This window comes from Enhydra lutris, unplaced genomic scaffold (genome assembly GCF_002288905.1).
Source record: "Enhydra lutris kenyoni isolate GAN:26980312 unplaced genomic scaffold, ASM228890v2 scaffoldscaffold37, whole genome shotgun sequence".
Lineage (NCBI taxonomy): Eukaryota > Metazoa > Chordata > Mammalia > Carnivora > Mustelidae > Enhydra > Enhydra lutris.
The window spans coordinates 13,949,375-14,021,463 of NW_019154121.1; the positions used below are offsets into that span (position 1 = coordinate 13,949,375).

The window sequence follows — 72,089 nt, forward strand, 5'->3', positions numbered from 1 at the left end:
ATATTGATGATAGTAATTCAAATTGATTTAGGAAAAGACATTCTGATTGAGTCCTGCCTAATAACATGGACTAATACAAGACTAGCAGTTGGTATCCGTAAAGAAAATACCAAATTATGAAGACTTTTTCTAAAAAAAGACTGTCTTTTCTTTATTATATGAAATCAGTTGTGTTAATGACAGGACATAATACAAGTTGATTCTTAAAGTGGCTGATAAAAAAAAAATTTGGTTTTGTAACTGAACTCATATAACTGCGTCTCCATCGTAGCCTTGATAGACAGGTCTTGTCATCTCTTGCCATGACCGCTTGTCGTTCCTCACCCAGCTATATCCTATTTATCCTTACAGATTCATTTTAGGCCTCATCTCCCCCAAGAGCTTTCAGTCTCCATGCCACGGCTCAACTGACTCCAAGAGCGCCACCTTCCTCTTCCGTAACAACCAACTCAAAGCACACTTAGTACTTAGCTCGTTACATGTCCCGCCTCTGCATTGCACAGTCAGTGCTCTGAAAGCAGGCGGGGACGGAAGAGTCTTAATCTCCAGGTCACCAAAAATTAGCTGGGTGCTTGGCACACACTAAGTCAGTACCCGCTACAAATTATAAGTTTAGTTCCTACAGTGTAAATCGCCTATAATGTTAAATCTTTTCACCTAAACTTATCAAAAGTTGCCTACAGTCTTTTTTTATTTAACAAAGCAGTATGTATTTTTTTATTATCTTAATACAAAACTATTATCGTAATTTGTTAGATATTTGAGACCGAGAAGTACTCCCAGGGTATAGCAAGTATGGACTCTAGGTGAGTCAAGCAGTACTGGGGAAAGGCTATGGTTGTAAATACTGGTTGGTGATGACTGGTCCTCCACACAGTGATCTTCTGAGAAAATGGAAGTGGCACTGTAGGAAGCTTGTGAGGAGAGTTTCCAGACAACCTCTGTCCCCAGGAAGCATATTGGTTTCCATAGAAAAAGACAACATTAGGAACAAAATTTGCTTAATATCACTTTGACTAAATACCTTCCCCTTAACTATTCAGGGCTCCAAATATTCTTATTTTGTATCTGTGAGAGAAACAATGTTTTGGATGTCTCACCCACATATACTTTTCCCCATTTCCTAAGAAAGATGTGGCAGACAGAAAGCAAGTAGTCTAAGGGACTGCATTCCTAGCTTTTGTATTTCAGAAACCTAGACTTCTCTGCCTTGTTCATTGGTTTACCCGAGGTGGAAAGACAGGGCAGGTGGAGCAAAGGGAAAGGAGGAAGATAAAGGAGTGAGGTTTTGGGTTTAGAACACCCCCCTACCTTGACTGAAAATCAGTCCTTTAGCAGAAACACATTCCTCTTTCACAGCGCGGACAGTTTAAGCATGAATGCCGGTGAAGCAACGAGAGAAGGCAGCGGCGCCTGGTGGTCCAGCCAGACTCCCCCCACAGCACACACTCAGCCCAACAGTAAATCTATACCAGAATGGTTGGCCAGAAGGGCACCAAGCTGGGGGAACCTGGGGGCACCTGGGGGACTCAGTCGGTTAAGTATCTGCTTTGGCTCAGGTCAGGATCCAGCCCCACGTGGTCATCAGGCTCCCTGCTGAGCAGGGAGCCTGCTTCTCCCTCTGTCCTCTAGCCCTACCCCACCCCCTCACCTCCACTCATGCTCTCTCGCTCTCTCTCTCAAATAAATAAATAAAATCTTAAAAAAAAAAAAAAAAAAAAAAAAGAAGGGCACCAATGAGATCCCCCGAGGTGCCAACAAAATCCTGGGTGTGTCTTCAACTAGAAAACTCAGAAAGCATTGCTCTGACCACTTGTGGCAATAACCTGATTTACCTCTGGAATGATCTACCTCTGGAATGTTATCATATACAGTTCTCTGGGAAGGGATGGCAAAATTCACCATGAGGCACAGGCAGGTACGTAGAAAATGTTTATTAGGACACTATTCATTACAGATGAAGAAAAAAACAAGTTTCTTACACAACGTCAATGAGTAGCTGGGCTGGGTCAGCAGCGCCTCGGGAGCCAGAAGGAGGCTGGGTCCCCCATTTCCAGCCCCCAGTGGCAGCAGGGTTCTGTAGGGGCAGGAGGAAGACAGGGGGAGACCCTGCCTGTGTGACTTCATTAAGGGGTGAAAAAGCAATCTTCTCCTGAAAGCTCCAAAACAGCATGATAACTTTTCCCTCTAAAGTAAAAATAGGTAGTTTCACCATCATACCTAAATACTGAAAAAAGAAAAATTGTCCCCAGGAAAGCACGGATCCAAACTTCAGGTATTATATGAACAACCGGGAGCCATGCAGGTGCTTGTTTAGGGGCCACAGGTTGCTCTCACCCACGTTGGAGGTGCGCCTCTGGCACTGTTTGCAGCGCCGGTACTTTTCACACTGGTCCAAGAGGAAGAGCTTGTCTGACGCCCTGAGGAGAGAGGAGGACGAGCAGCCATCATTAGGCGCCCCCTGAGTCTGTGCCAGGGTGGGGAAGGTGGTGATGGGGGGCACTGGGGTAGAAGAGAGGCAGAAGAGAAGTCACACCCACTCCCCACCCTCCAGGGGCTTACCACTCACCTGTGACGGCCCCCCTGCACTCCCTCCCACCCCCCACGCTGTTCCCTGCAGCTCAAGCCTGCTGGGCATCTCCTGCTTCCAAACCTCCCTTTATTTGATCACAAAACTCCTCTGTTAGCTTAAGTCAGGCCGGTGTTTGCTTTCCTTATTTTACAAATGAAAAAAAGTAAGACAAAAAGATCAGCTGCCTCTTCAAAGTTAGTGTGAATTCACAAAGCCATGACTAAACTCCCTAACTCTAAATGGTTCGTGGATAGCTAGGGAGAGGTGGCACGAGTCTGAAGTGTGGCAAGAAGATGTTCTTGGTTGGTTCCATCATGGGCATCTCTGTTTCCCAGTTGCCAGTCTTACGAACAACCCCCTGACTCTGCTCTTAAATGACTGCTCTGTCAGCCTTGAATGTGTTCAGAGGGAGTCTGTCTCCCTATTTCCAACTAGTTATTTCCAAGGAGAATTCCTGCTCTCCTCCCCCATGCCTCCTTACCCTCCGCAAAATGACACTAAAATCACCCTACATGGAGGCTAAGATCGGGGCGAGATGTGAAGTGTGTAACATACATCATGGCATTCTCCAAGCTCATCTCCATAACAGGCATTTCTAATACACCAGAGCAGCAGCTCCCACTGAAACCAGGATTCTCTTCTCCACCAGGTGTGCTAGGCAGCCACAACTAATGAACTGAAGTTGGCCCTGGAAACCTGTCTGCCATCCCAGCATCTCAGGAAAGTCCACGAGGAGCAGAGGGGGTTTCTCCACAAACAGAGCCCTTGAGGTTCCAATCGGGAATCACCTCTCGAAAGCCTTCTCCTCCAGGTCCCGCTGCCTCTTCATTGCAGCACTGCTTTCCCAATCCTCCTGCAAGCTCTGGTTGATTCTGTTCACCCGCTCCAGCTCAGCATTTCTGTCTGCCAGGCTCCTGGAGAGAACAGCATGGTCTGCTTCTATTCACAATGTAGGGAAGGGCAGGCACCAACCTTGGGAGCCCCATTCCCTTTATGGTAGATTAAACAGAAACATTCTGGTTTTGTTCACTACTCTTTGAAATATACTAAAAGGCATGAACACAGAACGAGGAAAAATACTAAAAACATTATAGCTCTCAAATAGTTTATGGGTCTAGGACCTTTCATCTTCAATCCTGGTTTAAATTAGCAGAATTGAAACCTTTTTCAAGTTAACAAATGCAGCCTTTTAAAGCCATTAATTTCCTTTGAGGCTAATTTAACTAAACTGAAGAATCATCTCAAATGGATTTCCTATACTTTAGGTTTCTTTCCTTTTATTCCAGTCTCTCAGCTGTCAGTAATCAGCCCACGAGTTGCCACAGGCATGTTACAAGGCAGAAGAGAGAGGAATTCAAATGAATGAATGGCTAGAGAAGGGAAAAGAAACAGAAGTGACCAGGCAAAGGAAAACAAAATCAAAAATACTTAATATTGTGAAGAAGGTAAAAAAAGAGAGAGTGAGAGAGAGAGTCTGGTGAAGGTCACAGTATCAGAGAAGTAATTGCAGAGTCTCTCTCTCCAAGTACCATGCCCCAGAATTCCCAGTGCTAAGTATCTCTATTACTGGTCTCCAGACGCTCAGCCTCTGCTGTTATGAATCATCTTAAACCTGGCTCAAATTATTTATATGTGTCTATTTCTTGCCCAACTGAAACTCCTACCTTCAGTTCTCATTAAAGTCTAGAAAGGACTTCACTAAATATGACCGTTGAGTTAGCCTGCTCTCAGGGCTCTGTGTTATAGGCAGCAACCGCCACTAGGTGTCAGGACTCTCTGATAAAAATCGGTAAAGTACTCTGCCGCTGGTTTGCGTCCCTGGAGAGCGCAGCCACATTTTCCTCTGATGAGCACGATTCAACAGTTCCGCTACTGTATGGTCATTACAAAGATTAAATGAGATAATATACACAAAGTGTCAATGCCTATCACACAATGGGAGTTCAATGACCAAATGGTACCTGCCATATAAACTTTTTTCCCTTTTCATTGTATTTTTTTTTAAAGATGTTTTTTATTTATTTGACGGGGGGGGGGGTCACAAGTAGGCAGAGAGACAGGGGGAAGCAGGCTCCCTGCCAAGCAGAGAGCCCGACGCGGGGCTCGATCCCAAGACCCTGGGATCGTGACCTGAGCCGAAGGCAGAGGCTTTAACCCACTGAGCCACCCAGGCGCCCCCATTGTATTTTTTTTTTTTTTTTTAAAGTAAAAACCACACAGGGGTGCTTAGGTGGCTCAGTCCATTAAAAGCCTGACTTGGGCTCAGGTCATGATCTCAGGGTCCTGGAATGGCGCCCTGAGTCAGGCTCCCTGCTCAGCAGGGAGTCTTCTCGTCCCTCTGCACCTCCCCTCTCGCCGCCTCATACTTTCTCTTTCTCAAGAAAATAAATAAAATCTAAAAAAAAATAGTAAAACCACATAACATAAAATTGACCATCTTAAACATTTCTAAGTGTATAGATACATGGTATATTTACACGGTTGTGCAACCAATATCTAGAACTCTTTCCATATTGCAAAACTGAAACTCTGTACTTATTAAACCACTCCCCATTCCTCCCTCCCCCTAGCCCCTGGCAGCCACCATTCTACTTTGTTTCCATGAATCTGACCACTCTGAATACTGTACAGAAATGGAATCATACATTTGTCTTATTATGACTGGCTTATTTTACTTAGCGTGATGTCATCACTGTTCATCCATGTTCAGCATGTGTCGTAATTTCCTTCCTTCTGAAAGCTGAGTAACAGTCCATTGCATACATATAACACGTCTTGTTTATTCATCCCTCTGTGACTAGGTATTTGTATTGCTTCCATGTCTTGGCTACTGAACGCTGTTACGAACATGGGAGTGCAAATATCTCAAGATCCTGCTTTCAACTCCACCAAAAAAAAACCCAAAAAACTAAACAAACTACCTGAACTGATCAATTAATTCAGTAAGGTCACAGGATACAAAATCAATGTACAGAAATCTGTTCCATTTCTATACACTAATAATAAAGCAGCAGAAAGAGAAATTAAGAAAACAAACCCATTGGGGCACCTGGGTGGCTCAGTCAGTTAAGTGTCCCACTCTTGATCTCAGCTCAGGTCTTAATCTCAGTGTCATGAGTTCAAGCCCCATGTTGGGCTCCACACTGGGCATGGAGCCTACTTAAAAAAAGGAAAGAGAAAACAATCCCATTTTCAATTGCACCAAAAAGAATAAAATACCTAAGAATAATCAATGAAGGAGGTGGAAGATCTGTACTCCAAAAACTATAAAACATTGATTAAAGAAATTGAACACAGGGGCTCCTGGGTTGCTCAGTTGGTTAAATGTCTGCCTTCAGCTCAGGTCATGATTTCAGGGTCCTGGGATGGACCCTGCTTAGTGGGGAGCCTTTGTCCCTGCCCCCTTCCTGCTCATGCTCGCTCTCTCTCTCTCTCTCTCTCTCTCAAATAAATAAATAAATAAATAATGTCTTAAAAAGAAAGAAAAGAATGAAAGAAATTGAACATAAACAAATGGAAAGATATTCCATGCTTATGGATTGGAAGAACAAATATTGTTTAAATGTCCATGCTACCCAAATCCATCTACAGATTTACCGCAATCCCTATCAAAATACCAACAACATTTTTCACAGAACCAGAACAAATAAGTCTAAAATTTGTATGGAAACCACAAAAGACTCTGAATAGCTAAAGCAATCTTGAAAAAGAAATACAAAGCTGGAGACGTCACTATTTTAGACTTTAAGTTATATTACAAAGCTGTAGTGATCAAAACAGTATGGAACTAACACAAGAATAGACACACAGATCAGTGAAACAGAATAGAGAGCCCAGCAATAAATCCATAACTATATGGTCAATTAATCTTTAACATAGCAGGGAAGAATATCCAATGGGGAAAGAAATCTCTTCAAATTGTGTTGGGAAAACTGGACAACAACATGCAGAAGAATGAAACTGGACCACCTTCATACACCACACACAAAAATAAACTGCAAATGGATTAAAGACCTAAATGTGAGACCTGAAACCATAAAATCCTAGACGAGAGCATAGGCAGTAATTCTCTGACATTGGCTATGACATATTTCTAGATATATCTCCTGAGGCAAGGGAAACAAAAGCAAAACTAAACTATTGGGACTATATCAAAATAAAATATATATAAAGAACTTAAATAACTCAACACTAAATATATATATATATATATATATATATATATATATATCCAAGTAAAAAAATGGGCAGAAGATATGAACAGACATTTCTCCAAAGAAGACCTACAGATGGCTAACAGACATGAAAAGATGCTCAGTATCACTCATCATCAGGGAAATGCAATTCAAAAACCACAATGAGGTTTCACCTCACACCTGTCAGAATGGCTAAAATCAGAAACACAGGAAACAACAAATGCTGGCGAGGATGTGGATAAAAAGGAACCCTTGGGCATCATTGGTGGGAATGCAAACTGTTACAGCCACTGTGGAAAACAATATGAAGGTTCCTCAAAAAATTAAAAATAGAACTACCTTACAATCCAAGTAATCACATTACTGGGTATTTACCCAAAAGGGGGAAAAAAACAACACTACTTTGAAGGGATATATGCATCCCTGTATTTACTGCAATGTTATTACTATAGCCAATTATGAAAACACCCCAAGTGTCTATTGATGAATGGATAAAGAAGATGTGGTGTATATAGGTGTATATATACACACACCCACAATGGATATTATTCAGCCATAAAAAAGAATGAAATCATGCCATTTGCAACAACATGGATGGGTCTAGAGAGTATTATGCTAAGCAAAATAAGCCAGTCAGAGAAAGACAAATACCAGATGATTTCACTCATATGTGGAATTTAAGAAACAAAACAAATGGGTGTGTGGGTGGCTCAGTGGGTTGGGCCTCTGCCTTTGGCTCAGGTCATGGTCTCAGGGTCCTGGGATCGAGTCGGGCTCTCTGCTCGGCAGGGAGCCTGCTTCCCCATCTATCTGCCTCTCTCCCTACTTGTGATTTCTCTCTCTGTCAAATAAATAAATAAATCTTAAAAAAAAAAAAAAAGAAAACAAATGAACAAAGGAGCAAAAAAAGAGAGACAAGCCAAAACAAAACAAACAAAAAAACAAAGAACAGACTCTTAGCTATAAAGAACAAACAGATGGTTACCAGAGGGCGGGGAGGTGGGAGATGGGTGAAGTAGGTAAAGGGGATTATCTTGATAAGCACTGAGTAATGCACAGAGGCATTGAATTACTACATGGTACACCTGAAACTAATATAACACTGCATGTTAACAACACTGGAATGAAAATTTTAAAAATAAAATAAAAACTTTAATTTAAAAAAATCCTGCCTCAAATCTTTTGGATATATACATAGAAGTGGAATTAGTGAATCATATGGTAATTCTATTTTTAATTTTTTGACAAACTGCCATGTTGTTTTCCACAGTGGCTGCACCATTTTACATTCCCACCAACAGAGCACAGGGTTTCTATTTCTCTACATCCTCGCCAACACCTATTATTTTCTGGGTTTTTGATAGTAGCCATCCTAACAGGTAGGAAGTAGTATCTTTCTCTCTGTGTTTTCTTTCTTTTGTTTGTTTAGTTTTGGTTTTGGTTTTCTTTCTCTTTCCCTTTTACAACATAATAGCATCTTAATGGTTTTGTCTACCAGTAAATAGACAGTTTTCTTCCTTTCTAATCTTTTGAATAGTCTAAAAGAAGTACTTGTTAAATGTTTCACAGTGCATGTGGTATAAGAAAAATCTATAATTAGGGACACTTGGTGGCTCAGTCGGTTAAGCATCTGCCTTTAGCTCAGGTCACGATCCCAGGGGTCCTGATATTGAGTCCCGCATTGGGCTCCTTGCTCAGTGCGGAGCCTGCTTCTCTCTCTGCCTGTTGCTCCCCCTGCTTGTACTCTCTCTCTCTCTCTCTCTAATAAATAAAATCTTAAAAAAGAAAAAGAAAAAGAAAAATCTATAATTATTCTTGATTTGGACATTTCACAAAGAATCAAAGCACAGTATTAATACAAGATAAATGAGAGCACATTTCATCTTTGCCCTTGTGAAACCTTATGACACTGTTCGCAAATGTATGTTTCCTTTTCATAAAGCCCTCGGGGGCAGAAAAGATAGCCATCTCATCCATCTACGTTGCAGGGATATATACATCTTAAACAGTAGAAGATGTTTTCCTACCTCTGCATGAATGAGTTGCAAAGGGAAGAGTGAACAGTTTGCTAACTGCTTACTTCATTCAGCTGCCATAGACTTGGCACTCCAGGATAGACATGTGATCGGAATCAAGTTATTAAATTGTGTGATACAAACCACAGCTACATTTGCAATCTTGCCATCCTACTTGGGTGCCTTTATTCACTGGAGTGGAGAATCCCTGTCTCTCCAGTTCAGATAAGCAAATAGTCAAGGAAACATGAACTACTTCTTGCCTTATAGAGGCAAAAATCTAATTAAATGCTAAATGGTGTCTATTCCAAACAGGACAAAGGAGGGCACCTGGCAGCCGAAGAAGGCTCACCTGTGCACGTTTCAGAGTGGGAGATCATTTGTTAACGAGCAGCTACCTCACCGTGGTTGTGATGTTCTTTCCCTTAGTGATTAGGGATGTTGAGCATTTTTGCATATGCTTTTCAGCTACTATTGTATTCTTTGTAAAAGCAGAATTTTAAAAGTCAGCTTAATTTAGATGCCAAGCAAGTGAGAAAATGAGCCACAGGGGAGACCACAAGGATTCTCACAAGACTGCTGGTGGAGGGAACTCGCCTTACCTTTTTAGAAAGCAAACTGCTGGTATCTGGTAATATTTAAAATGTGCCATACGCTTGATCCAGCAGCTCCGCTTTTAGGATTTTATCCAACAGAAACAAAAGAACAAAAGAAACCAATAGAACAAAAGAAAGAAACAAAAGAACCAATATAAAGATATATATTTAAAATGTTTAATGCAAAAGTTGTAATAGCAAACCAGCTGGAAGCCGAGTGAATTTTCATCAACAGTGTAAAAGTTAAATTACAATAATTAAATTAATCAAATTTTATTATGATTAAATTATACTAATCCATGTTATAGATGTTATGCTGCCAATAAAAAAGGAATTAATTTTGCTTCTATGTACTGACCTAACTATAAATTAATGATGCATTATTAGGTTAAAGAAAAGTTGGGCTGCAGAGTAATGTATACGATCTCATAGTTCTTTTCATTTACAAAAGTAGAAGGAAATTTTCATTTACAAAAGTAGAAAGAAAATATATATGTGGGTATTGTGTGAAGATATTTGTAAAGAGTAGGAAAAAATATAGAAGGCTGGGGGAGACTATTAACCTTGTTTTATTCTACCAGTTGACTTATTTTAATGAACATGAATTGTTCTATTTTTTATAAACAAAAGCAGAAAAGTTTAAAGAAAAAGAATACTTTAGAGGCACCTGGGTAGCTCAGTGGGTTAAGCCTGTGCCTTTGGCTCAGGTCATGATCTCAGGGTCCTAGGATCAAGCCCCAGATAGGGCTCTCTGCTTGGTGGGGAGCCTGCTTCCCTCTCTCTCTGCCTGCCTCTCTGCCTACTTGTGATCTCTGTCTGTCAAATAAATAAATAAAATCTTTAAGAAAAAACAAAAAGAATACTTTAACAGGCCTGTTTAGATCACTCTGACTAAATTATCCCCTCTGAAAGTGACCCTTTATTTGCCACAGGAGGCTTTAAGATGACATCTTGAGATGAACGAGAGACAGGGAAGTTGGAAAAGAGTTGAGAGAGAGGGGCCCCTGGTTGGCTTAGCTGGTTCAGTGTCTGCCTTCAGCTCAGGTCATGATCCCAGAGTCCTGGATCGAGCCCCGCATTGGGCTCTGCCTGCTTCTCCTCCTCTCTCTGCCATCCCCCCACCCCCAGCCCCTCACTTACGCTCTCTGGCTCTATCTCTCTGTCAAATAAATAAATAAAATCTAAAAAGAGAGAAAAAGAGAGAGATAAGTGAGAGAATCTGGGATACCATGTAAGGATATAGAAATGGAAGACAAGGATCTAACCCATACAGAAAAGGGGGGGGGGTGGTCTGTGACCAGAGCTTCAACAAGAGAGATAACCAACACCACAGTTCATATTTGTTCAGACCTCTGCAGTTTCCAAAAATGTCCTCGAATACATAATCTCACGTTCTTCTCACAGTAGGGATAGGTAGGGCAGGTTCAACAGGTATATTATCCCTTATTTTCATGTGAGGAAAAGAGGGCTCAAAGACCTCATGTGTGTTTTGGCCCAGGTCATACAGCTTGGAAATGGCAGAGTTTAACACCACTCATTATTAGAGAAACGCAAATCAAAACTACAATGAGCTGTCACTTTATACCAATTAGAATAACTAAAATCAAATGACAAGAAACAAGTGTTGGCAAGGATGTGGATAAAAAGGAACCCTCATGGAGTATTGGGAGGAATATAAATTTGTGCAGGCACTGTGAAAACAGTATGGAGGTTCCACAAAAAATTAAAAATAGAACTACCATATGATCTAGTAATTCTACCTTTGGGTATTTACCCAAAGAAAATGAAAACACTAATGCAAAAAGATATCTGTACCCCTACATTTACTGCAGCATTGTTTACAGTAGCCAAGATATGGAAGCAACCTAAGTATCCATCAATAGACAAATGGGTAGGAAAAATGTGGTATCTATCTGTCTATCTATCTATCTGTCTATCTATCCATCCATACACACACACACACACACACACACACACACACACATATGCACACCATGGAATATTACACTGCTATTAAAAAGGACAAATTCATGCCATTTGAGACAACATGGATGGACCTAAAGGGTTTCTGAGAAAGATAAATACCATATGACTGTAAAAAATATGAATAAACAAACAAAAAGCAGACTCAACAGAGAACAAACTGGAAGCTTGCCAAAAGGGAGGGGCATGGAGGGTCAGGCAAAATCGGTGAAGGGGAGTGGGACATATAGGCTTCTAGTTATGGAATGAATAAGGCAATAAAAGACACAGCATAAGGAATAGGGTCAATGACATCGTTAAGAGCAATGTACCAGGACAGATGGTCGCTACGCTTGTGATGAGCATAGTAGAAAGTATGGACTTATCAAATCAAAAGGAAAGAAAAAAAAGAAACTGGGTGTCTGATGGTTGAATTTTCATATATTTTCACTGATAGGGCATCAAGTCCTGCCTTGCCCACCCTGCCACCTTCACCACACCTCGCCCGCCATAAGTACAGCTCACTACATCAACAGTTCTTTGAAGGAAGGGGCTTTATTGGAGGCTGAGAAAGAGCCCAAGTTTCAGGTCGGAGTCTAGTTGAGCACAGCAGCACGTTTGTCACTCACATTGTATTTCCAATGGATCGTGCTGATCTGGACAACTCTTTTAAGAAGCTGTACTGCAAAGGAAGGGAAAAACATGGAGCGGTAACTGGAGGGAGGAGGAGGATCGGGTCTGGTTGGTTGGGTTTTCTAATCAATAACTTTTCTTCATAGGGTGAATTGTAAGGACAAACCAAGATGAAGGATTTAATAAGCTTAGAACAATATTTTGCACACAGTCACTCCTCAGTGTGTTCACTATTATTTTTGCTTCTTGCTGTTGCAGGGGGAAGAGAGAGAGAGAAAGAACAGCAAGATGGAAAGGGGAGCAGGAGAGGAGGAGGTGGGGGGAGGGAGGAAGATCTGGGCTCTCTCACTCTCTCTGTGTCCTCCGAAGCATCTGCAAATCCCGCTTCTGTTCCACCAGCTGCTGCAGGATGGTTCTCCTCCTGTGGCTGGCAGCGGCCTCCAGCTGGTGCTTCATGTAATTCTGTTCTCGCTTTTGCTTTTCCACCGTCAGCTCACCCTCATCCTTACCAAAGATGGGCTCACTAGAGTCTGGCTCAAACATGGGAAGTTGCAGGGGTTTGTTCTTTATCTGAAACAGGGACACACATCGTGCAGACCAGAATTCTACCAGGCAATAAACCGTACACACAACACCGTAGCACAGTAAAATACCAACCCCCCCCCCCCAGAGGAAGGAACGAGGGCCTCCAAAACCACAAAATGGGTAACATATAAGGCTACTCATCACATGAGAGCTCTTATAGATTTTTAGAATGCTACTGAAGCACAGCATAATTTTTAAGATAACAGTTGTCCCCTTACCTGCGCATCCAAAGCTCTCTTGTAACACTGTGTTTCTTCCATCTTATCTTTTATATACTGGGCTCTTTGTGCAGCGAGTCTGGCAATTAGGAATGAGAGAAGCGGGGTGCACAGTGTGTTACTACTGTCTCTGGTAACAGAGACTAACAGCACTAAAACCTGTTTCCTAAGTATCAACAGGAGTGAGAGACTGGTATATAAAAAGTGGTATTTCCTCCCAGAGCTTTCATTTTAATGAAACAGATCCAAAGTTATTAAACATTTTAATAACAGATCCAAAGGCTAGTGGACAGTGTGTTGAATATAGGACAGACAGGACAGATGTAAGCAGGGGAATGACCATTTTGTCCAAACTCACTACCTCTGGACAGGTAGCCCTCCACCCACCATGCTTTAAAACAAAAACCTAGATAGGAAAGCAGGAAGTGTCTATTCACTCTATAAAATGATTCACCATATGATTCCTTTTTAAGAAAAGTGATCTTTCCTGTTATAAATTTGATTCTGTTACAGGCAACCCACAGGGAACCCATATGATCCATAAAGTGAGTATAATGGAACATATACATTTTATAGAAAAGTAAATCTTTCGTCATAAAAACCAGTTTACTCTTTAAGAGTCTCTTCCCTACTACAGTAACCTCTTTAATTGCTCTCCTGACCTCAGCTGTAGAAACAGGACCCCCTTAGGCAACTCTGACCCTATCCCAGGCCTCAGGTGACCTAAGCAAGACCAATCAGATTCTCATTTCTGAAAATTTGTAATTGGGACTAATATTCCCCCAAGTTCGGGCTGAAAAAGAGATGATGTCAACCAAGGAGCTGTGGGTACAAGCAGAGGGAAAGCATTTCTTACACATGCCTGGTTCTACCCCACTTACGTCCCCCACACACTCCTACCCTTACTACTTCATCCCTACCCCTACGTACACCAAAAGTAGAGACACCCCTACTTACAACAAAACGCCAGCTTGCCTTGAGATCAGCGGCGAGTAGCTGGGAGTGCTGCTAGTTCAAGACAAGTCCCTCCCTCCACCTGCCAGTATTAGCGATCACAACACAGTACAAAAGGATCCTCTATCACGAATTACAGATTGCTAATCCTTCCTCTAATGGTCATTATACTAATGATAGCCTTTTCGTTTTTCTAAAGAAATGTCAAGCTGGCTGCTAGCTGGGTTGGTTTTCCCAGTCGGTTGAGCTATGCTAATGAAACTACCGACGCTGATTCAATCCCACATGGAAATAAGCTTCACAGGAAAATTCTGAACCCATTTTTCAGGGCCTGTCAGCTAGACTCACTCCTCTGTGAGTTGTACTTGTTCTAGGCGGTCCATCAACTCTCTGTTTTGTCTTTGCTTTATTTCTTTTTCCCGTCTGTTATCCATTTGTTTCAGGAGACTTTGGGAGTATTCTTCTTGTTTTAGAGCATTAATCTCAGGACTGAGTGGCCGTTTATCAAAGAGGAAAGATTTCTGGAAAGAAGGAGAAGCAATGCATTTACTCTAAAATACCCAAAATCAACAAAGAATAAAGGTAGTAATTCAGAAGACTAAAGTCAATTATTAATTTACAGTATTTGCCCAGTCCTCGACACACTGACCAGCTAGTGTTGAGGCAACCCACAGAACAATGGGAGTGTGCTCAAGGACGAATCTGAGCAGAACTGACAAAACCCCATACCTGAGAGAGAAATGAAACAGGGTATCATGGAGGAGGTCCCGAGCTCGCACAACACACAGGTGGAAAGAAGGAGTTCTGAGTGAGAGCAAAAGCATGAGCAAGGACTGAGCAGATGTGGGAGGAGGGAGAACTGAATACCCGCTCTGGGCCTGGCCATTCTAGACGCTGACGGAGATCCACAGAGAGCCTGGCGCATGGAGCCTGCCTTCCGGTACAGGAGATAGGGAACAAGTGAACAATATATCATCGTTTAAGGTAGGGATTAAGTGCTAGGAAGCCCTTATCATAGCAAGTGGGTGGGAACAGGGCTAAAGCAGTTGGGTATTAGAGAAGTCCTTTCAGTAAAGTTGGCTGAACACCTCCACTGCAAATATCAGGCGACCTGTGTCCCATACAGAAAGAATAGCAAGTGCAAAGGCACAAGATGAAAATGAGTTAGGCATGTTTAATGAGCAGAAGGAAGGTCTACATGGCTGAAGCACAGTGAGCAAGAGAAAAGAAGTAGGAGAGCTCAAAGAGGAAGGCAGGGCCATATGGACCTGATAGGTCAAGGTAAAGAGTTTAAATTTTGTTTTAAATCACCGGGAGACCATTAGAGGTTTTAAACAGGAGAATGTTATGTTTGGGTTAAGTTTTAAAAGATCACTTGACTGCAGTGTGGAGAATAGATTGTAAAGTGGAAGAAGGGAAGTGTTTCAGAAACTGAGCCTTATAATGTGGCTTGTACTAGGATACACTGGTAACCCTGGAGATGAAGGGTGTGAAGAGATGAGATACATTTGGGCAGTAAAGGCAACTGTGCTTGAGGATGGCTAGATGGAGGAGACAGGGGAGCAGCAATCTGGGATCACTCCTTGGTTTGGGCTTTGTGCAACTGTCTGCCAGGTGATGCCACTTACTGAAATGGGGAGGCAAAGAGAAGGACAGGTGAGGAGAGGGATCAAAAGTTCTGATTTGGGGAGGAGCGTGGAGGGATGGGGTAACTGGGTGGTGGACATTAAGGAGGGCATGTGATGTAATGAGCACTGGGCTTTATATAAGTCTGATGAATTACAAGCCTGTACCTCTGAAACCAATAATACATTATATGTTAATTAATTGAATCTAAATTTTAAAATATTTTAAAAATAAATAAGTAAATAAATTCTGTTTTGGTCTTTTTAAGATGTCTGCAGATACATCAAAGAGGATACACAAAGTAGGCAGCAATAACCGTAATTTGGAACTTATATGTAAGAAGAGAAAAGTATCAGGCTTGAATCTCAAAAGTATCATGTCTTCTTCCTCCCTCCCTGCTGTCCCTCCCTGGAAGGTTCTTCCACCATCCCCTCCTTTACCCAACTCCTTTATACAAGGAAGTCCCCGCACATCTCTGGTCTGGGTCAAGTGACTCTTTGCTCACATGCTGCCCTGTTCAAAGATTTATCACAGCATTTATGATACCACACTCTTAGCACTTCAAACCTGTCTCCTCCAGTAACCTGAGACCTCTTCCAGGAGGGACCTTGTCTTATTCCTCTTTGTATTCCTAGCCATGAGCACGGTGGCCAGCACATAGGAGTCCAATAAATGTTGGGTGATGAATAAAGAAAAGGTATTTTATCAGAGTTATGTCCCGTGTGTCAGACCACCTAGACAGTGGTGTGAAGGGAGAAAGATTCAGCAAAATAAAGGTATGTGCACAGTTATTGATAATATTAAATCAGTGGTGAGGCAGGTAGCTCACCTCCACAGAAGAGCTGGGTTGTTCAAACTTAACTTGCACCTACAAATCTCAGGAGGATCTTATTCAAATGTAGAGTCCCACTCTGGAGGGATGGGGTCCCTCAACTCTGCATTTCCAGCAAGCTCCCAGGTCATACTGGCTCTCCAGATCCACGGCTCCTGGGGCATTACTGTAGTACACTGCCCCCCACCACCCGTCCCAGGGCCTAGCTGAGAATTACTATCATTAAAAAGTACCATAGTATCGAACAGAGACTGTACTGCAGATGTGAAGAGTCTGGACACAGACGCTGGACAACTCCTGACCCAGAGCAAGGCTACAAACTTGCACAACCCACCTTTCACCTCGGCCACCTACACAATGGTACAGCCTACAGCACAGAGAATGGATCCAAACACTCCCGGATGGAGCAGGCATTGGCAACAGAAATTTTGCAAACACTCACATAAAATTCAGGTTTCTCATTCTTGTGGACTCTTATAGCTTCAGCAACTCCAAGGTTGTAGGCAGCATTTTTCTGATTTTGTTCTCTATTAGCCAGACTTCTCATCTTTGAGAAAAAAATCACATATTGACATAGAGCCTTTAAAATTTTAATTCTATTACATTATAATTATCTAACCAAGGTAGAAACTTGCCTTTTGGAGGCAATGGCACTTTCTGATGTCTTCTTAGATCTATAAAAGTAGGTTGGGGAAGATTTTTTTATTTCCTGTTTTGGAGCTTTAGGCATCACCTCTATGGGAATCATAAGAGGGAATGGAAGATTTCATAAGTAGTTACCTGATATCACAAATGCAAGAAGAAGCAGTAGGGTCAATTGGAGACCTCAGAAATCTGGATAGTGCAAATGTGAACATGCCATTCTCTCTTTCCTTGCTTAGGTAGGCCATGATTTTGAAGGGAAAAGCCTTGATTATGTCTTATTAGAAATCACAATTTAAACCATATCAATCCAGGAATTCTACTTTTAAAATTCAATCCTTGGGGGTGGGGGAGAGGGAGAAATCAGCAACAGATGCAAACATTCAGTTGCTTGGGTGTTCATCCCAGTGTTGCTCATTATTAGTGAAAACTTGGATACAACCTACGTTTTAATCCCGCAGTAAGTAAATGATCAAATATGTTACAGAACAGACATATTTAAGTTGGTTTTGGGGGATTTTGTTTGTTTGTTTGTTTGTTTGTTTGTTTTTAAGTAGGCTCTATGCCCAGCTCGGAGCCCAATATGGGGCTTGAACTCACAACCCTGAGATCAAGCTCTGAGCAGAAATCAAGAGTCAGACACCCAACCAACTGAGCCACCCAAGCACCTAATGGAGCATTTTAAATGGCACTTTATAATCATGTTCTACTGTCCCATGTTAAGCACTCTTTAATCAAGGTGTTGAACTACCTGCTGTTTTAAGAGAGCCTCTTGATCCTTCAGGATTTGATACTGCTGAATGAGTCGCTCATCTTCTATCTCTCTCCTCTTCCTTTCCTCACTGTAGCACAATGGGGAATTGCGCTGTGCTCGTTGCAAACACACATAACACATCTCCTACAATACCAGGTTTGAAGACATATTAATTCTTGCCTTTTACTTTTTTGCCTTCACAATCCCTTCATAAGCTCTCCAAAGATTGAGTATGTCAAGCAACATACTTCATAAAAAGATGTATTAATGACAATTAGTAAAATGAGATTTGTAGAGTGGGCTCCCAAAATACCCAAGAGGATATACTGAACTCTCATTTGATCGGAAGCATTTATAGCAACGCAAAATTAGAAAGAGATATCCCAACCCTACTTCTGTTAACCCTAGCAGATTTTGACTAGTAGAAAGATTTACTAAAGTCCAATTTGGGACTGAGTACATGAGCCAAATCCATACATTGAAAAAAAGAGTAATTCCCATAACTCTCATTTAGAAACAGAAGTCAGAGGAAGATTCTGATTGGATTTTTTTTGTTGGTTTGAAAACACTGTACCTGTCCTGCCTTATTATGATCCTGGCAGGTGGGGACTGGAGAAAGTTTAGGCTTCATTTCACTTTTCAAACAACCTGGAGATGACAAACTATAAAAACAGTGCGACACTAATTAATGTTTAAAACAGTCTGACATGAGCAATGATAATTCTAGAGGCAAGTATAAATATAAAAGAAATAAAAATACTTTTTTTTTTTTTGCAGAGAACCTCTATGCATAGAGGTTAAGAACCCATGCTTCATAGCAAATAAACTTGGGTTTGAATCCCGCTTTTTTGCTTATAAGCTGATGCCATTAGGCAGGCTGAGTCATCTTGCAAAGCCTCAGTTACCAATTCTGTGAAACTGGGATAAAATTTATTCATTCTATAAAATGAATTGTGCTTATTATATGCACTGTTTTAGGCATGGGAGGTGTAGTGAACAACAAAACATAGGAAAAAAGAAAGAAAGAGAAATCCTGGGCCTAATGGAATTGACATTCTGATAGGAACTGATGGCCAGTTGATAAATAAGATGAATGAAGGAATTCAATAGTATGTATGATGGTGATAAATGCCTTGCAGTGCTGGAGGGACAGAATGTATTAAACCATAAGCAGAATCCCCAGGGATGCTCCACCAAGATGACATTTGAATAAGGTGAGGGAGTAAAAATAATCAGATACCCAATGGAAAAAAGTATTCCAGGCAGAGTGAATGAGTGCAAAGTCCTTGGTGTGAGAGTGTGCCTGTGCTCAATGTGGCCAGAGGGAGATGAGACCGTAGACAAAAAGTAGGAGGGGGGGCGCCTGGGTGGCTCAGTGGGTTAAAGCCTCTGCCTTCGGCTCAGGTCATGATCCCAGGGTCCTGGGATCGAGCCCCACATTGGGCTCTCTGCTCTGCAGGGACCCTGCTCCCTCCTCTCTCTCTCTCTCTCTCTCTGCCTGCCTCTCTGCCTACTTGTGATCTCTGTCAAATAAATAAAATCTTAAAAAAAAAAAAAAAGTAGGAGGGAGATCAGAGATCAGGCAGGATCTTGAACCTGGGTAAGAGTAGGAATCCATTGGAGGGAACAATGTCCAGGATTAACAAAACTATGGAGAAGATAGCCCTCCCTCATTTTCCTGCTCCTGGGAAGATAATTTGATACAACCTTCCTAAAAATAATTGCTAACATGTATGAAAGACATGAAAAATGGGCTCATCTCTTATCTCAAAACTTTTGTTAAATTTTTTAATCCTATAGGATATTCAAATGTGAGCAGAGACTTCTGTGTAGTTATATTATCCCAATATTATTTATAATATTTAAAAAACTAAATATCATCTGAATATACAAAAGCAGACTGGTCAAACAAAAGGTTAAATCACTGAAATGATATGCAATTATTTGTTTATATCCTGAGATATTTAAAGCCATGGGGAAATGTTTACCACTTATTGTGGTAAACAAAGCTTCATGATACGATCTCAGTTGTACTTAAAATGTGTACAGGTTTCAACTATAAATATATGTATATATTGTATATGCATTAAAATGAAGAATATATACCACGATATTAGCAGAAAGTTTCATCTACTTATGGGGTTATGACTGATTTTTTGTATCTTTTGCTTTTCTCATTTTTTAAAAATTTCTGTGATAAACAGATATTACTTTAATGATCAGCACAAAAATCATTTTTTGGTCCACACCAATAGGAAGCCTTCATTAATAATCCCTAACAATTAATTACTCCCTCCTCTTTGCAGCTTCTGTACTTTCTTCTGTTGTCTTTGTCATGAGTATTACTTCTTCAGCATCAGTCTCCCTAAAAGACTCTTTTATGAAGGCAAGTTTATATGGTCTTTTATATGTTGTATGGCTCTGTATCTTCAGTATCTAGAATAATGTTGGGCATGCAGTGGTGCTCAGTGTCTGTTGGATTGAACTAAATTCCAAAGAACAAGACATTTACTTCTCAATTTTCTTTCATAACAGTGAGATTATTTAAAACAAGTGTGCTGGGGTGCCTGGGTGGCTCAGTGGGTTAAGCCTCAACCTTCAGCTCAGATCATGATCTCACGGTCCTGGGATGGAGCCCTGCATTGGGCTCTCTGCTCAGCCGGGAGCCTGCTTCCCCCTCTCTCTCTTTGCCTACCTCTCTGCCTACTTGTGATCTCTGTCAAATAAATAAACAAAATCTTAAAAAAAAAAGTGTGCCTAATGTTTTGAACATGACCTTAGTATCCAAGAAAGTGCATAAATCATACATATGATAGCTGATACATTGTGACACATTAATAAATTCAAAGTTGACAGCACAGTGCAAGGTACATAGTAGATGCTCAATAAATACTTGCATACAGTTGACTGATTGGAGGTCTTAAAAAGTGTCCTCCTCAAAGAGGAAAAAAATATAGAAATCTTTTGATGTAAAATTGTTAGAAGACATGGCCATGATGATTTGTAATACATCCATTGATTCAAAGAACATTTATTAAGTGCCAACCATGTTTAGCAAAGCTGCTTTCCAATTTTATCTAAATATGAAACTGTGTCATATTGTAATATCCAAGCACAGGAAACAACGAGGGGAAGCCTGGGTGGCTCTGTCCGTTAAGCATCTCCCTTCAACTCAGGTTACGATCCCAGGGTCCTGGAATCGAGCCCGACATCGAGCTCCCTGCTCAGTGGGGAGTCTGCTTCTTCCTCTCCCTCTGCTCCCCCTGCTCATGAGCTCTCTCACTCTCTCTCTTGGCTCTCTCACTCTCTCTCTCTCTAACAAATAAATAAATAAAATCTTTAAAAAAAAAGAAAGAAAGAAAAAGAAAAGGGAAGTATTCATAAATCCACAAAGAGATTTAGATGTTCCCTCCTCTGTGCTGTTTCCAAGTATCCTACTGAATCAACTAATTATTCTATGTATGTCTGGGTTCCCCACTGGGTGGTAAGCCCTGACTGTATCTATTATCTTAATCACCTAACAGGTAGAATGTACTCAAGAATCCTGGATGAAGGAATTAATGGACATTTACTTTAATGCCCTGCATCAAGATAGAACTCAAAAATACATCTAGTAACATAAAACAGGTAAAATACCAATGCATTACCTTTCAGGGTTCATAATCTTCCCGCCACTCCCATTACGCTCTAACTTGTTCAGCAAGGTGGCACTTGTCATTTTGGGAGGGGATATGGCTTGTTTATCCCGAAGTCTCTTGGGTGATAAGATCTCTGTAGAATGAATGAAACCAAGTTTCCTTCCAAACTTAAATGGGTGGTTTTATACCTAACTGATTTTTAAAACTCATTATTTTACTAGGAAAAATTTTTATATAAGAAACATTTCTTATCTTAAATTATTATCCCTTGCCCTAGTGTAGTTAAAACAAATATTTTTGCTGTGTACTTCTTATGTGCGAAGCTGGCTGGTCACTTAAGAAAATGCAAAGAGGCAAGTCTTTGCCCTTAAAGATCTTTAGTTCCCTTAATGATGGTTCTACTTGGGGCGCCTGGGTGGCTCAGTCGTTAAGCGTCTGCCTTCGGCTAGGATCATGATCCCAGTCAAGCCCTGCATCGAGCCCTGCATCAGGCTCCCTGCTCAGCGGGAAGCCTGCTTCTCCCTCTCCCACTCCCGCTGCGTGGGTTCCATCTCCTGCTGTCTCTGTCAAATAAATAAATAAAACCTTTAAAAAAAAATGGTTTGACTTGTGAATTTTTGACTTTATGTTGGTGCAAAAGCGATATGCATCCAACAGAAATTATACTTCAAATTTTGAAGTGTGATCTTCACATATCTAGGGATACGTGGCAGAGTACTCCCTTGGGATGCTGGGCAGAGCAGCAAGATACAACTGCCAGTCAGCCACACAGTAACAGGAGCAAGCAAGCAGGGCATGTACAACTATTCTGTACCCAGATAACCAGTCTGTTTTTCACTTTCAGTGGTCCATAAATCACACAAGATATTCAATACTTTATAAAATAGGCTTTGTGTTGGATGATTTTGCCCAACTGTAGGCTAATGTAGGCTAGATGGCACATTTAAGATAGGCTAGCTATACTATTCAGTAGATTATGTGTATTAATATGATAGTTTCAACACATGATGGGTTCATCTGGATATAACACGCTCATTAAACAGGGGGAGATCAATAGCTGGGTAGAAAAATAAGAGAAAAAGAAAAAACATAAGAGCTCTCATTTGTTGAGATCTTATTACGTGTCAACAATGCTAAGTTCTTTACATACATTGCATAAACAACAACTCAGGACAATGATGAAAAAAAATGTCTAAATCCTAAATGATGGTGCCATCTTCAAGGGTCTGCCATGTTCAGAGAAGATAGAAGACATTTCAGAGTCTAGTGATGAGAGAAGTGAGATGTAAAAAGGATGCTGAGAGGTGAGGAGGATTGGGAGAGACTGTAAGAAAAGAAAGGACATTGTAGTCAGGAGAAAAAGCATAAGCAAAAGCATGAAGGCAGGGAAGGGCAAGACATGTTAGAAGAATATGGACAGTTTTGCTCAGAGAAGAAGTTTATGGGGAACAGTGACAGGTGAGGCTAAAAACACAAAATCATGGGAATATTAGGCTAAAAGTTTACATGTAATCACTTAGACCTCACATTGCAAAACTAAGAACCAGAAACCAGTGTTCACCCACTAATATGATTTGTTTGGCCCAATCAGCATTTTTTGCTTCAGTGTCAATTAGTGTGTTGCCCACAGAGCAACAGTTCTCCAGAGGAAGTCTTCTGAGAGTAGTACGGAAACCCCTAAGGATCTCTAGGACCCTTTCAAAAAGTCTTTGAAGTCCTAGGACTTTCTTCATATGCTTCAACCAAACAACACATCATAACAGATTAGGTAAAGACATAGATATAAAAATCCACCTATCTTCTATTAAGCCAAATATCAAAGATGCAAAATTATCATTCTCTATTTTTTATAAAATTATCTACTTTTTATAAAATTATTATTTATGCTAACGTATCACCCTATCATGTTACATAGAACACACTTCATGCATTTATTATCTGCCTGGACCCCATAGACATCTGAGTTTTGGCCTCTTTAAGTAATGAGAACCAACAAAGAGATCATAGTCTAAAAGCCTGAGGGTCAAAAATGGTCAAGATGAGATATAAGATTCCAGGAATAGAAGATATTTGTTAAATGGAATGGAGGGAGGTGGGAAGGATGGGGTGGCAGGGTGATGTCCACTGGGGAGGGTATGTGTTGTGGTGAGCACTGTGAATTGTGTAAGACTGAGGAATCACAGACCTGTACCCATGAAACAAATAATACATTATATATTAATAATTTAAAAAGTTTTAAATAATAGTATTTTTAAAAAAGAAATTATCCTACTCTTTCTATAATTTTAAAAGTTAAAAAAAAAACAGAAACAGATGTAGAATTCTTTTTTTTTTTCTGAAGTTTTTTTTTTTTTTTTAAAGATTTTATTTATTTATTTGACAGACAGAGATCACAAGTAGGCAGAGAGGCAGGCAAAGAGAGAGAGGAGGAAGCAGGCTCCCCGCTGAGCAGAGAGCCCCATGCGGGGCTCGATCCCAGGACCCTGAGATCATGACCTGAGCCGAAGGCAGAGGCTTAACCCACTTAGCCACCCAGGCGCCCCAGATGTGGAATTCTATCAAATGCTTTTCAGAATCTAGATTTGGGTGATTTACTTTTCTTATTGATGAACTGTATAATTTAAATACATTTCCTAATGCCAGACAATCTCTACATTGCTAAAATAAACCTTGTCTGGCTACCATGAAAAAAAGAATTCTACTTGAAAAAATCCTGAGGCTTTATGAGATTTAATTAACATATATAAAATATCAGCATGGTCATAGTATTTAGCAGATATTCTGTAATTATTAGCCATAGCCAATTTACTTTCTTTTGGATTAAGAAATATTTAGATGTTTACCATAAATGCTACATTATACAATTACATTTATATAATTTTTGTAATGTTGTTCTAGAACTTTCTTATATCTTTAGAATAAAGAAATATAAGTTTTTAGAAATCATATAAACATAGGTAGTTTTTCCTCAGATGTTTATGAAAGAGATTATAGGATTTATCTAATAAAAATAAATAACTTTGGGGTGCCTGGGTGGCTCAGTGGGTTAAGCCTCTGCCTTCGGCTCAGGTCATGATCTCAGGGTCCTGGGATTGAGCCCCGCATCGGGCTCTCTGCTCAGCAAGAAGCCTGCTTTCCCCTCTCTCTCTGCCTCTCTGCCTACTTGTGGTCTCTGTCTGTCAAATAAATAAATAAAATCTTTAAAAATAAATAAATAAATAAATAAATAAATAACTTTAAAAACCATGATCTAAATAAAGAATGTATTTGTTAGAAAGAAGAATACAGTGATTATTCATGAATCTAATTTTATTGGGGCACAGAAGTCACTAAGAAATATGGCTGGACCCATAAGCAATAAAGCATGACAGATGATGCCCAGAATCATTGGCCTACCTCTGATGCCTTCTTCTTTGTCTGGCTGGTCTTTTAATTTGCACTTCCTTTGTCTATTCTTTCTACCTCCTTCTACAATGGTCTCCATAGGTGGTTTGTTCTCCATCTCCTTGAGCTCAATCCTAGAAATAAGCCACAATGTTTACTGCACTGGACCCGAATAGGTGACCATGTGAACTTTCAATCCTGAGAAGCAAGCCAGCTAGCTCTCTGATTCTGAAGTAAGCCCAATTCCCTCAAGGGGGCAAGTGCTTTGAATTGCTGAGGCTCTCTTTGAGTCTAAGTCTGAGAGCTGACCAAGACCTTCCCCCTCAACACGGGGGGCTCAAAAGCAGCTCTTATACAGATAAATTGTGGGATTTAAGCTTTTGGGTTTAGTTTCAGTTTAAATTTGTCTGTCTTTTCTAGTTCTATACCGAGATGCCATTAGGAGTGATACAGTGAAAGGTGGCTGTTGGATGGCTTGAGGGCAGATTCATAGTCTGTAGGCAGAGTATGTCTGGAAATAACCATTTCTCTCCTCTTTCTTTCTCCTCCCCACATCTCCACCCCTTCCCCAGGCAAAAGTGAGGGACTTACAAAGACACAGTGGGGGAATGGGTTTGTTAGTTGGTGTGTGTAATTGTAGATTCTCTGTGGTCTCAAGTTTGGAGTTCTGGGTTAGAGTGGCAAGCAAGAGAGAGGAGAATGGTGGAGAGGTGGTACTTCCAGTAGACTGAGGGGCCAAACTTCACATAAATACAACATCTATAACTGTTTTGATTATTTGAGTCCTCATGTCCATATCTAGGCTCTGTAATTAAAAGGAGAGCCTGTCAGTCTCTGGTCTTGAATTAATTCAGTTATTTCCTTCTTGGAGTGCTTAAGCCAAAATATGTCCTAGCAGGGCAGCCAGATTTGCCTTCCCAAATACAATCAAAATAAAATTATTTGAATTCATTGATTTCTTTTTAATGAGTAAGGCAACATGATGCAATGGAAAGGACGATGCAGCAGTGAGGAGCCATAGTTTTATTTCTGACTTGGATAGTCAGTTGTTTGGCCATTTCATCTACAAGATGAAGGGGTTGGACTAACTCTTCTCTAATGCTTATTCTGGCCCTCACACTGGTTTTACTGAGGTATATGTCATATAGTCCTTTCATCAGCAATCCAACAAATATAAGAGAATGTCACACACTCAAAAACCATGAGAAAATAACACTCTGAAAAGCTGGTTGTTATTCCCCAAACTTTCTCCACCTGAAATGCACAGTAGTCAGTTGGGCAGCAATAAAGATGAAGAACATGATTAAGGGCATGCAATGAGTGAGTGAGAGCCACTCACTGGAAATAAAAGCCGCCTCCTGACCCCTGTTCCAGTGTTCTCAATACTGTACCATGTTGTTTCACTTGTTAAAAGGATGGGGGGAAAAAGAATTAAAATTACAATTAATTTTGTACCTCTATAAAATGGATAAAATTATAATATGTACCCTACATAGCTGTAGTGAAGGTTCAGTACAATAATACTGAAAAAATGCTTAACAGTGGCTGACATCTGCAGTAGAAAGTGTTCCGTTGATGACAACTATTATTATTACTATCATTATCATTATTATAATCATGTCAGCAGCAGTCATCAGTAATGCCCACGGCACTCTTAAGATAAAGTTGTTCCTTTATTCTACCTGTCTCTCTAACAGCTTGAGGGGTAAAAATCAGAGTGTAGACAAGAGGTGGGCTACACTGCAGAAAGAGGAAGCTAGGTCAGAGGAAGTGATAGGAGGTAGAAGAAAGCGCCGCAGATGAGAAGAATTGCACTTATATTGCAGGGACTAAAGGTGATGGGAGGTAGTATCCGAATTTCCAGGGAACTACAAGTAGTTTAAAAAATGAATAGTCCATATGGACCTAGAAGGTATAATACAAAGTAAAATAAGTCAGACAGAGAAAGACAAATACCATATCATTCCACTCATATGTGGAACTTAGGAGTTCCACAAACAAACAAAGAAAATAAGAGACCAAAAAAAAAAAAAAAAAAAAAAAAAAAGCAGATTCTTAAATACAGAGAATAAACTGGTGGTTTCCAGAGGGGAGGTGGATGGGGGAGTGGTGAGATAAAGAAGATTAAGAGTATAGTTGTCGTGATGAGCACCAAGTGGTGTTTAGAATTATTGAAACCTCAGGAAAAAAAATAATATAAAAAAGGAATAGTCTGTGCATTGTTTTCTATCTTAGCTATGGAAAGTATGCATAAAATTCTTCTTTGCTGGAGCACTGAGAGAGAAAGAGAGAACACTGAAAGCAGCATGAGCTAGAAAAGGTGAGAAACACAACCCAATCACATTAATAAATCAACAAGGATTGCTGTCCTGGAGGAACCTGTGGAGCAAAGCACTGACCTTGGAAATGCAAGCACACTGTTGGGTCGCTTCCCTGAGATCTCTCTGCCAGACAACACGGAGTCCACAGTGTCAGGCCTCTGAAGGACAGAGACAGAAAAGGCTTACACCTGGGGCAGTGGTCCCAGACACAGATGCATCTAAGCTATTGGCTATCTCAGAAGCAAGGCTACCCTGGTACTCTCTATTGTTACTTTTTTGAGTGCTTAAAGTCTAGAGCTTAAAAAACCAATGAGGAATTATTTCATTTACCACCTGGGTAGTCCCATACCAACTCACTGATGCTGCCTTTTCTCAAACCATCGCCTCTTTGGAAATTGCCTTCAGAGTTTATGGCTTCCTTTACACATCGTTGAGAGGAGAGCCAACTTAATAAAAAAAAACTATCAGGAAAATGAACAAGCAAGCTAATTTCACGCTTGACCCAAATAACTCTAAAGTTGGGTGGTTAAGAGAAGAGCTTGAAGTTGGTGGGTTCATATTCACATCTCCATATTGTTAAAGTTATGTAGCCTTAGACCCTGGGCATATGGGGCTAACAATGGGCTCTAATTCACCGGATTTGGGGGTACTGTATGTAAGTGGCTGGCACAGGATCAGCAGTCAACAAATAGCAGCTATTATCATTATTATTACATTAGATAGTAATCACATTATATATTATACTAGTACAGAATGATATACAAAATTATTTTGGGATTAATGACACAGTTTACAAAAGGCTTTGAAAGGAATTTCCAAAAAGAGGTTTTAAATATGTTTCCACCAAAAGCAGCATCATTGAAATAAACCCACAGCTTCCTAAGAGAACCATTCTGCAGGACAGCACTCAGGTTTAAGTTCTGGGACATTTGGGGGGAACACAATCACTCTCACCACTTTACAGCAAGTTCCCAAAATGTATTTTATAGATGTTAACAAGTATTGGATTAACCTAAAGTTCCTTGATTCATGATTCAGGCAGTTAAAGTGGCTTCTCTGTAGCCGGACTTCTCAGATCCTTGAACAGGCCTGTGTGCTTTGTGCTTCTGTGCGTGAGGTTGATATATGCAGCAGTCCTCCATTGGCTTTGGCCTCCAGATCCTCTTTTCATAGGATCTCTCTCAGGACTACTTTCTGGAAAGCGCTCCTTAAAAGTTATGTCTTAAAGGAGTACAGCAGGCCAATTAAAATGCTGTCCTCTCTTAGAAATGCATTATTAAAGCTACAGAGTTCCCTAGTATCCCTGAAGATTAGAGATGGGTGAGTGCTTTGGCCTTGTTTCTGGTGGGTTTTCATGGAAAAAGAGGGTTATACCTGTGTGTGTTTCCACTTTACACACACAGGGTCGGTACCTCTCTTTAAGATCCTGCATAAAACCAGATTGTGGAGAAAACACCAATAGCCTCATTTTGTACAACTCTTAAGAGCTCCATGAGAGAAAAAATTAAAGGGTAGAATTTGACCATATTTATAGAATTTCATTTTATAGCCTTTTCACTTAAAAATCAGGCTTTTACGCTGTGGGACACAGGATTATCTAATATTCTATGATAATCTAATTCACTTATACCAGCTTTGTTGGTTCCCAGAGGTGAACCTAGGGTACATTAAGCATTTAGTCCCACTGATTGACTACTTCACTAGCTTCTTAAATTCTGCTATGTCGGGGCGCCTGGGTGGCTCAGTGGGTTAGGCTGCTGCCTTCGGCTCGGGTCGTGATCTCGGGGTCCTGGGGTCGAGCCCCGCGTCGGGCTCTCTGCTCGGCGGGGAGCCTGCTTCCTCCTCTCTCTCTGCCTGCCTCTCTCCCTACTTGTGATCTCTCTGTCAAATAAATAAATAAAATCTTAAAAAAAAAAAATTCTGCTATGTCGAACTTAGCATGAAGATCATACCAGTTACTGAACAGTTAACAACGATGGAGTCAGTTAGAAATTTGTTCCACAATATGGCAAATTAAAAGCTAAAGAAAGGGGCACCTGGGTGACTCAGTGGGTTAAGCCTCTGCCTTCGGCTCAGGTCACGATCCCGGGGTCCTGGAATGGAGCCCCATGTCGGGTTCTCTGCTCAGCGGGGAGCCTGCTTCTCCCTCTCTCTCTGCCTGCCTCTCTGACTACTTATAATCTCTCTCTGTGTCAAATAAATAAAATCTTTTTTTAAAAAGTTGAAGAAAGATACATTTCCATGACTCAATTCACTATAGGTTTTCATTAAAATGCTATAACCAGCAAAAAGAAAAAAAAATAGAATGATCATAAAATCTGGTTCTACCACTGACTTCAGTTAGCACCCTGACTTCAGTCTCTCCGCATAATCTGACCACCATTTTTCTCATTTATAAAATCAGGATGAAAATCATGCCAGTTTGATAAAGTTTTGAACCGCAAATGAAATAATACATGTGGAAGAATTTTTAAACTATAAGGTACTATAAAACATTCAGAATTATGAGTGTTTCTATTATTATTTATATCTTTCAATTGGCATTGACTCAAAACTTATTTTAAAGTTTCTTTGCCCTTCTAAACTTTGTCAAAGAATTAGTCATCTATAAACAAGGACTTCTTCTTACTTGGGGTAAGTGCCATTTAAAATATGCCAACCTGAATATTTCTTTTTTTTTTTCCTTAAAGATTTATTTATTTATTTAAGAGAGAGAGTGTGTGCATGTAAGCAGGAAGAAGAGCAGAGGGAGAGAGAGAGAGAGAATCTCAAAGACTCCCTACTGAGCATGGAGCCCAATGTGGGACTCAGTCTCATGACCCTGAGGATCATGACCTAAGCTGAAATCAAGGGTTGGTAACAACTGACTGAGCTACCCAGGCACAACTCCACCTGAATTTTTCTTAATAATTCTTCTTAATAATGACACAATAATTCAAAGCTATGATTGGGAGAGGGGTTTGGAGAAGGAAAACATTAATTTACATTTGCTAGGGCTTTTGCCAAAGTCCCACTTCCATCCACTGAACAAAGGAAGTCCTTATAAAATCTCATCTTCACTTTGTTGCCTTTAATCACAAGGACCCCGATTCCTTTGAAAGTAAATTCCACATTTTGTTTGATGGAAATGGATCGCGATAAAAAAAGCAATGTCTCCTTCACACATCCTTCCACTGTATCCCTGCTAAATGGGCCCTCCAGGGATATCGTGACAAAATTAAGTGGAACAACTGGAATATCACCTAGAGGAATAAAAGACAGGGTGGGGGGGGAGTAGAAATTAAAACAAGGATATATCATATACACTCACAAATAATTATTTGATTCTCAGTACTGAAAAATAGACTTGTCCATGTGAACCCCTTAGTTGTACCCTATCAATAGACAGTAATAGGCACAATTTTCCCTAAAAGTATATTTTTTTCTTAGAATAAGAATAATTAGCTTTCTAAGCAGTACTGCAGACAAGCTTTTGATTTTATCTTGGAGACACAGTAATAACTAACTGCATCGCTTCATGAGAGGTTTTTCTGAAGTTGTCAGCCTTCTTCTCTCTTAGGACATACTGTAGCAATATTTGCCTATCTCCTCCAGTTATCACACCATTTTGAAATGTTTATAAATATTTATATTTATATATACACTTTATGCCAAGTGTTTTGAAAAGATAGTCATCTTCAGTAGAAGTTACCTTCAAATGAAAGTTCATCTTATCAGAGGGCATCAGACTGGATAACTTGCTTTTCCTCCCTAATAAGTACATAAATGATACTGCAGAGGAATATGGTTATATCTAGCATAAAAATAAGCACAGGGTCTGTTCCACTAGAACAACAGTCAGAAAAGGGGGTAAATAACAAAGATGATCAAGATGATAAATCCAAAAAGAGGCAAGAAACAAGATCCACTAACAGAGGAACAGGATAGGAGTAAGATAAGAACATTCTAAACATTCATTCAGCAAGCATTACTTTACAGCTTTTCTGTCTGACAGTGCTGACTGATGAGGATTAATATAACTATGAGACATATATCAGCCCATAGTCTTCTGCACAACTTAATGGTGCTTCTATACCACCACCCTCTATTTTATTTTTTATTTTTTGTAAATGTCTTAAAAGAAAAGGCTCTAATGCCTGCCTCTAGATTGTCCCCTCCCATTCGTCCAATGCTTCTCTTCAATCTATCTTCCAGTCCACTTATCTCAGTAAGGACAGTATCAACTCAGGATGGACAAGCTGATGGATAGATTGTAAATCTTACTCTCATGACCTCTCTGTAACTTCTGTTGGCCATGCCCTCTCTTTGCTCTTTATCCATGGCACCATTCTTGGTTCTCCAATTTCCTCTTCCTTGGTCTCCATTGCTGTTTCCTTCTTCTTCTTCTTCTGGTAAGATGGTGTTTTATTGGTGTGCGTGTGTGTGTGTCTGTGTGTGTGTGTGTGTGTGTGTGTGTGTGTGTGTGTTTTAAACAAGACTTTGTCCTTGTCTGTCTCTTCCCCTTATTTCAAACCTCTCCTAGGTAGATTAATCCAAATCTTGACCTGTAGATTCCATCCCTCTCCAAAGCTCTGGAATTCTCTCTACCTAAGTATCCCTACAGGAATTTCAAATTTAACGTATCCAAAAGTGAACTCATTATTTTTCCTGCCATCCCAACCTGCCTGCCCCTTCATTCCCTGTGACACTAATGACAAGAACATACATCTATTTTCCAAGAAATCTGAGTCATGCTAAATACCTCCCTGCTTCTTGCTACCTACCACTCTCAACTGGCAGCCAAATCCCATCAGTTCTCCATATAAAATATGTCATGACTTGACTCCTTCATCTTCCTCCCGATTGCCAATGCCTTCATTCAGGCTCCTATCATATTTCACCAAATTACTGTAATTAAAGATTTTATTTATTTATTTATTTGAGATAGAGACAGAGAGAAAGCACGAGCAGGGGGAAGGGGTAGAGGGAGAGGGAGAAGCAGACTCCCTGCTGAGCAGGGAGCCCCATGTGGGGCTCAATCCCAGAAGCCTGGGATCACCACCTGAGCAGAATGTAGACACTTAACCAACTGAGCCACCCAGGTGCCCCAAAACTACTGTAATTAAAAGAACTATTTTCCTAAACTAAAAACTGGGTTAGTACATTCAAGTCTCTGCTCAAAAACTTTCAATGGCTCCTCTTTGTCTATAGGATGAATTCTGAAGTCCTTACCATACTGCCAAAGGCCCCTCACAATTTGACCACTACAAACCATTTTTGTCTTACCTCCCTCCACTTGCCTCCACAATCATATGCCTTGGCCACACAGAAGTACCCATTACTCCTTTCATAGGCTTTACTCCTTCTCTTATTCTTGAATCATTCACACCGTTCCCGAAATATTTTCCATAGCTTCTCTGCCAGCAAAGTCCTATCATCCTTTAAGACCCCCCGTATATGTCATCTTCCTAACTCTCCCTGAGCAAAGTTGGGCATGCTCTCCTCTCCGCTCCCTTGACACTTGATCCAGTTCTCATCAATGCTGCTTTCACAGCATTTAATCATGTTGCAACATTTGCTTTCATATTTATTTCCCATGCTAAATTCTGAGCTCTTCAAAGGAAGGATTATGTCTTGACAATCTTTAAGACTCACTGTATAATGTTTAGTTACGTAGTTAATTAATGATGAAGAATCATAACCCCAAAGGTAAACTCTAGACAGAACTGTTCTTGTGAATTAATTCAAGCATATATATTTAATTCTGAAATTTCTTCAAACTTATAAAAAATAATTAATTCTCCAATCTTGTAAAAAAAAAAAAACCCTACAGATCTAAGCTACTTTTTTGCAGTATACTATGATGGCAAACTAATTCTAAGGAGCAAATGTTTTTGTCAAAAAAAAAAAAGTTGGCTATCTTTTCACTTTGCTAGGTTTTTGATGCATTAGGATATTATATGTCCATAAAACTCTAGGTAGAAACGTCTGAACAGTCCATCAAACCTACCATATAGATTATATGCATAATGAATTCTAAGTATAATTTGTTGGTATTTGTTTTTCCAATCTTTCCTTTTCGGTGGGAAGTTTGTCTGAAAATTAACTTTCAGGGAAGTTCACAAAAGGCAAGTTTTAGCCTTTTTACCTGCTGACTTCGAGGGTAGATTCTTTCTCTTTGTCCATCTATCAGTCTGATGCAGGAACCAATAGTAAGGAAGATCAAAAGGAACACAGCCCAGAACTCAGGAAGGAAGCCCCCAAAGGCCCCTAAGGAGCCAGAGCAGGCATCACTAAGTCCACACACCAAAGCTGGAGCATAAGCAAGCATCCTGTGTCAGGTGGCATGCCTGTTTTGCCTACCACTGTATTTCAAGGTCCTAGAACAAGGCCTGATACATAGTTGGCCCTCAGTAAATATCTGTGGTAAGAGGGAAGAAAGGAAGGCAGGGGGAAGGAGGGAGGGAGGAAGGAAGGAAGATTTTAGGGTGTAAGAGGTATACAAGGTGTTCGTCTGTGGAATTATTAACCTCACTTTTAAATTTTAATAATTTAGATTATGTATGATAGAAACAGTTAGAGGTCTTTTTTTATAGCTAACATGGACTATAATTCTAACCAGAGACCCTAATTAACTTTTTCAATAGCCACTTTTAACTTCTTAGCGCCTAAAAAAATTAATAAAGTCTGCACAACTCTGTAATGTGGCATTTATATAAATTTGCCTTGACATCACTTCAAGTCTTCCCAGGCCTGCCTCTTAAGCTACTGAGGTTTGAAATGGCCTGCAGGAAGACTGTCTATTATTTCCTGTGTTGTCCCCCACCCCCAAAGGTTCCACATGAAAACTGAGCTCCTGAAATCAGAAACCCGTAAGGTAGCAAGTGAACACACTTTGCCCTTTCATTTTCATCCCCAGGCCAGTTACTTTCTGAGAAAGTCTTAAATATTGAAGAAGTTTACCGGGAATATATATTTTGTTTTGCTTGAGTCCATGAATCTGAACTAACTTCTCGGCCATGATAAACATGGGTCTCTGAATCAGAATAAACTTGTTGTTTCCCACTTCAAGTTTTTGTCTCATGAAAGTGAAAGTTCCAAGTCCTGGAATCTGAACCCCCTGCAAGAAAAAAGGAAGGGGGAAAAAAAAAGAGCAACAATCAGAAAAATAACCCTTAGTACCATTATCCAAAAAAACATGGAAAGAACTAACCATTAAATAGTCAATGATCTCTACAATCTCCTACAGCTATAGCACGTTATGACTTTAAGTTTTCATATAAATATAAATGTAATACATTGATCTCCAATCCTTCCAACATCAGATCTCCCATCTCCATTATCATTCAAAGGCTGTGAGGACTAAGAAAACTTGTATGGATGCCATTGCTAATTTTAATCTATATTTAAGAGTCCTCTTGTCCAGGGCACCTGGTGGCTCAGTTAAGTGTCTGCCTTTGGCCCAGGTCATGACCCCAGGGTCCTCCAATGGAGCCCCACGTGGGGCTCCCTGCTCATCAAGGAGTCTTCTTCTCCCTCTCCATCTGCCTCTCCACCCCCCTCACACACCCCCACTCACATCCTCTCTCTCTCTCTCTCTGATAGGAGGAATTTGAGAGGCAGAGCATGGGGCTTGAGGGTAGGGAAGGAAAAAATGAAACAAGATGGGATTGGGAGGGAGACAAACCATAAGAGACTCTTAATCTCACAAAACAAACTGAGGTTTGCTGGGGGACGGGATAGGGAGACGGTGGTTGGGTTATAGACATTGGGGAGGATATATGATATGGTGAGTGCTGTGAAATGTGTAAGCCTGATGATTCACAGACCTGTAGCCTCTGGGTCAAATAATACATTATATATTAATAAAAATAATTAATAAAATTTTTTAAAGATTCCTCTTGTCCTAAATTGTGTGAAATTCCAAATTTTTTTTTGAAATTCCAAATTTTAATCGTTTGCCATTAGAAAGAGATAATTTAAGAGGCCATAAGAATCTCTGCTTTCTCATTCCATCTTTTAAGTTTTGTCTCTCATTTAAAATCAGACAATCCAGCATCCAAGGCATATGCTGCAGTGGAATGATCTTGGCTGCTAGGTAGAAGCAAATGCTTTTGGCTCTCAAACTGGGTCTCTGTCTCCCTGAAAATATCATACCTCAAGGGTTACAAATGCCTACATATACCATGAAAGAATGCAGGGGAGTGAAGGTAGCCAACCAGAAACTGCAGTGGCTAGAAAGTACAAATCCCTCCAAAGGCTAGAGCCCATTGTTGGCTCCAGTCAAATGTCAGCATGCAGGCATGGAAAAACTGGTATTGTTAAATCTGCTGATTTTTCAAGAGAAGAGAGAAACAGATGCAAAACTTTATATAAACTCTCCAAATTTTAGGTGGTGATGACTAATTCAAATTATCAGAACAAACAAAAGTTTGAAGGATGAATTCGGCCCAAGGGCTGCCATATTGAGACCTCTGAGTAGCATATAAATGTTCCACAACTTCCCAACTCCCCTCCAAACTTCTCAAAGTTCTGACCAGTTCTACGGCATCCAAACTCAAGGCAAGCCAAGATTTCTCATTTTGGGCAAGTTGAGTTCAGTCCCTCATTGTCTCCTTGTATTTCAATAAAAAGCCATTCCCTGCAAGGAGGCAAGACAGGAAGCAATATACCCTTCTATAGCTATGCCAGGAACTATCTGGTCACAGATAAATAGAATTCATCTAGTTCCTCTACACATAGCCAGGCTAGTCAGTGCTTGGTATCACTAGAAGAGTAGAACTTGTATAAATTCATCACCTAAGAATAAAATCCGTGTTTGTTAAATCTACTATCCATAAGTCAAAAGTGGGAGCATGATAAAATCACAAGACTGAAAGTTAAATTAGGATGGCCATAAAGTCTGCTATCTTGCTCACAGCAAAATTATACAAGACTAAGGAGGAAAGATCCTTTGGACTCTTGCATTAAACTTACAGTATAAATCTTACCTTGTGCAGGGATAGCTGCCGTTCCACAAATTCTGACACATTTGCCCAGATAGCAGAGACTTCTGAAATTCAAAGGAAATAAAAAATAATGTATTTAAGCATTCATGTGATAGTATCTGGTGCTAATATAAAAAAGTAAATATGAAATGCAGAATCAAATAATAGTAATTCCCAATAAATTTAGAATTAGAAGAAAGTAAGGTCATTCCTCAAAGTTAATTTTCCTAATAGCTAAAGCTCCCCTTTTAAGTTCCAAAAATGTGCTTAATAATAATAATAATACAATAAACTTTTGAGTAAAATCTTTCTAGGATAAAGGGAACTCTATCACACACTTGTTTTTAATTCTATAAAGGAAATTCTATAAATTCTATAAAAGTGTGACAGAGTTCCTTTTATCCTATAAATAGAGCTAGCCAAGTATAATCTAGACTTTTTTTAAGTTTTTATTTAGGGGTTCCTGGGTGGTCCAGTGGGTTAAGCCTCTGCCTTTGGCTCAGGTCATGATCTCTAGGGTCCTGGGATAGAGCCCTGCATCGGGCTCTCTGCTCGGCGGGGATCCTGCTTCCCCCCTCTCTCTGCCTACTGGTGATCTCTCTCTCTCTCTTTCTGTCAAATAAATAAATAAATAAATAAATATCTTTTTAAAAATAATAAAGTTTTTATTTAAATTCCAGTTAGTTAACATATAGCGTAATGTTAGTTTCTGGTGTACAATTTAGTGATTCAACACTTCCCTACAACACCAGGTGCTCATCACAAGTTCACCCCCTTATCCCCATCACCTATTTCACCCTCTCCTTATTTTGATGACATTCAAAAAGCATTTATGGAGTGTCTACTCTGTGCCATCTGATAAACCTTTATTCGTTTGCCATCCTATAACACAGGAATAAAGCCAAGCACCACTGAGGCATGAAAGGCTGTTGTCTATAATAAGTGTCCCTATACTTCTGTTTTGCTTAATTCTTTCGGTGGGGGGAGTACTCCCAAATGGAGTGTGTGTGTGTGTGTGTGTGAGATCTTTCTGCACAACGCTGCCTAGACAATAAACTCCATGGCAGCAGGGACCTAAGTTCTTTGGTGCACTGAGTCTTTGTGTACCATCAACAGTGAGTAGCATGCAGTAACCTTCCATATTTTTTAAATGTCTTATGCCCAGGGACGCCTGGGTGGCTCAGTAGGTTAATCCTCTGCCTTCAGCTCAGGTCATGGTCTCAGGGTCCTGGCATGGAGCCCCACACTGGGCTCTCTGCTCAGCAGGGAGCCTGCTTCCCCTTTTCTCTCTGCCTGCCTCTCTGCCTAGTTGTGATCTCTCCCTCTGTCAAATAAATAAAATAAAATCTTTAAATGTCTTATGCTCCTAAAACATCATTACTAAACTTATAAAAATATGCATTCTTTTTTAATTGAGATTCAATTGACACATAATATTATACTAGTTTCAAGTGTACAACATTATTTGATATTTGTCTATATTGCAAAATCATCACCATGTTTTTGCTTAATTTTTGACTTGCTTTTCATTCTCATTTGTTACTCTTAAGATGACAAGCTGTCACCGCTCTGCTGAGAGGGCTCTGCAGACCTCCTGCCTAATCCTAATTTACTGCTTCAAATGTACCTAATTTACTGTAACAAATATACTAATATTATCTCTAAAACAATAATTTTTAACAACAGAACTTAGGGTAGGGACCCAAGGTCTTGAATCAGTGCATAGACGTCTCCCTATCTGCTTTGAATGATCAGAGAGAGGTCTTCTTTGTTTTTCTTGTTCTGAGATATGTTCCCCCCAAAAATGTGGCATTAAAATAAGTAGTTGCCCGTAACTAGTGTTAAATGTGGGATATGAGGATATACTCTAGGTATAACCAATATTTAGAAATACAGAGACTTGGCGGTGGCCACGGTACAGGATGGACTCCGCTGACTTGTGTACCTCACTCTGCTTCCTCTGCAACCAAGTCTGACAGCCCCGAGAGGTCTTAGAGAGAGAAATTCAGTAAGTTGAAATTGAAGAAGGCAGAAACACAGAAGAAAAATCCACTGCCTTCAAGAGAAACGACTGAACAGGAGAAGCTAGCAGGGAATCTTAATGAGGCGTGTGCAGCCGATATACACGGCACATTCCGCAAGCATTGCTTTCTTACTTCTTTTCAGCTGTTTAACCTTGTCAGAGGCAAACACATTGGATCAAGCTTAAATGGCTGTGCTTCCCCTTTTCACATCAAGGAATCAAGAACTACTGACAGTGAAAGCTGCGCCTGCCTCTCCCATCTGCCTGTCTGGCTGGCAGGCAAGGAAAAGAACTTGCATGTTGGTGAAGGAAGAAGCTGGGTGGGAAGACAGTGAAATCTAGAGTAAAAATGCAGCTGGTCCAAGGTGTCCTGCAGGCTCTAAAATGCAGTTTAATCAGAGTGCCATTTTTTTTGTTCAACAATTTTAATCACGGCAATGCATAATTTTTAAATATGCAAATTTAAAAAATTTAAAGCTGGAAAAGAAAAAGAAATACAGAAAATTAAGTCTGTGTTGACATCTCCATTTCAAACCCAATGATGTGTATTAAAGATACTTTCCAGGGGCACCTGAGTGACTCAGTTGGTTGATCATCTGACTCTCCATTTCAGCTCCAGTCAAGATCTCATGGTTGTGGGATCCAGCCCATTGTTGGGTTCTGTGCTCAGATTCTCTCTCCTTCTGCCCCTCCCCCAGCTTGTTCATGCATGCTCTCTCAAGTAAATAAACAAAATCTTTTAAAAAAAAGATACTTTTCATTGAGGAACTCTTTGCAAATCAAGTGTTATGTTTAATTCTCAAAATAAAAGATCAAGAACAGTAACATTTACCAGGTTGCCTCTTTGGGATACGGACACAGTTGGTGATAAAAGACCAATTCTCTTTCCACTTTGGAAACTGCTTGATTTATTGCTATACCTTTTATTACTTTTTTTCCTTTTTAAAAATTTAAATTCAATTAATTAACATATAATGGATTATTTGTCTCAGGGGTACTGGTCTGTGATTCATCAGTCTTGTGTAATACCCAGTGCTCATTCCATCACATGTCCTCAATGTCCATCCCCCAGTTATCCTCTCCCTCCACCCGCCCCCGCTCCAGCAACCCTCAGTTCATTTCCTATGATTAAGAGTCTCTCATGGTTTATCATCTTGTTTCATTTTTCCTCTCTTCCCCTACGATCCTCTGCTTTGTTTCTTAAATTCCACATATCAGTGAGATCATATGATAATTGGTTTTCTCTGATTGGACATATTTTGCTTAGCATAATATACAACTTTTATTTCTAATGGTTTAAGCCACTAGCTAAAGCAGGGAAATTGCAAACTTTACATTCCAATATATCAGGGTTATAAGTATTTTAATTAATATGCCAGAGGAGAAATAGGTTAGGCAATGAGAAGTAGTAGTGATTCTCATCGGCATCGGGAAACAAGCTGGGTGATGGAAATTCACTCACCCACCAAGAAAACTAGGGTTGCATGCTACAGCGAGCCAAGTGACAAGATTATAACCAAGTTTTCCCTCTACTCTGCTCCATCCTACTGTGTTCCTCACTCTTGCCCACCACCATAGACAAAAGAATTCTACTTCTGGCAGCTAAGAACTAAGACGGTCTTTCAACCGATCCCAATTGTATGCTGAATTAAAATTTTCATCATCCAAAAACGTCATTAATTTACTAACAATAAAGAATCTTCATAATACTCAGATTTACAGGGAGACCTTTCAAAGTTTTTAAGTCAAAACTATTAAGTCTTTTCACCTAGACTCATGATATGCAGCTCAAATTTCAGGAAAACAATCTATACCAAAAGGAAATGATTTACTTAGAGCCTGGAGAAACTATATAGCTTGCAACCAAACTAATGAAAAGACTTGACCAAGCTTAACTGGAAATTTGAGGATGACCTTTCTTCATTTGGATGATATATTCACAAGTCACGTCATTTTACTCTATACAACCTAATGGGCAAAGTTATGCAAGAGCAGAGTTTATTATTTGAAACTGAAATTTGCTATTTTTTTTAATTTTATTTATTTATTTGACAGAGATGACAAGTAGGCAGAGAGGCAGGCAGAGAGAGAGGAGGAAGCAGGCTCCCCACTGAGCAGAGAGCCCGATGCGGGGCTCCATCCCAGAACCCTGGGATATTGACCTGAGCCAAAGGCAGAGGCTTAACCCACTGAGCCACTGAGCTACCCAGGCGCCCCTGAAATTTGCTATTTCTTACTGAAGAAAAGAGAAAGCTTGCACATCATTCCCTTTAGGAAGCTTTAGGGTCCTGCCCTTTGGCTGGAATAGGTAGATTCGAATATCTTACAAACTATGATTTTTATCTTTGATTTTTCTGGCAACCCAAAATCAGAGAGGGCATCACTTAATCTCAAAACAAAAAGAATTGTAATCCAGTCTATGAAGCAAGTTAAAGAATATGCTACTTTTATATTTTAGAGAAAGGTGGGGTAATTATTTATTTTAATCAAATACTGAAATCCCATGAATCACTATTATAAAGAAATAATCCCTGGACGTACCTTCTGTACTCAGTTCAACCATCATTTGACTTCAAATTCTAAACACTTTATGCATTCAAAACCATATTTGTAAACACAGTGCCAAGTAGCAGGAATTTTCTGTTTTATGTATGATCATTATAAAAAAGAACTGTGCCCATTATGTAAATTATAGAATAATATATACTAGAAATAGATATTAATACCAAATATAAAAGATAAGCTCCCTGACTTCATAAGATATCTTCTAAAATTAAAATACTGACACACAAACAAAGCAAAATATTCAAGAGTGATCTAAACAAAGAATCATATTCCAAGAGCAAAGTGCAGTGAAAAGATCAGTGTGTCACACTGAAGACCTACAGCCTTCCTGCCTCCGAAGATTGCTAGCTATGTAGTCTTTGCAAGTTTGATTCAGTTCATATCCATAAAACGATGACAGGACCTTCGAAGTACCATAACTACGTAATACTAAACTTCAGTGAAACATATGGAAACAACAGGACTTAATATGAAAAAATTAATTTTTTTGTTTCCTGAAATTAGAATTTTATCCTTATCTCCTTCACATTGGGTCATTTGTGAATGTTAATAAGTAGTTATTTGACTTCTATTTCTGTCCTTCAACCAATAAAGTTCTTGCTGAGGTCACCAATGGTCTCCTTGTCAACAGATTAATATGTTTAATTTTCACCTCTCTGACCCCTCAGTCATATTTAACGCTGATGACCACTCTCCTCCTTTAAACACCTCTCCTGTTAGCTTTTGTGACAACTACTGTCTCCTGTGTTTTCTTCCTACCTGTACAACCATTTTCTCTCATTCTCCTTTGAAAGCTCATCTTCCTCAACTCAGCCATTAAATGCTGGAATTTTGGGGCACCTGGGTGGCTCAGTTGGTTAAGCATCTGCCTTCAGCTCAGGTCATACCCCAGGGTCCTGGGATCAAGTCCCGCATGGGGGCCCCTGTTAAGCAAGAAGTCTGTTTCTCCCTCTCCCTATGCCCCTCCCCTCCCCTCCCACCCTGCTCATGTTGTTTCTCTCTCTCAAATGGATAAATAAAATCTTATAAATAAATAAATAATTAATTAAAGTGTTGAAATTTTCAAAGATACAGCCCTCGACCTTCATTGTTCACTCTAGACTCCTCTTAAGCAGTCACATCCATGCTCAGGGCTTTAATCGCCACCAAAATGCTGATGAGTCCCAAGTGTTTTTTTAGAAGCCCAGAAACTCTCCTCATCTTTAGGTTCTAGACCCATGTATCCCACTGCCTCTTTGGATATCTCACTGAGACACTTCACATGCTCAAAACCAGCATCTTCTGGGTGCCTGGGTGGTTGAGTGACGGCCTTCAGCTTGGGTCATGATCCTGGAGTCCCAGGATCGGGTCCTGCATAGGGCTCCCTGCTCAGCGGAGAGTCTGCTTCTCTGACCCTCTACCCTCTCATGCTATCTGTCTCTCTTTGATTCTCTCTCTCTCTCTCTCAAATAAAAACATTAAAAAAAAAACATAACAAACAAAAACCCAGCATCTTTCTTCCCTTAAATCTTGCCCTATATCCAAGGTTTCAATCGCAATGACTGTCATCACCATCTACTCAATTATATAAGCCAAGAACTCGGAACTCATCCTTGAGACTTCCTTTCTCTCTCACCCTCCTTCCCAGTCCACCACCACAATCTGTAAATTTTGTCTCTAAATAGCCTTACAGTCTGTCTACTTCTCTCCACTTCTACTGCTACCAATTTAGACCAAGCTACCATTCGTTCTCACTTAAGTTACTGTTCCAGGTGTTCTTAACCCCCCAATTCATTCACTTGGAAACCAGAGCAATCTTTTTTAAAACACAAACTTGATTGTGGTGCCTGGGTGGCTCAGTTGGTTAAGCCTCTGCCTTTGGCTCAGGTCTTGATCCCAGAGTCCTGGGATCGAGCCCCACATCGGGCTCTCTGCTCAGCAGGGAGCCTGCTTCCCCCTCTCTCTCTGCCTGCCTCTCTGCCTACTTGTGATCTCTGTCAAATAAATAAAATCTTTAAAACAAAACAAACAACCCACAAACTTGATCATGTCATTCAACCCCTCTTTAGCTTCACGCAAAACACTTGGGGGCCTTTAATCAGGCTTAGAATAGGGACCACTATCCTTAATATGATTTACATGCATCGCCTGACCCCTCCATTTCTCTCCAGCCTCCTTTAGAACACACTCACCTCCCACACTGACAGAGAAGCCATCTTGACTTCCCTTCAGTCCTGCAGTCACACCAGGCTCCCTCTTGTCAACATGCTCTTGTTATTCCCCCTGCTAGGCACACTGCCGCTTCCCTCCACTCCTCACTCCCCTGATTCGTTTCATCTGTTTCACAGCAAGTCCTTCTTCACATCTCAGCTCGAATCTTCTCTTCTTCAGCAAATCTTGACACATATCCCCATCCTCGCCCTGAGTAAAAGTTCCCAGTGTACCATGCACCCGCACCCATAGCACTTACTAATTGTAAAGTAGTATTTATTTCTGTGATTATTTGGTTAATGTGTATCTCTTCCCTCAATAGACTATAAATTCCAAGGTTTTTGCTCACATCAGTTCTCTAGTACCTAACACATAGTAGGTTCTCAAAATTACTCATATAAATAAATTCTATATAAATTTATAAATATGGCAAATATTTTTAATCCATAAAACCATTATTTCAATGCTTCTTTTAGAATTATTATAATGGGAAAAAATAGGAGTGATGCAGGGGAAAGAAAAGAGGCATCTACTCCTATTTATTTTTGTCTTCTTAAGTCATTTGGCTAAAGCATAGGCAACGTCCCTAAGTTACAATGACTTGATAGTAACAATAGTGTCCGTTTCCGGAAAACCAAGACTCCTATTGCTTCCAGACATCTCAGTGTCACTTTACGGGGATTCTTCCAAGACAGTATGTTTTTGATCAAGCCTAGTAAACTTTCTGTAAGACGTTGCCAGGTCTTCTTCCAACCACCCTGTTCATTTTATGGTCCTCTCACTTAACCCCAAAACATCAAGGGCAACAAAAGTAGCCTTTTCTTTCATGTAGTCTGGGAAGGAGCCATGTGGGGTGGTCGTTTTTAGCTAACATTTATTGAGCACTTACTTTGTGCTAGTCCCCAAGTTAAGACATTATCTCTTTTAATCAAAATCCTCACCTGGCCCCTTTCCCTCATTAAGGCATTCAATAAAGAAACTGTCTCTGGGCATCCAGTGTAAGCCTGCTGTGATTGCCAGCTGGTTGCCAAGACAACCTGGTCACTCCGGAGGATAAGGACGGAGATTTTCTGCCTTTCCCTAAGCGGGTTAAGATCCAGCCCCCAGAGCCCTCACCCCACATCGCTTACCCTCTTGGCTCAGCGACAGCAGCGTAGGCAGCACCTGCCTGCCCAGGTCTTGCACGGAAGGGACGATGGTGTCCAACATTGCAGGTCTGTCTCCAGTTGGCTCGGTTCTCAGTCCTCAATGGGTCTCTTCTTCTTTCTTTATATGGAGTTTATACAAAATTGATTTTCCCACCCTCCAATCTCCTCTCCTCAGAGCTTTGGATGTGCCTTAAAAATAAAAATCACCAAATCTTGATTTTTTTTTTCTTTCTGAAACGCTGTTTCCCACTGTCTCTCCCTCCATGTGCTGACTTTCCCTGAGTGACTCCCACCACAGGAACCCAAGAGCTGTCCCGCACCAGTATGCAAATCCAAGCCCTCCCTCCGGGCCATTGAGAGGTACCATGAGAGGGTGAGCGGGAGCCTAGAGGCGGCAAGGAGGACGAAGGACACACGGAGGGCCAGGTGTGTTGCTAGGACGCGACAAAGGCTTGCTGCGTTGCTAGGGTGTCAAAGAATGGCCTTGGCCCCGCCTCCTATGATGGGTCGCTCCCAGTTGCCCTGGTGATTCCGGAGCCTCCAACAGCGAGGTTGGGGAGTAACTTCACGTTTTTTCTTTCCCTTCTTACCCTGGACAGCGACGAGACTTCCTCGCTTTTGTAACCACCTTGGACCAGTTTGGGAATACCTTTTAACCCTAGTGGTGGACATTTGAGTCTCCAGATCTGTGCGAGGACTGCAGTTTGAACTGGACTTTTTTTTTCTCGCGTTTGGTTTGCCCTGGGCTCTCCCCAGAGGAAATGGACAGCCAGAGGACTGGGGAGAGAAACGGACGTTTCTTTTTTCTAATTTCCTTTACACTGCACGAATGTCATCCTACAGACTTGTTTTAATACTCTTACCTCTGCCGATAATGAATTATCCCAAAGTGAACACACATATAAGCTCCATCCAGGTCAAGAAACAACTCTTGCATCCATCGCTCACTACTCAAAATTAGGCAAGCTACCCTACCTCTCTGAGGTTCTCTATAAAAACTGAGAGTTAATAAAACAGAAGTCACACAAAATTATTTTCCCAAAGTGTTCCGCAGAATACTAACTTCTTATGATACAAATAAATGATAAGTGGAAAAAGGAAGGGAGGGAGAGGAAGGAAGCTCTATCACCACAGAAATACCTCATTTCCCCTCCAGGCATTGTTCCACAAATACTATAAATTTATTTGCCTGTGTTTGAACTTTTGGAATCACATAGTATGTATTATTTTGTGTGCGGCTCTGTCATTCAACATTATGTTTGTGAGATTCCCCACGGCTTCTGTAGGAGCAATTTGTTCATCTTCACTGTTGCATATTATTCCTGTGTGTGAATATGGCACAAGTTATCCATTCCACTGCTGAGGGAACATCTGAGTTACTTCCATTTGGGGCTAATAGGAACAATGTTGCTGTAAATATTTTTTTTAATTAACATATAATGTATTATTTGTTTCGGAGGTACATTTCTCTGTGCTACAAATATTCTTGAACAAAACTGTGATGCACATACATACTCATTTCTGATGTGTAGACAATTAGGAGTAGACTACTGGGTCATGGGAAGTGCAAATTTTAATACATGCCAAGATTTCCAAAGTGACTGTTGCAATGGTGGTGGGAGGGAGATACTTCTGGCACTTAGTGTGAACAGAAACTAGGGAGGCCTGATGGCCTGCAATGTACAGGACAGTCCTATACAGTGAATACTGTCCCGCATTCTGCACTATGTTGATATATCTCATCAGACGTCCCCATGTAAGAAAAAAGGGGACTGCTTATGAACCTAGGGGGAAAAAACCACTTTAAGTGCAAATACCAAGAAGTTTTTCCTTAATTTCAATATCACTTAATTTCCTAGAAATCCAAAATCCAAGGAAACTGGGGAATTATGCCCTTTTTTTTCAGGATTTAAGATTATGCATTTTCTTTTTCAGGAATTTAGACGAATTCTTCCTATTTAGGAAAACTATAATCATTATGATCGATGAGGCTGGTGGCATCTGAGTAGCCAGACTGCATTTGCTGTTGTGGCATTCTCGGTGATCCTTTCTGTTGGTAAAAGCATGTGGCAACTTCACTGGCCTTCCAGCATAGCCATGCCTAGACACGTGTATATTAAAATATATATTATTTTACTATACATTACTTACATTATACTAGAATTTGGACTTTATAGTCATTTCTTTTTAAGTAGGCTCCACGCCCAATATGGAGCCCAAGGCGGGGCTTGAACGCATGATCCTGACGTTGAGACCTGAGCTGAGATCAAGAGTCAGATGTTTAACCTACAGAGCCATCCAGGTGCTCCCTTTATATTCACTTTTAAATGGTATAGGTAAATAAGCTGTATTATCTACAAACCTCACTTCAGGATAGTAACAAGGCATTCAGGCAAAATATATGTTGCAGAAAAGAATCATTGTGTCTAATAGGACTGAGAAAATCTGTGCTAAAAAGTGATAAGCTCAAGGCGCCTGCGTGGCTTAGTGGGTTAAGCCTCTGCCTTCCACTCGGGTCATGATCTCAGGGTCCTGGGATCGAGCCCCACATTGTGCTCTCTGCTCAGCAGGGAGCCTGCTTCCCCCTCTCTCTCTGCCTGCCTCTCTGCCTACTTGTGATATCTCTCTCTGTGATAAATAAATAAAATCTTTTAAAAAATAAAATAAATAAAAAATGACAGGCTCCATAACTCGGGTTTTCTCTCTCTATCTTCTACTAAGAAGTTCAGAACTAGGTTTTAGGACTTTCATAAACTAGTTTCTTGAAAAAATAATTTTCTCCCACTCTCTCTTTTACCACCTGCCTTCTATCCTTAGTCTATGATGGTGTTTAGTCTTCAAGCACTTGTCTTTCGCAGAATAGGTTGTCTTAGATTCTTTGGGGAAATAAGCAGGGAAGATTGTTGAATGGATCAGCAGCAAACAATGGGCAAACTCTTTTGTGCCAGTTGTCTTGACACTTGCTGAGCAGGCTAATTTTTAGTGGTCATATCAGCATTATTATTCAATCTTAACGAAAATGAAAAAAAAATTAGTTTCTTAGAATAATAGATTAGATTGATTTAAACATGGTGATGATACTTCTAGTCTCCAGAAAAACTGTCTTCAGTTTCAAAAAAATGGTTATGAATGACTGTTGATTATTAGTGAATTACAGATGACCGAAGGAGGACCTACAAATGATGAAGGCAAAGACCATTCTTTGAACATCTTTTCCTTTTACCAAAGGTCTCTTGACAAAAGAGGCTGTGGAGACGCATGTGACCCAGTGCTTACTAGCAACGTTGAATGAGTTACAAACATGTCTCCTGAAAATACATACCCTTTAGTTGATAACAAAGCTCAGGCAAACGTTGCAATTCTACTGCTTAGAATTTGCTCTTTGGATACACCTGCATGATACAGACAAAGACATATATACATATGCAACATTGTTTGTAATGCTAATTATTAGAATTAACCTAAGATAACCATCATGGGGAATTAGTTAAATGGTAAATTATACTTTGGAATACATTTTGAAGGGATTGCTTAAAAGAAAGCTGTATATTTATGTGTAGGCATTTTAAAAGTTTCAAGATACATTAAGTGAAAACTTGTTGCAGAATAATATTAATAATATGATACTATTGTTTCAAGTATATATATACATATAAGGATATATATCCATATATGTTCATAAATTCATAGAATATTTGAAGAGAGATATATTAAAATATTAACAGTGGTTATTTTTGGATAGTGTGGAATTGTATGTGGAGAGGGAAGAGTTCAGAGGACTTTTAGGTTAACTTTTCTTCTTTATTTACTGTTTACCAAGAGCATGGATTATCCTAGTGGTAACATTTTAAAGGTAATTTGCCAAAGAAAGAGAAACAGAAGACAGAGAGAGGTAAAAGCAGAGTGCAGGGATGTGTGAAAACACTGAAGGAAACAAAGAGAGCCAAAGTTTTCCAAAGTACTTTAATATACATGTACTTTTCTACAAGCTTCAACTCACCTTGCAAGACCCACATTAAATGGGCAGTCATTTTTACCCAGACCCCAAAGCATACATAGTATTCAGTGGTTTGTATTAAAGGCAACTTGGAAACCTAGTAAAAAATGAAAACATTTGTAATGTTTTAATTTTAATATTACACAGCACAGAATAAAAATTTTCAATAAATAATCGAACCCCGATCTATTAAGTATCTACTATGTGTCAAGCACTTTGCTAGCTGGTAAGAGGAACACAGCAGAAGAAAATCCCTACACCATTCATTTTTCATTTAACAAATACTTATTGAAGAAAGTTCTAAAATCAGGATTGGGTTCTGAAGTCAACGTGTAAATTGAAAATTCAATAAATGAGCAAACTTACTCTAGAAATGCCTTCTTAAGAGGGTACCATGTTAGAACCCAGATAGCATCTCTTGGTTCATAGACCCAAGAATTTTTCTCTCCAGCTTTGGATCAGATCACTTTCCTGTGAGCATGTACTGAAGCAATTGGCTTATGGTTAGGAAAGCAGTCTTGTCTGAAAAATTCAACCAAATAGTAGAATTACACTCTGCACTGTGAGATGCTTACACTATGGTAGGTACTCGGGAACCGAGACAGACTAAAAATATACCAGATGCGTATCTCCAATCCCTTGCTTACTCAAGGGCTTATGCAGAAGTGGACTTGAGGTGGCTTTTCTACCACATTAACTTAGCTAAGATGGAACTGGGTTTCCCAAAATTCCATTCCCTGTATGGCTCTAGGTTAAGGTTAGTAAAAAGAGAAACTTGTGTGAGATTTAAAAGGCAGAAGTAAAGCAGAAGATGTTCTTATGCTCTGAAGATCATTGTATGGTCAGACGCTGATCTGCTGCCTCACCACATAGGCATGGGCCAGCAGCCTGGCCTGCAGCTCTCCAGTGCCCACCAGATCTCCTCCTCCAGCTCCCCTGAATCCTCAACTTGGTGCGTGTTCAACAGTGGGGCCAAAAGCACCACCTCATCCTACAGGTCACATGTATCACTGAAATTAGATACAGTGAGAGACAAATGCAAGTCCCAATTTGTTCTCATCGGTTCTTGTTTGTCCTCATGGGTTCCAGCTTATCCTCACCAATTCCAATCATTTTTTTTATTCTCCCCCATTTCATGACCATCTTTCCTTCCTGACTGTCGTTCCTGGTGACTTCAGGCCCAACGCCACAGACTGCTTCAGAAGTCCCTACAGTTACGTAAGGGCTAATGCCCATAGCAATCTGATATTCATCATTCATAAGGCTTCTGCTTCCTGAGTAAACGCTGATACAGGACTAGTGGTTAAGACTGAAGTGTTTAAATTTAAATTAGTCTCTTTCAGCTTTACTTAGACTTGAAGTCCTATAAATTAACGGCTTGTGCACTGCAACGCTATCATAAAAGACACATTAACAATCAGGTTAAAGGTATGAAGACAATATAATGGGAGTACAAAGAGAAGAGCATTACTTATAACCGAGATGATTTGTCTGAATGCTAAGCAAAGAGGTTTGGGCTTTATTTGGAAGTTGTAGATGGTTCCTGAAGGCCTTGGAATAAGACGATGACCTTATCACTCACAGAGTATTATATTCTCCAGTACTATATTAAGATGAGGTTCATATTTCACCACATAATACAAATAATCCATATTTCAGATAGCAACTAAAATCAGGGAAATTTCTGAGGGAGATGAAGGAAATCTACCAGATTAAAAGGATAAGTGCTAGCCATTGAAAGGCAGGGCACAGGATGATTAATGTCACTGACAATAACAGCTATTTATAGACTTTTGAAAGATGAAATGGCAAAGATACTATACAATTGAAAAAAGGTAAATTAGCTAATGTGACAAATGAGAATATTTTGAGAATAAGCTATAAAATGATCATCCAAAAAGGAAATAGAGCAAAACTCATCAAATCAGACTACTTGAAAACAGAGCTTTTGAAGTTATAGATAGCACTGTCACCAGCCTGCCTGGACTATCTACAGGATAAAAGTCATACAATAGGACTTCCCGTGTTTAATAGATGTGACCTCAATGAATAATAAGTATGATAATAATACACATTAGTATTTATTTGTAAACATAAGGTTGATATTTATGCTGTAATCATCTGCCCTGCCCCTCTTAAAAACATTTTTTATCTTTTTTGTATTTTGAATGTGCTAAAATGAAAAACCTGGCACCAAAAACCTGAGCTAACACCTAATATTAGCATAAAAAATTTATACAACTGAAAAAATATATATTTCTGAGCTTCAATTTTTCATTGATTAAAAATAGGAATAATCATGATAAATACGAATAGAGGAAATTCCCATATTTTAAAATTAAAAAATGGGAAAAACTGAAATAAGAGAGAATTTTTTGGCTTCCAAAAATCCTAAACTTACAGTTACTTGTCCAATTTCACTATTATGTTATACCATCCTACATAGGCAAAACAAGATATGTATTCTACAGACAAAGGAATACTTCTTGATTTTATTTTTAAATGAAGACTACTGATCAATAAGCAAACTCTGAAAAGAAATGTAGATGATTTTAGGCAATGCGTGATAAGTTGGTTAGGGAACTCACCTCACGAAGATTAATTGAAAATGGGTTGTAGAACTATATCTAGAAGTAAAAACTACAAAGCTTCCAGAAGGTTTTAAAACATGTTTTAAAACATAAGAGAGAAATCTTGTGATATTCATGTTTTAAGCAAATATTTCTTAGGAAACAAAAAGCATAAATTATTGGATTTAAAAATGTGATAAATGGGACTTTATCAAAATTTAAAAGTTTTGCTCTTCAAAGGGCATCATTAAGAAATGAAAAAGGAAAACACAGAAGAGGAAAAGATATTCATGTTACACACATCTGGCAACTGGTATACAGACTATATATTTTTTTCCTCAAGTTTTTATTTAAATTCCAGTTAGTTAACAAACAGTGTAATATTAGTTTCAGATATAGAATTCAGTGGTTCAACATTTCCAAACAACACCTAGTGCTCATCACAACAAGTGTACTCCTTAATCTCCATCACCCACTTCACCCATTCCCCACCCACCTCCCCTCTGGGAACCATCAGTTTGTTCTTTAGAGTTAAGGATATTATACTCAGGAAATATCATTCAAAGTCAAAGACAAGATTTTTTAAAATTTCTCAGATAAGTAAAATCCAAGAGAAAAGATGAGAAGATACTTCAGATTAAAGGGAAAATGATCCCAGATGTAACATGAAAGTGCAGGAAAGAATGAACAGCTCTAGGTATGATATATTAATAGATAAAATATAAGATTACTAACTATGGACAGCAACAATAATAACTATATCATCTGAGATGTACAGCATGTAGAAATAAAATATATGACAAGAAAATTAAAATAATGCATCAGATAATAAAGGAATCCTTGAGAAACAGGAAAACAATGAGTTAAGTCCTACTGTTACCCCTACCTTACTGCCCGGAGGAAGTTCTCAGGACACAATGCTGAAAAGGGAGAGAGCCACACAGAGATAGAGAGAGAGAGAGTTCCAGAGATTCTCAGAGAGTCCCCTGAAAAATAATAAAATTAGTAGACAAAGACATTAAAAATGGTTATTATTTTAGTATTTCACATATTCAAGAAGATTGAACATGGTAATTAGTGAGAGTAAAGGTATTTTTTTTAGTGAAGGTATTTTTTTAAAGACCCAAAGAAACTTCTAGAAGTGAAAATTATAATGCCTGAGATGAAAAATACATTTGATGAGATTAGTGGCAGAAGAAAGATTGGTGAACTTGAAGACATAGCAATGTTTAAAAATCCATAATGAGAATACATAAAGAGAAAAAAGTCTGAAAAATAAATGGACAGAGGGGCACCTAGGTGGCTCAGTCCATTAAGAGTCAGACATGGAGAAAGTCAAGAAAATAATATATCAACAAAATAGGAATATCAACAGAGATAGAAAACCTAAAAAGAAACCAAAAAGAAATTCTGCATCTGAGACATACAGTAGTAACTGAAATGAAAAATTCACTAGAGGGATTCAATAGTAGCTTTAAACAGCAGAAGAAAGAAACAGTGAACTTGAAGATAGACTAATAGAAACTATTGAGTCTGAGGGACAGAAAGAAAAAGATTGAAGTAAAGAGAGGCTATGCAACCTGCAGGACACCTTCAAGTAGACTGATATATGCATTGTGGGAGTACCAGAAAGAAATGAAAAAGAAAAAAGGGAAGAGAGAAGATTTGAAAAATAATGTCTGAGAACTTCCCAAATTTGATGAAAGACACAAATATAAACATCTATGAAGCTCAAACAAACTCCAGGTGAGATGGACTTGAAGAGACTCACATTGAGACACAATATAGTCAAACTTCTGAAAGACAAAGACAAGGAGAATCTTGAAGGTAGCAAGAGAGAAGTGATACATCATATCCAAGGGATTCCCAATGAGATTATTAGCAAATTTCTCATCAGAAACTTAGGAGACCAAAAGGTAATAGACCAATATATTCAAAGCACTAAAAGAAAAAAAAAATCTGAACAAACACATTATATCCAGCAAAATGATCCTTCAATAGTGAGGGAGAAATTAAGATATTCCAAATAAACAAAAAGACTCAATTCAATAATGTTATGGTGGTAGGGGCACCTGGGTGGCTCAGTCAGTTGAGAATCTCGGTCTTGATTTCAGCTCAGGTCATGATCTCAGGGTCATGAGATCGAGCCCCAAGTCGGGCTTCATGCTCACCCCAGAGTCTGCTTGAAATTCTCTCTCTCCATTTCTCTCTGCCCCTCCTCTCCCACCCCATGTACTCTCTCTCATAAATAAATAATAAATAAATAAATAAATAAATATCTTTTTAAAAAGACCAAAATATGAGACATGAAACCATAAAAATTCTACAAGAGAACTCAGGGTCCTCAACAAAGTAGAAATAGAAAAAAACATCCTTGATCTTTAAAAAAGATTAGCTAGTAATAAACTCTATAGCTACATCATTAGCAATGGTGAGATAGTGACAGCTTTCTCCCCAAGGTCAAAGAGAGGATGAGGATATCCACTAGCATTTATTCACTACTGTGCTGGAGGTTCTAGACAATGCTATAAAACTAGAAAGAAAAATAAAAGATATAAGACTCAAAACAAAAAGTAAAATGTTTTTCAATTATATATTATATGAATGTAAAGACAGAAATCCAAAAACATATCAGCTGTTATAATCAATAAGCTCTCTAGATATAAAGTCAAGATATAAAAATCATAATTCTATATATTAGCAAAAAACAATCAGAAAATTAAGTATTTAAATATTCCTCACAGTAGAATAAAAATATCAAATATCTAGGAACAAGTTTAAGAAAATTTACATGAGGCTAATATTGAAAACTAAAAAATATTGTTAAGTTCATACTATAAAGAGTAATTAAAGATGACCCAAATAAATGGAGGAGGTATATCATGCTTGTGAAGCAAAAGACTGGATATGGATAAGATATCAGTTTCTCCCAATTTGATGTGTAGATTCAAGGAAAACCCAATCAAAAGCCAGCAGGAATATTTGGTGGATACTCACAGGTTGAATCCTACATTTATATGAAAATGCAAAGAACCTAAAATAGCCAATATAATCTTAAAGAAGAAAAAATTTGGAAGACTTTTATTATAAGAGTTCAAGACTTGGGGCACCTGGGTGGCTCAGTGGGTTAAGCTGCTGCCTTCGGCTCAGGTCATGATCTCAGGGTCCTGGGATCGAGCCCCGCATTGGGCTCTCTGCTCGGCAAGGAGCCTGCTTCCTCCTCTCTCTCTGCCTGCTTCTCTGCCTGCTTGTGATCTCTGTCTGTCAAATAAATAAATAAAATCTTAAAAAAAAAAAAGAGTTCAAGACTTACTATAAAGCTATACAATTAAGACAGTGTCATATTGGTGCAAGGATAGACTAGTAGACCAATGTAACAAGACAGAGTCCAGAAATATACCTCTACATATAAACTTACTAGGTTTATGACAAGAGTATCACTACAATTCAGCAGGGAAATGATTGTCTCTTTCATTAAATGGTGCTTCAAAAATTGCATATTCATATGTGAAGAACAGTAAACCCTACCTCACATCAGACCCAAAAATTAATTCAAGGTGGATCATAGACCCAAATGTAAAACCAAAAAATAAATCTCTACAGGAAAACAAAGTAACTTCACTACTCTGGGGTAGGCAAAGATTTCTTAAACATGACAGAAAAAGTGCTAACCTTAACAAAGTCAATAAATTTGACTTCATCAAATTAAGAACTTCTATTATCAAAACACATCAGTAGGAAATTGAATAGGCAAATCAGAGACTGGGAGAATATATCTGTAGTACATATGTCTGATATATCTGATAAAGGATTCTATCCTTAATATATGAAGAACTCTTTAGATGAAAAAGTTTTAAAATGGGCAAAATTCTTGAACAGGAACTTCCCAAAAAAGGAAGCTGAACATACAACTACCTTTCGATGCAATAATTCCACTTCTAAGTATATCCTCCCTAAAATAACGTATTGAATATTTATGTCTATAAAAATTTGTTCAAGAATGTTTATAGCAGGGGCGCCTGGGTGGCTCAGTGGGTTAAAGCCTCTGCCTTCGGCTCGGGTCATGATCCCAGGGTCCTGGGATCGAGCCCCGCATCGGGCTCTCTGTTTAGCAGGGAGCCTGCTTCCTCCTCTCTCTCTCTGCCTGCTTCTCTGCCTACTTGTGATCTCTGTCAAATAAATAAATAAAATCTTTAAAAAAAAAAAAAAAAGAATGTTTATAGCAGCTTTATTCTTAATAGCCAAAAGTGGCAATGACCTAAACATACATTAACAGGTAAATGGATAAACAAATTGTAATATATTCATACAATGAAACATGACATGACAATTAAAAGAAGAATAACCTACTGAAATATGCAACATAAATTTCCAAAATATTATGATGAGCATAAGAAAACAAATGCGAAATACAAACCACAGATGACATTTATATGAAACTCAAGAGCCAGCAAGCTAATTTACGTGATAGGAATCAGAAAACTTACTTCTGGGAGATGGGGTATCAACTGGGAGGTAATATAAGAGACTTCCCTTGGGGACTAAAGATGTTCTATATCTTGACCTGGGTGGTGCTTACACAAGTATATACATCTGTAAAAATATATACATGCTTAAGGTTTATCTTACTATATGCAAATTAGATTCTAATTTTAAAAAAGAATGGAAGAGCAGTGCACATATTACTTGGCCCATTGTGTTCACAAGCTCTGTGCACCACATTTGGGCATTTAAAAATTAAAACTTCCTAACCCATGGGGTGCCTGGGTGACTCAGTGGGTTAAGCCTCTGCTTTCAGCTCAGGTCATGATCTCAGGGTCCTGGGATCGAGTCCCACATTGGGCTCTCTGCTCAGCAGGGAGCCTGCTTCCCCCTCTCTCTGCCTGCCTCTCTGCCTAATTGTGATCTCTCTCTGTGTCGAATAAATAAATAAAATCTTTAAAAAAAAAAAAAACTTCCTAACCCATTAGAAACACCATATAGAATAGTGGCTAAGAGCTTGGGTTTAAGAATCAATTCTTCAACAAAAGTTTGTTGAGCTCCTTATTATGTGCCAGGCTGTACTATGCACAGTGGTATAATAAACAGTAACACAGCCAAGAGCCCACCATCACAGAGATCATAGTCTAGTGGAAGACACAAATAACAAAATAAAAACACTGTAAGTACTACAAAGAAAAATAGGGCAGGACAATTGGACAAGAGTGAGGAGGCTACTTAGAAAGTCTTCTCTGAGTTAACATTTGAGCAGAGAGCTGAATGATGTAAAGAAGCCAGACATGGGAATATTTAATGGAAGGGTAAGTCCTAGACATTTAATTTTCTATTCTGGAAACATTGGGCAAACTGTTTGATTTCCCTGAGTCTTAGTTTTATCATCAGTAAAGTAAGGATCATAATAACTCCATGTTACACTAAGGATTGAATGAGATAATGATGTAAAGTGCTAACACAGTATTTGACGTATCATACGGAGACAATAAATAATTGCCTAAATCACTGAATAAGATAGAAACAGAATGAATGCATCAGGACTACAGGAGATAGGCTTTTTCTTACTCTTCTATATATATATACAGCGTAGGTATTCCATAAGCATTTGGGGTTCTGTGTATTCGAATACAACACCTGTTTTGAAATGTGTCTCTTCCAAGACAGCTCTAGCACAGAAAAAGAAAAGATGGGAAAATGAGGAAGCTAGGGAATGAAGAACCCGCTACAGAAAGCAGAGGGAATACCAGGGGATAGATTCAGATTCTAAATAGTTCACTTTTCCAAGTTAGGTCATGGATGCAGAATTGAGACGAGCCAGATAACAAGCTAAACAATTAAACAGTTGAATCTAAACTGATGCACATACATTGGACACCTTTGTTCATCTTGTTTCCTCTTCCTAAAATACTCTCTCTCTCTCTCTCCATTCCCAACCCATCTCCTGTGATTCCTGTAAGGCGCTGCGCTTTCTCAAATCTCTGCCTCTTTGGTGGTTCTTTCTTAAGTTGGAATTCCCCTCTCAATTTCTAACAGGTCCTTGTGCCCAAATCTCAGCTGTTTTTAGGAAACTTTGGCCTCCCTATCTGTACAGGTTGGTTGGTGTCTCTCATCTGGGCTCACATTTCTCATCCTCAATAGGAACTCAATATTTCTTGAGTGATTGTTACATGAAAGCACTTTGTAAACACCAAGTGTTTGAGAATAATCCCGGAATCCACAGCGTACTATTTATACAGGAAGTACCCCCTGGTGGTGAAAGAGGGTTACTATACTTCTGTGTCACTAAGATGTGCTTTCCATACTGAGCTTTCAGAGCTTTAAAGATCATGTACAAAAGCCATTAGGACTTGTTTGTAGATGTACCTGTTGCCAAAAAATAATATTTCTTGAATGAATGCTTCCTGTTCTTTTACCTACTCCTTTTTTTTTTTAACTCTCTTCCCCATTACCTCCCATCATCGCTTTTCAATCCCCTTCTCCTACATTTCAGTTGGTCCATTGAAAACACAGTTCCAGTTGGCATTTGTTTTGTTTTGACTGCCCTATGAGCAACCAGATTTCCTTTTGAAATTCACACATTCAGACTGTGTGTAATCTCTGTAAGGCAGTAATTCCTGGTGACCACATTCCATTACTGAAGCTGAAGGAAAAAAAAATCCTTGCCTTCCTTGACTCAGCAGGGCCAGGAGCCAGGCATGTGACCCAAGCATAGTTATCAGATGCTCTTTCTTGGACTCAAGATTGTTGAACCCATGGCAGAAACAACAGCAAAGTCTGGAAGATGTATATTGCAGGGTTGGTATTCCCTCCTCACTGTTCTGCTTTATGGTAAGTGCCAGGATTCCTAATGCCCAGCACTCCACAACCCCCTTGACTCCTGCCCATTTCCAAGTCTCTGTCTCCCAGCTCCCATTAGTCTGTATGCTTCCTAACCATCTTCCAATAATTCCATTCTCCTTAAGATCACTCAAGTAAATATCTGTGGTCTTGCCTGCTTACAACTTTGTAAAACAATTAAGTCAGACTAGCGTGGTGTCAGAAAATGAAACTATACATCCTCCCATCCCATTATCAGAGAACAAACTTGAGCATTAAGGAGAAACACTTAAATCCTAACTTTAGTTAGTCATGTGGCTTAGGCAGAGCCATGTGCAATTAACCTGAGGGTCCTCCAAATGAAAACCAGAAAAAGAAAGGGGCAAATGTCAGTAGGAAGATTAGATGTTTCTAATGTAGATTAGATTAGGTAGTCCTAGAATAGAAATCAATCCTCATAAGAGCATACTAATTTGAGATATTTTAGGAGAAAACCAGCTGCAGCTGGGAAGCACTCAATGGATTCCCCTGCTCTTCCCCACTTTACAGAACCTCTCTGCCTGCAGAGACAAATGGCGGAGAAAAGTAGAACCACCCAGTGAGCAGATTATGCAAGAGAATTTATGAGACACAAAAGAAACTAGGGCTTAAAACTTCTTTATTCTGTGGATTGAAGAGTGAGTTGTTCAAAAGACAAAAAAACAGGGAGAATCTCTCCTCAGATATTCTGTCACTTTATGGCTTATGTAGTTAGGTCTAGTTCTGCTTTTATATAGGCCAAGGGAAAGAGTTAACTAGACCAAAAGCCTAATGCCTGCTCCCTGCCTATGGACTCCATATGACTTTGAAACAGTAAATTGACCTGTTAGTAAAGAACAACGTAAAAACGTGTACTCGGAGAGAAGAGTGTATTTGGTATAAGGAAACGGAACACTACTCCATGACTGCTGACAGCTTATCAAGGCTTTCTTTCATGGATTATGCTTGTGGTGTATCTAAAAAGTTATTGCCACACCTAAGGTTATTGGGATTTTCTCCTATGTTGTCTTCTAGAAATTTCACAGTTTCATACTTTATATTCAGATCTATTATCCATTTTAGGTTAATTTCTGTATTGTGTATAAAGTCTGTGTCTAGATTATTTTTTGTGGGTGAAAGAGCAGTTGTTTTGGCACCATTTGCTGAAGAAACGATCTTTGCTACATTGTATTGCCTTCGCTCCTTTGCCAAAGATCAGTTGACTGTATTTATGTTGGTCTATTTCTGGGCTCTCTATTCTGTCTCACTGATCTATTTGTCTGTTCTTTGCCCCATATCACTGTCTTGATTGCTATAGCTATATTATAGTTAAGTCTTGGAGTTAGACACAATTGGTCCTCCAACTTTTTTCTTTTTTTATATTGAATTGGCTCTTCTGGGTCTTTTGCCTCTTCATATGGACTTTAGAATCAGTTTGTTCATATCCACAGAATTACCTGTTAGTATTTTAATGGGATTGCATTAAATCAATAGATCAAGTTAGGAAGAGCTGACATCTTGGCAACATTGTGTCATCCCATTCATGAATATCCTGTTTCCATCCTATTTCCGTTTTTTGTCTTATTACATTAACTAGGACTTCCAGTACAATTGAAAAGGAGTGGTGAGAGAAGACATCTTGTCTTATTCCTAATCTTAGCAGGAATACTTCTGGTTTTCCACCATTAAGTATGATGCTAACCGTGGGGTCTTTGTAGGTGTTCTTTATCAAGCTGAGGATGTTCCTCTCTATTCTGTTTTTTGAGAATTATTATTATGAATGGGTGTCAAATTTTGTCAAATTTTTTTCTATACCTACTGAAATCATTATGTGATTTTTTTCTTCTTTAGCCTATTGATGTGATGGTTTATATCACCTGATTTTCAAATATTAACCAGCCTTAAATACCTGGCTTAAATCCCACCTGGTCATGGCATATATTTCTTTTTATACATTGCTGAATTCATTTGCTAATATTTTTGAGGATTTTTATATCTGTGCTCATGAGAGATGTTGATCTGTAGTTTCTTTTGATGTCTTTGTCTGGTGTTAGGATGATGCTGGCCTCAGAATGAGGAAGTATCCCCCTGCTTCTATTTTCTTGAAGAGACTGTAGATAATCAGTATAATTTCTTCATTAACTATTCGGTTGCAGAACTCACCAGTGAACTCAGTAGGCCTGGCGCTTTCTGTTTTGGAAGATTATTAATAATTTACTTTCTTTCATAGATACAGACCTATACAGACTGTCTTTTCTTCCTTCTTTCTCCAAATTAACTCCCAAGTTTTGAAGGGTTTTTATCTACCACTATCTTTTCCATTTTTCCCAAACACCAAGTACACATACCACATGAGGAAATAAAATTCCAAACAAGAAATACATATTATAGTTACCCTAAGCAACCTCATTATTTATGCAATTTTCCTTTAAAAGTACAATACATACCTAGTATTCAAATAGTTATTAGTCATTTCAGCATCCAAAAGAAGGCCAAAAGGATGACAATCTGATTGCTCTTTGAAGCTGTGATATGATGGTAAGTCACTTCATCAGTGTGTGACCCTGGCTGATATTCCACCTGGTAGATTTTAATAATCTGATTCTGAAACTAAGTGAACATTTACTATATGAGTTTTGTGTAAATTAACTCACTTGTACCTTGCAATGAGCCTCTAAGGTAGATACTGTCATCACTTCACTTTAGAGATGAGAAAACTAAGACACAGAGAGGCAAAGTAAGTTGATAAAATCACATCAGTAAGTAAATGGTAAAGCCAGGTTTGGAACCCCAGTTATGTGGCTCTAGAGGCCTTACCTTGACCACTTTATGTGATTCAGTTTTACTCTTCTCTATGCGCTCTTGCAAAAACAAAAAACAAAAACACAACTTTGTGTCTTTGGGAAAAGAAAGTCAACTGCTAGTTGCAATCTAAGAAAACTGTGGTTCCCGGTTGGAAAATATTAGGTTTTTATCAACCAAATACAGAAAAGTTGAATCTGGTGATGGCTCAGACGTCTAATACATATTAGTCCACAATGGGTTCCAAATGGAAAAAAAGGAACAGTAGGTCCTGAAACTGTTTCAATGAGTGTTTAAGCTAGAACATGTATATATGTATTTTATTTCACATTAAACTTATTGCCTGACAGAGGCAATTAAATTTCTCTTTCATCTTTGCACTTGTCAAAGGGAAATTAAAATGGAGTTTTATAGTCAAATAAGCTAGAAAAAAATCAAGTTAAACAAATTTTAAAAGGTTTCTTTACTGAGGATTTTGCAGACTTCAGTATGTAAATACATAGTACCATGAATTTTTAGAGGTGGGAAGATTATGCTGTGTTTCTTGAACTATTTGATCACAGAAGCTTTTCTTCACGGCATCTAGCAGACTTAGTGTTTTATGGTATGCATATTGAAAAACATATGATGCCATATTCAATAAATTCATATTCATATTTCATATGATACTCATATATCATATTCAAGAAATTGGGAATAAACTAAGGTCTTGGAAAGTATCATTCCCTAGTAAAACAAAGCTCCAAACACCTCTCATACCTCAATTTCTTCCTTTGTGGATCCTCTGAAACTCTAAAGTTGGAAGCTACAAGGAAAGCTTAATCAGGGAAGCATTTAACATCTCCACAAAGTATAGTGCTCTCATATCTTGTTCAGCCTTTCAAAAAAAAAAAAAAAAATTCTATTGAGCATCTACTATTTGCTAGCAATTAAAAAGATAGCCCCTAACCTCAGAAGTTGACTATCAGGCTAAAAAGACTAGTAAATAGGCAATAACAATTTAGCATGATTGGATGCCACAGAATGCAATAGGAGAAAAGAGAGGGGAAAACTATCCATTCTTGAGAGGGCTTCTCAGGGGGAAGGGAGATCAAAGCTGAGACCTAAGGAGGGATTATAGGAACAAAGGGAATGGAAGAAGAGCGTACCATGCAGAACAGAAAACAAACACAAAGACCTCTTCAAACCACACAGACACGGAATATGAGCAGGTTGGTGCGGGGAAGACGAGTATTAGGAAATAAAGCTGAAGGGATAAGGAGGCTCTGTAAGGATTCCCTACTTCGTTCTGAAATCAAGAAATTGAAGTATATTAAGCCAGGGATTGAGATGGTCAGATTTGCATATCAAAAAGATCCCTCCAACTGCAGTATGGCAAGAAGATTAGAGCAAGGAAGGATTAAAAGCAGCAAAGGGACTCTTCCAGAGACTCTTTCAAGGAAGGACTAAACTCTTCTATTCAAAATGTTGTCAATGGGGGCACCTGGGTGGCTCAGTGGGTTAAAGCCTCTGCCTTCAGCTCAGGTCATGGTCCCAGGGTCCTGGGATCGAGCCCTACATTGGGCTCCCTGCTCAGTGGGGAGTCTGCTTCTCCCTCTCCCACTCTCCCTGCTTGTGTGCCCTCTCTTGCTGTGTCTCTCTCTGTCGAATAAATAAATAAAATCTTAAAAAAAAAAAAAAGAAGGGTAAGGAAGCCTGATAGAAATTAATGGAATTTCCTAAGATAAGGGACACTGTGAACAGAGAGGCAGAGGGAAGAGATGAGTTCTTTTTTGTATATAGTTGATTCTTGAACAACATGGGTTTTAATTGTGCAGATCCATTTATATATGGGTTTTTAAAAATAGAGTACAGTGCCACAAATCTAATTTCCCTATGATTTTTCTCATGATTTTCTTGATAAATTTCCTTTTCTCTAGCTTACTCTAAGAATATAGTATATAATACATATAACAAACAAAATATGTGTTAATCAATTGTTGACAGTAAGACTTCCAGTCAATAGTAGGCTATTAGTAGTTAAGTTTTGGGGGGAGTCAAAATTTATAAGTTTTTGACTTATATTTGACTGAAGGGAGGGGTTCTGATGCCCCTAACTCCTGCATTATTCCAGGGTGAACTATCTACAGATTTTTAAGTTCGTATAGGACATGAAGCTTTTCAGGAAATGGCTGAAAATAAAACTCTGGTGTTGAGAAAAGAGATCTGGAGTCATCAAAATGTGTTGAAATAGATTAGATCATTCTACAGTGGCGCTTTCTAATATGGTAGCCTCTAGCCTTATGTGAGGACATGAAATGGGATTACTGTGACTGAGAAACTGAATCTTAAAATTTTATTTATTTTTAATTAATTTTAAATTTAAAAGTTGGGGCACCTGGGTAGCACAGTCAGTTAAGCATCTGACTCTTGGTTTCAGCTTAGGTCAAGATCTCAGTGTCATGAGATCAAGTCCCCAGTCAGGCTCCTTCCTCAGTGGGGAGCCTGCTTCTCCCTCTGTCTGCGGCTTGCCCTCTCTCTCCCTCTCAAATAAATAAATAAGAACTTTAAAAAATAAAAATAAATTTACATCCAAATTGAGATGAGCTGTAAGTATAAACACCAGATTTTGAAGACTTAGTACAAAAAAAGTAGAGTATTTCTTTTATTTGAGAGAGAGAGAGAGAGTATAAGCAGAGGGAGCAGCAGAGGGAGAGGGAGAAGCAGACTCCCCTCTGAGTAAGGAGCCTGACGCTGGGCTTGATCCCAAGATCCTGAGATCATGACCTGAGGTGAAGGTAGACACTTAACTGACTGAGCCACCCAGGCTCCCCTAAAAGTAGAATATTTCATTATTTTTTATTAATTACATGTTGAAATGATAATATTTTACATATATTGGGTTAAAATGTATTATTAAAATTAGCTTTACCTGCTTTTTAAATTTTTTTAATGTGGCTACTAGAAAAAAATTTAATTATATATAGGGCTTACATTATATTTATACAGGAAAGCACTGCTTTAGAAGTATGCAGTGAGAAACATGGGTGGGGGGCTAGGATAACATTCCATGGGATGCCATAGACAGACATGCCCTTAAAAGAAAGACAGAGAAGGTCGTATGGCACATTATGGTAGTCAAGGTCGTATGGCACACTAAAAAGCTTAGTCATTTTAAGAGGACTATGATTAAACATGCAATGCTAAGTAATAGAAAGATTGAAGTTCCAAAGAAGCATTAGATGACTTCGTAGATTAGTTTAAATTAAAGTCAGATTTAATCTAAATTAGTTTAGATTCAAGTCAGATTGAAAAGGCTGAGGAATCAATAAATTGTAAGGAAGTGGAGACAACAATTCCACTGAGAAATCTATGAAGAAGAGTGGACCAAGAGAGGGCAGGGGCAAGTTATAGAAGGGCTTTTTGTTTAAGAGAGGAAAGACGTGGGGCACCTGGGCAGCTAAGTCAGTTAAGTGTCTGCCTTTGGCACAGGTTCATGATCCCAGGGTCCTGGAATGGAGTCCTACATCGGGCTCCCTGCTTAGTGGGGAGTCTGCTTCTCCCTCTCACTCTGCCTGCTGCTCCCCTTGCTTGTGCTCATGCTAATAAATAAATCCTTTTAAAAAAAGAAAAAAAAAGGGGCACCTGGGTGGCTCAGTGGGTTAAAGCCTCTGCCTTCGGTTCGGGTCATGATCCCAGGGTCCTGGGATCGGGCCCCGCATCGGGCTCTCTGCTCAGCGGGGAGTCTGCTTCCCCCTCTCTCTCTGCCTGCTTCTCTGCCTACTTGTGATTTCTGTCTGTCAAATAAATAAATAAAATCTTTAAAAAAAAAAAAAAAGGTGAGAGAGAGAGGAAAGATGTGTTCTATTTAATTATTATTGGGAAGAGGCCAAAAGAGGGATAAGATATGCTATTTAAAGGGAACACTGATACAGGGAGAATCCCTGAGAAGTTAAATCAGGATGGGCTTTGGAATGAAGATGAGCCTTGGACAGGTAGAGAGTACCTCCAACCACAGTGATAGAAGAATGGAGAAAAGGATGGGTACAGACGTTGGGCTACAGAAAGTAGCAACCATTCCCGTCTGATAACATCTACTTTCTCAGAAAAGTGAACAGTTGTCAGCTGATGAAAGGGATGTAATGAGTAGGAAATATACAAAGAGAGCAAGAGAATTTTAAAAATTGTCATGGGACTTCTGGTGTCCTTTTAGGGATGCAGAAACCTGGACAAAGAGATGCTACCAAATTTACCATGAGCAAACAACAAACAACAAATTCAGAACTTTCTTTAATCCATCCAAGTGCTGAGGTTGCAGGGTAACCAATAGAGAGACAAGACGTGGTACTGGCTTATCTAGACAAAGCTGAACAAGAAGAGAAGTTCAGTTAAGATGATTTGTTGGAAAGGGTGAAGCCTCTGGAGCTGCAAACACGGGGAGTCTCAATACTGTTACGAGCTTTGCCTCCATCAACTACACTGGGCAGTCACACAAAAGATTTGGAGAATACTGGGAAAGTCTCCTTACCGTGCAAAACTTGAGAAAGGGAACAGCAGCCCCTGCGGGCGGACCTGCTGCAATAGGTTGATAGGACTTCCCACTCTAAGGGAACAAAAGCCTTAATTTGTGACAGACAAAAACTGTCACTCTTAGGACACTTGTAAAAGCCCACTGCAGCCAAGAGAAGAGAATAGGAGGGGGAAAAAAATCTATCCCAGATACAGAGGCAGAAAAATGTGTTGGGCTCAGAACTATGCCAGTGGAGGCAGGAGCACTGAGAAAGCCACATACCCAAGAGTCAGGGATGGTGACTGCCTAAGAGTAAGTCTTAATTAGAACAGAGAACTTCTCCACCCCAACTCCCCATCCCCACTGTCAGTTAACTAGCCTCAAGCAATAAGTAACCTGTAAGACTTTCTTGGTGGTACAACAGAAACTGAAAATCTAAATATAAGAATTGAGGAAAGTAAACCTCTGGTAAACTACCTCACCCATAACACAAAGTAGGGCTAGAGAAATTTTAAGCTTGTGGTACACTGACAGTAATCTCAAACCCAGCCCAACTACTAACTCAACACTAAATGCTTAGTAGAAGGACAGATGTCTGTATTCCCAGGCTCACAAATTATTTATCTCAGTCTCTAGTCCTACAGAAGATGTCTGGCTTTCAATAAAAAAATGTCAAAGAATACAAGAGGTGAAGAAAAAAACAATACCTTCCTAAGAGACAAATGTAATCATTAGAACTAGTGTCAAGACGGAGGAATGGATAAAGAAAATGTGATATACAGATTAGATAGATAGGTGGAATATATATAAAGGGAATAATTGAGATATATACATATATACACACACATCTATAATGGAATATTACACAGCCATCAAAAAAGAAATCTTGCCACTTGCAACGACGTGGACAAAACTAAAGGATATTACGCAAAGTGAAATAAGTCAATCAGAGAAGGCCAATTATCTTAGGATCTCACTGATATGTGGAATTTAAGAAATAAGGCAGAGGATCATTGGGGAAGAGAGGAAAAAATGAAACAAGAAGAAACCAGAGAGGGAGACAAATTATAAGCAATTCTTAATCTTAGGAAACAAACTGAGGGTTGCTGGAGAGGAAGGGGTTGGAGGATGGGTGATGGACACTAGGGAGGGTATGTGTTGTAATAAGCACTGGGTATTATGTAAGGCTGATGAATCACGGACCTGTACCCCTGAAACAAATAATACATTATATATTAATTAAAAAAAAAAAACTAGAGTCAGATATGACATATATGTTGGAACTGATAGGGAATTAAAAGTAAGTATGATTAGGGGCTCCTGGCTGGCTCAGTGGGTTGAAGCCTCTGCCTTCGGCTCAGGTCATGATCCCAGGGTCCTGGGATGAAGCCCCGTGTCCGGCTCTCTGCTCAGCGGGGAGCCTGCTTCCTCCTCTCTCTCTGCCTGCCTCTCTGCCTACTTGTGATCTCTGTCAAATAAATAAATAAAATCTTAAAAAAAAAAGGGAAGTATGATTAATATGTTAAGTCTCCAACAGAAGAGATGGACAACACATAAGATCAGATAGGTAATTTCAACAGAGAGATGGAAACTAAAGGAAAAAACTGAGTGAAAATACTAGAAAGGGACCCTGGATGGCATACTTGGTTAAGCGTCCAACTCTTGGTTTTGGCTCCAGTTGTGAGCTCAGAGTTGTGAGATTGAGCCATATGTTGGGCTCCATGCTCAGCAGGGAGTCCGCTTGAGATTCTTTCTCCCTCTCCCTTTGCCCCGACCATCTGCTTTCACACATGCTCTCTCTAAAACAAGTACATAAATCTTTAAAAAAGAAAATACTAGAAATTTAAAACTCAGTCATAGAGATGAAGAATGCCTTCACCAGTTTCCTTGACAAGCCAAGGAAAAATTTAGCGAACGTGATTACATGTCTGTTGAAAATAACCAAATTGAAACACAAAGAGAGAAAAACGTGAAAATAAACAGAAAAGGGCTATGAGACAGTATCAGTGGTCTAACACACACCTAGCTAGAATCATAGAAAGAATGAGACAGGGACGTCTGGATGGCACAGCAGCTAAAGCATCTGCCTTTGGTCATGATCCCATGATCCTGGAATTGAGTCCCATATCTGTCTCCCTACTCAGCAGGGAGCCTGCTTCTCCCTCTGCCCGCCATTCCCCCTGCCTGTGTTCTCTCTGACAAATAAATAAATAAAATCTTTTTTAAACAAAAGAAAAGAAAGAAAGAACAAGACAGAAAAAATTGGAAACCAGTAACGACCAAGAATTTTCCAAAATTAATTACAGACATCAAATCACAGATTTGAGATGGTCAGAAAACACTAAGCAGGATGAAAAAACAAAATAAAAAACAACTTAAGCAAACCATCTGCAAACTGTTGTAAACAAAAGACCAACAGAAAATCTTAAAAGCAGCCAGAGGATAAAATAATGGTTGTGGTGAATGAGATAAGAGTTTATCAAAAAATGTTAAGTTTGAGATTGTAGTTACAGGTTTTCTTATGCAATACTTTAAAAAAAAAAGGCAGGCACATATATTGGACTTATTCAGAATTCAGGTTGATAGGTGATAGAAGGTGAGAGAAAAGGAATGGGACGACAGTACTGAGATACTGAATATGCCAAATGATCAGTTGAAGTAAAAAATGTCTGAAAATATCTAACTCTACAGGCTACAAATGTAATGCAAACTATTATCCCACTATACTTTCAAGAAACAGCATTTTTAGTGAGATTAATTTTTTTTATTTCCTTTTAATGCTGAGCAAAAAAGGATGCAATACATGGTAAATAGTGAAGGAAGATGGTTTTTCCAAAAACTAAAGAGTTTAGACTTTTTTTTTTTTTTTTTTTTTTTTTACCCAGCAGAAAAGTTTTATTTCTTTTAAGGACAAACAGTTAAACCACATCCAAGGCCTTAATTTACAGACGCAAACCAATACATGGTAAATAGTGAAGGAAGATGGTTTTTCCAAAAATTAAAGAGTTTAGACTGATTTCAATATTTAAGTGATGAAAGGATCTTTTAAGCCATACAAAAATTGGTAAGCCGCAGACATGACAATTGTGCCCCCATAATAATTCTCCTTAAGCATAGCCACCATTGAATAATGGTACTTCTCTCCATGTCCATTAATGCAGGCCAGATATCAAGTAAAGAAGATAAAGTACATAAGCCCAACAAATTTCACATGCTTTTAGTCTAGATTTAATACATGACGACTATTGTAATGATCACAGGAAAAAGCCTGAAATCAATATGAACTAGCTTCAATAACAAAACCAATCTCAGTTAAGAAAAATATAATCTATAAAGGGAAAAGTGCACATAATGAAACCAAAGGAGGTATCTTCAAATGCCACCAACAAATGTTCACAATTCCATGACCTGATGCATCATTAAGATACTACTAAAAATCCAAACTAAGACTAAAATAATACCCAACAAAATATGCTAAAGACCACCACCCTAACTTATGCAATAAATGTATTAGTCTATAAACGTCATCTTTTTAAACTACGGATATTTTCTTGGGAGTACTGAGAATTCGAACAGAAACTTCAACTTGCAAAACATATATACATGATTCTCAAGAGATAAACTGTATCAAAACTTAACGTGCAAAACAAACCACCTAAGCTTATACAGACGTATATATTCTAAGATAAGACCTCAAACTGGTGTAACATTAACTGGGTTCATGTGTTCTAAAGACCACTGACTTTTTCTTCCTCCAAATTTGTATTTAAATTCCAGTTAGTTAACATACAGTATATTAGTTTCAGGGGTAGAGTTTTGTGATTCATCACTTACATACAACACTCTAAAGACCACTGACTGTTTCAACAATGTGTTCTTGCCAAGATAATCCAAGACTAACTCCAGCTGCCAAACCCCCTTCCCAATTCTTCCATTTGAGATGCACTACTGTTCCCTTAGTGTGCACTCTTCCTTACTACAGCACCCTAATAAAGCCAAGTTTGTTCGAATCAGAGTTTATGCCTAGTGGTCTTTGTATTATAGACTTTAATGGGTTTAGAGTTCCCCTGAGATCCTCGGTATCGTGATGTGGACTATCAATGGGTTAATAGCGAATCCACTAAATCCTCTTTACCTTCCACTTGCTCAGAGTCAATCTTGTGCTGAAATTGCATTCCATTATTTCAATGAGTTCTTCAGCGTTGGGTTTTTGGGTTTTGTGCTGGGAAGAAATTCTCCTGGGAATCCTTGGCTAGCTAATTAGGTATTTAATCATTTTTCTTGGTAAAGGTCTGACAAATCTTTGATTTACCATTAGCCATTTTGCCTATTGTCTATAGTTCTGCTGCATGTCCAAAAGAGAAGTTTACAGAGGTCAGTTAAGGACCCATTAAATCTGTCTTCCAAACTTCCCTCCAAAGGACTCATGAATTCACAAGGTCTTAATAATCTGGCATCATCTAGGCAAACTTTTTAAAATTTAACCCTTTTAAGCCCACATAAGAATGCTCTAATTAAGTCTTGTCTGTGTATGAAAAATTGGCTTTAGGAAAGACATTCTCTTAATATTCCATTTGTCAGGAAGCTGTTGAGTAATGACCCTAGAGACTCACACAAGTAATACTTTCCCTTTCAACCTAAGTCAGCCTGGTTGTCTAATCGCTCATCTGCAAAACACTTGGGTAGGCTACCTCTTGACAGAATTCTGACCTCTATTTTCTCATTTTTGCACATACCTTTCTCAAAGACAAATTCATAGGCAATTTGGAATTATAAATGGCCACTTAGGGTTTTGACATGAACAAAGTTGTTTCGGAAGCATCCTAAATCAGAAGAGGAATGAATCAGATAATAAGGGATTTTTAAAATAATCTATAGAAGCTCCTGTGCTAATTGATTTATGAGTTAATAATATCACTTTTCTCCCTTACTTTACCACAATGTAAAAAATATTCTAGTTGGGGGGGGGGGGCCGCGCTGGGATGGCTCAGTTGGTTAAGGGACTGAGGTCATGGTCTCAGGGTTCTGGGATGGAGTCCTGAGTTGAGCTCCCTCCTCACAGGGAGTCTGCTTCTCCCTCTGCCCCCATGAGCAGGGGCTCATGCTCGTTCTCACTCTCTCTCAAATAAATAAAATCTTTAAAAAATGTATTCTAGTTGGTACAAGATTAGGGTCCCCCCCCCATAGATTAAAGTACCTATTTATTATATAGGTTTATCATTTATACGTATTATTTATAAATATGGTTATATGGGTTAACATTGCTTCCACAAGTCACTTAAATTACAAAACACTTAAGTTGTGACTAACAAAATGAAATTATATAATAAAAGTCTTTTTAGAAATTTTAAGTTTATGGAATTCTTACACTACAACCAAAAGGACTTCCTCCAGTAGCTTAAAATTTGTGATTTCCACGGTTAGTTAAGAATATAAACATTTATTTAATAAGTAATCTTTAGCAACTAGGCAATACAATTATGCCAAACATGTGCTCTTGTTTATAAATTTATTTATTTAGTTATTTATTTGAAAAAGAGTACTCAAGCAGTGGGGTGGGGGGGGGCGGGTAGAGGAGTGAGGTTGGGGGGTTAGAATACTAAGCAGACTCTGCACGAAGCATGGAGTCCAAAGCAGGGTTCAATCCCATGAACCTGAGTTCATGACCTGAGCCAAAACCAAGAGTCAGCCGCCCGACCAACTGAGCCACCCAGGTGCCCCATATGTGCTTTTATTTAATAAATGGAGTAGAAGCCTTTAGATTACGTTGGTATGCATGTTCATTGTGAAGGAATGTAATAGAATTTGTGTAGCGGGGATGCTCAGGTCATGAACCCAGGCTTGTGAATAATTCCATTACATTTAACCAACTTTATCAAAAGTTTTAACACAGTCATTGATCCTTTCCAAACTATTACTTATACCTTATTATAAACTCTGATTAAATTTACCCCTCAGGGGGCGCCTGGGTGGCTCAGTGGGTTAAGCCGCTGCCTTCGGCTCAGGTCATGGTCTCAGGGTCCTGGGATCGAGTCCCGCATCGGGCTCTCTGCTCAGCAGGGAGCCTGCTTCCCTCTCTCTCTCTCTCTGCCTGCCTCTCTGTCTACTTGTGACCTCTGTCAAATAAATAAATAAAATCTTAAAAAAAAAAAAAAATTTACCCCTCAGACCTTCTGCACGTTCTGTACACTCTTAAATTTGTCTTTCAAAAAAGTATTTTTTGGGGGCACCTGGGTGGCTCAGTGGGTTAAAGCCTCTGCCTTCAGCTCAGGTCATGATCCCAGGGTCCTGGGATCAAGCCCCACATTGGGCTCCCTGCTCAGCAGGGAGCCTGATTCCTTCTCTCTCTCTGCCTGCCTCTCTGACTACTTGTGATCTGTCAAATAAATAAATAAAATCCTAAAAAAAAAAAAAAATTCCTAAACAAATTTTTTTAAAAAAGGTATTTTTTTCTTTAGATTTTTTAATTTCTTCATTTGAGAGAGAGAGAGAGGGAGAAAGCATACAAGCAGGGAGACAAGGCCGAGGGAGAGGGAGCAGACTCCCTGCTGAGCAGGGAGCCCAACATGGGGTTCAATCCCAAGACCTGGATATCACGACCTGAGCCAAAAGGCAGACACTCAACCATCTAAGCCACCCTGGTGCCCCAAAAAAGTACTCTTTTATAACCTCACACAACCAGACACTTTTTAAGACAAAATAATTTTTTTATCTAGGTAGAAAAATTGTTCATTACTATTCTACATGTACATTCTCTTACCTACACAAATTCTTATGGTTTTTTAAAAAATTTTATTTATTTATTTGTCCGAGACAGAGAGAGCACAAACAAGGGGAGTGGCAGGCAGAGGGAGAAGCAGGCTCCCAGGCAGGCTGATGCAGGACTTGATCCCAGGACCCTGGGATCATGACCTGAGCTGAAAACAGATGTTCAACTGATGGAACCACCCAGGCATCACCCCCCACAAAAATTCTTCACAACAGGCTCATGAAGCCATTACTAGGTGTTGTTAAAAAATAATAATAAAATGAGTAAAACTATAATTTGGATTATATTTCTTGTAAAACACCAAAGCTATCACTGTGCTGAGATTAATGAGGTTTCTTTTATCTAAATATTCTATAAGCATTTTGATATACACTATTAAGTCATTTTTGGAAAAAGCTACCCACTTTTGAAAAGATTAAAAGTTCCTGATAATCCTAGCTACCTATTTTTTCCATCTTTTATGCTTGTGCACCAAAATTAGCAAAAGTAAACAGCGGTATTAGGACAAATGGATATCCACCTGCAAAAGTGCGAACTTGGAGCCCTAACCAACACCATTAATAAATATTAATTCAAAATGGGTTCAAAGACCTAACTGAAGAGCTGAAACTATACAACTCTTATAAGAAAACAGAGGAATAAATCATTACAACCGTGGGTAAGGCACTGGTTTCTTCAATATTACACCAAAAGCATAAGTGACAAGAGAAAAAAGATAAACTGATCTATATAAAAACTAAAAGCTTCTGTGCTGCAACCAATATTCTCATCAAGAAAATGAAGACAATCCATAAAATGGGAGATGATATATGCA

General features: G+C 39.2%; 1 protein-coding gene across 2 annotated transcripts; it reads right to left on the minus strand.

Moving 5' to 3' along the window:
- Positions 1–2,278: 2,278 nt before the first annotated feature.
- LOC111154497 (coiled-coil domain containing 81) lies at positions 2,279–43,881 on the minus strand. Of its 2 annotated transcripts, XM_022514121.1 has the most exons (15): positions 43,803–43,881; positions 35,898–35,959; positions 33,871–34,027; positions 29,914–30,170; positions 27,007–27,086; positions 24,620–24,741; positions 21,233–21,356; positions 18,160–18,247; positions 17,583–17,729; positions 16,632–16,736; positions 14,080–14,252; positions 12,778–12,856; positions 12,324–12,544; positions 3,361–3,486; positions 2,279–2,420 (listed from the first exon to the last, which is right to left on the minus strand). In XM_022514121.1, exons 1-15 carry the CDS (start codon positions 43,879–43,881, stop codon positions 2,279–2,281), a joined length of 1,962 nt encoding a protein of 653 aa, XP_022369829.1. The 2 variants fall into 2 exon arrangements, with proteins under 2 accessions (XP_022369829.1, XP_022369830.1); XM_022514122.1 differs by lacking the exon at positions 29,914–30,170 and having other exon boundaries at positions 27,007–27,088; positions 33,886–34,027.
- Positions 43,882–72,089: the final 28,208 nt, after the last annotated feature.

Coding starts and splice junctions, on each gene's coding strand:
- LOC111154497 (XM_022514121.1), bottom strand. CDS start 43,881: ATGTTGGACACCATCGTCCCTTCCGTGCAAGACCTGGGCAGGCAGGTG. Junction 30,171..33,870: donor AAACAAAATATATATTCCCG/GTAAACTTCTTC, acceptor TTATTCCTCTAG/GTGATATTCCAGTTGTTCCA. Junction 24,742..27,006: donor AGTGTGCTTGCATTTCCAAG/GTCAGTGCTTTG, acceptor GCTTATTTCTAG/GATTGAGCTCAAGGAGATGG.